Consider the following 70,486-nt stretch of genomic DNA (forward strand, 5'->3'; position numbering starts at 1 on the left):
CTTTACGTCATAATACGAACAAGGCCTAGCTGTTGCATTATGTTACTGGAAGGTATTTTTGGAAGTTGCAACAAGACACGATATCACATAAATTTGCATGTTCCCTTATCTTAGATGAAATTTACCATTTGCTAATGAACCAAAATTCTGTCTAAAACAAAGTGAACGTAACTTGATTGGTTAGCCTCGTTATGGTGTGCAACTTAGGGCCTGTATAAATCCACTGGCAAAATTTTTCATCCTGTCACATCGAATGTTTGATACATGTATAGAGTATTAAATATAAACAAAAAATAACTAATTATACAGACTGCGTGTAAATTGTGAGACGAATCTTTTAAGCCTAATTGCTACATGATTTGACAATGTGATACTACAGTAAACATTTGCTAATGATGGATTAATTATGCTTAATAAATTCGTCTCGCAGTTCATAGGCGAAATCTGTAATTTATTTTGTTATTAGTATACGCTTAATACTTTAAATATGTGTCCGTCTATTTGATACGACACGCTAAATTTTTTTACCCTAATCTAAACACAGCCTTATTATCCCCCTTTGAGTTTTCAACCCATCATAATCGTATGGGTGATGTGCGCGTGCGAATATGAGCGTAATTTTTTTGGGACTGTATTTAAAAAGGATTTTTTTTGTTAAAAAGCATTTTTGTAAGAATTTTCTTTTGTTACTAGAAGTATTCCAGCTAAAAAAGTCGTCGTCTCCCAAATGGCGCGTCTTGAAACGCTGTAGCGATTGGCGTTGGCGACCACCACAAGTAGCCGTCGCTACAAACCACGGGGCGCAGCGCATCCAAGCAAACAAACCAATCACACGAGACGCAGCCGACGAACGCGTCCATGGCCACCGCCTGGCCACGGTGGCGGCCGTCCTCGCCGCCGATGCCGTCCTCGTCGTCGTCGTCGCCGTCGTCGTCGTTCACGGCGGACCCGCCGGCGGAGTTCCTCTGCCCGATCTCCGGGACGCTGATGGCGGACCCGGTGGTCGTCCCGCCGGGGCAGACGTTCGAGCGCGCCTGCATCCAGGCGTGCGCCGCGCTCGCCTTCTCCCCGCCGGCCGTCGCCGCCGACCTCTCCTCCCTCCCGCCCTCCGCCTCCTCCCCTCTCGTCCTCGTCCCCAACGTCGCGCTCCGCACCGCCATACTCAACTGGTGCGACCGCCTCTCCCTCCCCTACCCCGCCCCTCTCTCCCCCGACACCGCGCGCGACGTCGTCCGCCGTCTCATGCCCTCGCCACCGCCTCCCCCGCCGAGGTCGCAGGCGCCGCCGCCCCCGCCGCCGGCCTCCTCCGTCCGGACGAGGAGCTACTACAGCGACGACCTCGTGCAGCAGCAGCAGGAGGCGAGGCGGGAGGGTGGGTCTACGGAGGAGAGGATCATGGCCATGCTCGGCGCTGGCCCCGCGGAGCAGGAGGCGGCGATGGCGTTGCTGCGGAAGACGGCGCGGGAGAACAGGGAGATGCGGAGGGAGCTCTGCACGCCGCGGCTCCTCGCCGCGCTCCGCCCGATGCTGCTGTCCGGGGACGCCGGGGTCCAGGTCAACGCGGCGGCGGCGCTGGTCAACCTGTCGCTGGAGGCGGAGAACAAGGTGCGGATCGTGCGGTCCGGGGCGGTGTCGCCGCTGGTGGAGGTGCTCCGCAGCGGCCACCCGGAGGCGCGGGACCACGCCGCGGGCGCCGTATACAGCCTCGCCGTGGAGGACGAGAACCGCGCGGCCATCGGCGTGCTAGGCGCGATCCCGCCGCTCCTGGAGCTCTTCGCGTGCGCCGGCGCCGCCCACCTCGCCCGCCGCGAGGCCGGCATGGCGCTGTACCACGTCTCCCTCTCCGGGATGAACCGGTCCAAGATCGCGCGCACGCCGGGGGTGGTGCGGACGCTGCTCGCCGCGGTGGAGGCGGCGAGGGACGACCGCGCCAACGAGGCCGACGCCGCCGCCCTCCGCAGGATCGCCGTGATGATCCTCGCGAACCTCGCCGGCTGCCCGGACGGGAGGACCGCGCTGATGGACGGCGGCGCGGTGGCCGCCGTGGTGAAGCTGATGAGCAGCGGCTCCGCCGCGCCGGGGAGCGCGGAGGAGGAGTACTGCATCTCGTCGCTGTACGGGATGAGCCGGGGGAGCCTGAGGTTCCGAGGGCTCGCGCGCGCCGGCGGCGTCGAGGCCGCGCTCACGCCGGTGGCCGAGGGCGCCGGCGGCGTGGGCCGGGACATGGCGCGGCGGACGCTCCGGGCGATGCGCGGGGAGGACGACGAGGCGGCGGTCACGGCCACGGGGCTGCTCGGCCGGCAGTGGGACGACGGGAGCGTCGTGTCGGAGGGGCTCGTGTCGATCCGGCGGCCGCCGCCGCGCCGGAGCAGCTACGGCGCCGGGGCGTCCGGGTCAAACACGACGCAGTTCTGAAAAGTCAAAGTCTTCGCTTCTCTTTTTTTTTTTAACTTTTTTTTTTGCTGGCTCTTGTTGAAGTATTTGGAACTGTATTTGCCATAGGCCCCCAAAAATCTGGTGGTAACTTCTTCTGATGAATGGTGTTGGTGTAATTGGATGTGGATTCTTTTGTTGGAATTAAGCTGTAATTTAATTGGATCTTTGCACATGTTAAATTCTTTGTGACTGAATAGTGGAACTTAGAACTGTGGCACCTATCCAAATTAGGTCTGTACATTAATCCATCGGTTCTCTTAGAAGGTATGTATGTATGTGTTACTGGGATTTCTGAGTTCTTTTTCCTGTTCTTGAAAAATATTTGGGATGTATGTGTTCTATTTTCTAAAAATAATATTTGGAAGTTGTAGCATGTAAAAATTCTCAGAATGCATCTACTTGTTTAGCTTCCATGATTGAGTTTGATTAGCACGAGATGGTTTCAGCCAGGGTTTACGATTCCGATATGGCCTTCCGTTTCGGGCTCCGGCGGAATTACGGTTTTCTCGAAATTCGGTCTAAAGCCGGTAGATTCCGAACAAATTTTCTAAACAAAAATTTGAATACAAATTCTCTGATTTTACCGATAAGCTTGCGAAAACCGGTCGGCTTTGACGAAATTCTGAGCGAAATCATTGAAATGTCAATCGGTAACTAGAAAAAGAGGTAAAGTGAAAGTGTTTTCCTCTTTTTAATTCGTTATTCTTTTATTTCCTATTGTAAATTTCAGTAAATACACGGAATACATCATTTTTTTTCAAAAATTTATATCCCAATAGGTTCTATGAATATCATACTATTTATAAGATTTTATTTATTTTTTTCCTTTTTATCAATTCAAATTTGAATTTGATGAAACTCATCGAAATCTCAGACGGCTTCTACTTTCGAGCCTCGTCAAAACTTCGAAATTTTATGGAATTTGACCGGTTTTCGTCGGAATTGTGAACCCTGGTTTCAGCTGAAGTTCGGAGACAAGTATCATCTCAGCATTTCAAGGTTGTCACTGACTACAAATTAAATTTTACATTAGAAACCATAATATTTCTCGGTATCTTCTCAACCAATGCAAACTCAATTAATGCTGTGTTTAGTTCCATCAAATATATGGACACATTTAAAGTGTTAAACGTAAAGTAATAATAAAACAAATTACATAAACCGTATGTAAACTGCGAGACAAATTTATTAAGCCTATTTAATCCGTCATTAGCAAATGTTTACTGTAGCACCACATTGTCAGATCATGGTGCAATTAGACTTAAAAGATTTGACTCACAATTTACACGCAAACTGTGTAATTAGTTTTTTTTTATATTTAATACTCCGTAGATGTGTTCAAATGTTCGATGTGACAGGGAAAAAAATTTGCCGGTGGATCTAAACACCCCATAACAAATAGTATGCGACAGTGCAAAACTTTTGATATGTCGGGTGTGTTCTTTAGGTAAGGTTGGGAACCTTCCATCCTAGCATAAAAAACTAAACGGTAGATTAGTGCATAATTAATTAAGTTGTTAACTAAAATTTTAAAAATAAATTAATATAGTTTTTAAAGCAACTTTCATATAAATTTTTTAATGAAAAACACACCAGCAATGAGAAGGTAAAGTTGGTAACCTTTGAGAGGCGAACACGGTTCTAGAACTCTTTTCATTGGATAAACTTTGACAAACAAACTGCTTAAAGCGCTGTTACCAAAGCTAGTCCTCATTTTGAATGCATCATTCTTTTCCCAAATTACATGTAAATAAAACAGAGTTCATGTGGAACCCTATAAAATCCTTATATTCCAAAAGCCTAGAAGTAGAATTTAAGGCAATACCATTCCTTCTTCCTTCGACTCTTCACTTCTCCAGAAGAGGTCAACTCTTGGCACTCTGGCAATGTCTTCACCACACAACAGCTACTTGCGTAAATCCCCCATTTGACATAAGCAAAGACTATAAATCCAGCACGTAACTGCGCGTAATCAACAGCATAATAATAAATTAATTGTAACCAGTTGTACGCATTCCTAATCCTAATTGGCTCGGATAATGAAGTATGACCCATTGAGTTACACATATTACCTTGGTTTTTATTAGCACATTTTTTAATACTAAACTATACATTTTGTGAGAAAATTTTCTATATAAAAATTGTTTTAAAATATTATATAAATTCATTGGTCAAGTTTAAAATAATTAAACCTCAACATCGGTGACTCTTATTTTATGTGTTAGTACTTAATCTTCCGTCCGTCATAAGTTCGAATGTGGCCTATACATTTTCATTGATCCATGAGATCTTCCATTTCTTATGAAGTTAAATTAAGGGTGAATAGCCAATTCAATCTTGAACTTTTGCTCGCGGATCAAATTAGTTCATGGTGTTTAGTATTGTCCAAACAAATCTCTAAAGATTGTCATGTGACTTAACTTACTTTGATAAACACATAAGAAATCATGATAAAATTTTTAGTAATATTGTCAACTTGCCAAAATGTTAGCAATAGGTTTATTTTGTCTACAATCTGAACAAACCCTAAATATCCATTTTACCCTTACATTTTCTTTTAAAAAAGAGAAAAAAAGGAAAAACATAAAGAAAGCAATCATAAAACAAAAGGAAAATACCACATTCTTTAGTTACCAATGCAACATCTTTTTTCCAATGGCCAAATGCCTTTCTTTTACTAATTCTTTTTATTTATTTCCTACGGAGAATGTAAGGGTAGCTAGATGGATGTTTCAAATGTCGAATTTGTATGCATAGGTGATGCGGCATGTAGACGTTGTATCTTTAGTTGATCCAAGGACTATATTAAATAACATAATAAAGTTTAAGGATTTATTTGGATAAAAATGAAACGCCAAAGACTTTATTGATCCTTAAGTGAAAGTTTAAGGGTCATGTTGGTTGTTCACACTTAAATTAATAACACTCATTATTTAATCAACAAAAACAAGAACAACAACAACAAAAAAAAAATCATCTTGTAAAAAGAAAATTTCCAAGGCTACCATTCAACCAGCTGTCCAGGTTCAACTTAACCCTGTCCTGTGAGACGCTCTATAACCGCCAAAACGACCAGACCAGTGTGTGCGCCTCGCCGTTGACTTGACCACGCGCCATGGCGGGCGCCGCCGCCGCCGCCACCCCGCCGGAATTCGTGTGCCCGATCTCCGGCGAGCTCATGGCCGACCCAGTGATCGTCCCCAGCGGCGAGACCTTCGAGCGCGGCTGCGTCGAGGCGTGCGTGGCGCTGGGCTTCACCCCAGCGGCGCTGCTACCGTCCGTGGACCTCGCCGCGTCGCCGCCACCGGCGCTCATCCCCAACGCCAACCTCAGGAAGGCCATCTCCTCCTACTGCGACCGTGTCGGCTTGCCGCGTCCGCTCGCCGTCTCGCCGGAGGAGGCGAGGAGCATTGTCCGCCGCCTCATGGCGGTGCGGGAGCCTGGTCGCGCCGGGGGAGTCAACGGCGAGCGGTTCGAGTCGTCGTCGTCGTCCTCGCCAGAGTTCGCGGCGTTGGGGTTGACCTTGGAGGAGGCTGTTCTGGTGAGGCTGCTCGACGACGAGCCGAGCCGGCAGGAGGGCGCGCTGGAGGCGCTGAAGCAGATGCTGCGCGGCGGCGAGAACGGGGTGCGGCGCGCGCTCTGCACGCCGCGGCTGCTCGACGGGCTGCGCCGCCTGATGGGGTCCGGCCACGAGGGCGTCAGTGTCAGCGCCGCCGCGTGCGTGGTCAACCTCTCGCTGGAGCCGGCGAACCGGGTGCAGCTGGTGCGCGCGGAGCTCGTGCCGGTGCTCGTCGGGCTGCTCGCCGCGGCGTTCCCGGAGCTCCGCGACCACGCCGCCGGCGCGGTGTACAGCCTCTCGATCGAGGAGAGGAACCGGATCCCGATCGGCGTGCTCGGCGCCGTCCCGCCGCTGCTGCGCCTCCTCGCGAGCGCCGCCGACGGCGACCGCGCGCGGCGCGACGCCGGCATGGCGCTGTACTACCTCTCCCTCGACGAGATGAACCGGTCGAGGCTCGCGAGGTCGGCCGGCGCGGTGGCGGCCCTCGTCGGCGCCGCGGGGGACGCCGCGCTGCGCCGCCCGGCGCTGATGGTCATGGCCAACCTCGCCGGCTGCGGCGAGGGGAGGGAGGCGCTCATCGACGGCGGCGCGGTGGCGGCGGTGGCGGGGCTCATGCGCCGCGCCGCCGTGGCGCCGGGGTCCACGGAGGAGGAGTACTGCCTCTCGGCGCTGCACGGGATGAGCCGCGGCAACGTCCGGTTCGGCGGGCTGGCGCGCGCCGCGGGCGCCGGCGAGGTGCTCCGGCGCGTCGCGGAGGGCCCCGGCGGCGGGGTGCGGCGGGACGTGGCGTGGCGGACGCTGCGCGCCGTGGGCGGGGTGGCCGCCGCCGCCACCGGCGAGTCTCTGTACGGCGGCGAGGACGCCGCCGCCGCCGCGCCGTGGATGGACGACGTGAGCGTCATGTCGGAGGCCATGGCGATGCCGCAGTTCCCGAGACGGCTGGTGGAGCACGCGCACGGGGCGCCGCCGCGGTCGAACACCACGGCGCTCGACAGGCTCAGGCAAGCGCCCAACGGCTGACGTGTGGGTCCCAGTGTCAGTTTCGTACCGTGCTCGAACGGTTTGATCTTTTTCTCATTTTGCTTAAGAAATGGTTTGCTTAAATTTGTATATAGTGTAAGGAAATTAGATTGTTTGGTGATAGTATTGTTGATTCCATATTTCTTGCTAAGCTTGTATATACACATTTCCGTTATGTGTGAGAACAATTTCTTCGTATTTATTTACACTGTATCATATACCAATATTGTCAGGCATGTCCCAAAGTACTGGAATAGACATATTACATGTTTCTTTTGCTAGTACTATCTTATCAGATCAATGGTCATTGTTGGAATAACAAATTCAGATCAATTAGAGAAGCTCAGTTTCCATAAACAAACATAATAACGTTTTTATTCAAGATGAACAAGATGTGTTCACAGTATGTAAATATGTACATAGCATATATAATTAATTTACTGTTTATCTTTACAACATACATATAAACGTGGTGCGTCGCTTAGGATGACTTCAGCAAGGCCCGGTTCCTGCATAAATCATAATTATGTTAAAAAATGGTTTCTTGGCAATAGATCAGATGCACATTATAAGTTCATATCTGCAAGTTTGTTGTATACTCACTTCTCATATTCAAGGTATTCAGTGGGGGATATAGGCTTAGGACCCCCAAACCAATCAATCAAAAATATGTTTTTGATTTCCAATTTGAAGATTTGGAAATGATGATTCTTTGGCCAACCTATCAAACAGCCATACATGAATGTTGTCATAAAATAATCACCAGTTAATCTCACATTAGTAAAAGACACAAAGAAATACTTGGATTTACCCTCCATTTCAGGATGTTTAGTAAAAAGTGCTTCTTTGGCCAAATCTGCTTCAGATGATTGAGGGTCAATCAACTTCAACTGAAAACATGCAATTCACTGGTTCCATTACAACTTAGTAAGTCAAGAAATGATCCAACTATATCACATCTATGTATGGTTCTTATGGCTGAGATTAAATGAAGTGCCTATAGCCCCTGCTACTTGCCTACTTCATTGATCTCACATGTCACAACAGTTTTATAAACTATAATTTCTTGATGAAATATCATCTACATAACTTTATAAACCATGATTTCTTGACCATCTGCTGTTTTCTTGCTCACAGTGAATCCATGATAGATAATTTGAGAGGGGACGGACACAGTTAGGAACGTGGGGGAAAAAACTATAAGACAATGGAGTATAGTTGTTTTGTCTCTCGATCATGGTTATCATATTGTCTACTGAGGGTATCTCCACAACAACTGGAAGACTAGGCGATAACTTGGTCACCAGTCCACCTAGTTGTGAAGAAAACTTGCAAAGAACATGTAAAAATTGAGCCTACAACTACAATGCCACAAGCTAAACCATCCACAAGGCTCCAAAGTTCCAAAAGCCTGAGCTCTCCTGCTGAAGTCTCTCAACCTCTCATCCCCATGCCAAGAAATTGAGGCCCAAAACTATAAAGTTGAAGGCAGACAAAACAGTGATAATGTTTGGTACGACTCAAGTCCAGCAGTAAGTATTCACTCTACAGCAATTTATAACTTCAAGCTGAATTAAGTATGAATTAATAAAAAGAAATTAACTACTGTACATTCTTAGACCAGTCAGCACCAAGAAAAATAGATATAAGAAGATAACCAGATCAGTCACTACCAAAGCAAAATAGAAATAGATAGATAAACAGCAAGTGAATAATCATGGTACCATGGATGCAATTTGTCTGTACCTTTCCAGTAAGAGTAAGTTTTGCACAAGTTGGGTTTTCAGGATCAATCTTCCCACATGTCCCAAGAGGGAACTCGCTAAGGGTAAAGGAGGTCCTTTCATCCTCCAATGCATCTCTCGCAGTGGGATCTAGCGTTGTCAGATAGAAGTAGGGGATTCCATGGCTCTCACCTGGCACTCCATCACTATATGAAACTACATTGCTGTATGTACAGGAAGCAGGGAACTAAGGTCAGCAATCAGAAAGGGTTTGTAACCATGTGCGTTGGTTGTTTTCAATACCAAAACAAGAAATATTACCCAAAAGGAGCTCCACTTAGATCACTTGATATTGTGCTGCAAAAAGAAATTGCATATGTGAGTGAACAATCAGTGGACATCTAGCAGATACATTATTAAAAGAAAGTCAAAACAATATACAATAGTGTTTTAAATAGCCAACTGCACTCGCGTAAGTATTTTTTGACAGTGACTGCTACGCTATCGTAGTATCATGTAAAAACCAGCGAAGGCAGCTATGACAACTCTGCTAAATCCACTAAATGCTGTACCGCTACTCAATCAATTAGTTTTTATCAATAGTTTTATTTTGCCTGCTTAATTTGAAATTTGTTTTCTTACAAATCAAAGACTATTTAGAATCTTGAATATCCTTGTTTTCACCTGAACAAGTACTAAAATATTAGTTAAGAAACTTTCATACTTTTTATGACTTTTACAATTAATTTCAAGTAATACATGACACATATGAGTAACTTATGCTCTAAATAATATGGGGGGAAAAAGCTATATTGACCTTGATGCTAAAACCATAGCTTTTCATTACTAGATAAAAATCTGTCTGGTATATTTGACCTAATGATGTATGCAGACATTAAAACGTGGCCAGAGGTTTCCAACTTCACACCAATTTGAAGAATATTGTCTATATTTATTTATTTTCTTTGCGAGGAATTTTGATGGAACTGTAAGTTTTCGTTATCCAATTGGCACAGTAGGACGGCAATTTAGCAAAACACCTATTCAATTGTAAATCATGACACTGAATGTCACACAAGTAAGGGAAGAGCACCAACAATTTCTCAATACTAAGCAGCCTCAGGCGATTAGATTACTAGCCACTACCAACACTTGGCCGCGCTAAGAACCCCCAATTTCGATCGAGCCACCCATTGTCATCTCCTAAAGAACCGAGGCACCAACCAATCAGTCCCCCCAAACAGTAGGGGATCACGAGCAAGAAGGCGGCAAAGGAATTGGGAGGGGGACAACCTGAGGACGCCCCACGTGTTCTGGGCGGCGAGCCACCTCGCGGTGGCGGCGGCCTCGGTGGGGGCGGGCTTGCCGCCGGCGGCGGCGACGATGGGGCGGGCGGCGAGGGCCGGCAGCGGAGGGCGGAAGGCGAGGAGGAGCGCGGCGCCGACGGCGACGACGAGGAGGTGGGCGGGGGGAAGCATCACCGGTTTTCTTGGTTTGGTTTGTGTGCTCCGCTCGGTGGGAGACTGGAGGAATCGGAGGATTTTTCCCTTCTTCGTCAATTGTGAATTGTCTCTTCCAAATTTTCTTGGTTCTTCAGGCGGATAGGGTTGTCGTCGTCTGAAGCGGCCCGGCCGGCGATAGGAACGTCTCATAGAGATGGAGGAGCTGATAAGGGTACAGAGTATCGGAGAGAGAAAGACTGATTGATTTGCAAGCAGTGTCTTTTTGCTTTTGGACTTTATAGATAAATAAACATTTCGAAAATAGTTGTATGTATTTTAGAAACGGACTTGATAAAAAGATGTCGACACTTTTTTTGGCTGATCTCAGTCGGCTTTGCTATCCGTCTGATCGCTAAATGTACATATAATATTTACAAGAAAAACCCTCCCTCATTTTCGAAAAACCCTCCCTCATTTTCAGTTACTTTTGAATGGCTCGGATTGATTTAAGATTCATGCAACTATAGTGTTTTCACCTTATACTCTTCTTGACAGAATGCTCGTTCACTGGATGTCGATGCCGCAACGTCCGCCTCCCCCGCCCTCACCGGCTGGCTAGAAGGTGCCAACGGCACCGGCAAGCCCCTTCCCCTTTCCTCTTCTCCTCCTTAAGCTAGCGGCAGTAAAGTGCCCCGTCCCGCCGTCTTTCCTATCTCCGACAGTTACCCATCATTGGTTCCCCCACCATCGACTATCGCCTTCTAACCACTCGCTTCGCTCTGGCTCTACCACCAACACCGACCCACCGTGCTCCTCCATCCTTGTGGCTTCGGCACCACCGCCGACGCCTCACCACCTGCCCGTGTCCACTACTCACTATCGAGCCGCTACCTCTCACGGCCATCCCTTTAAGCCCGGCGATCTCTCCTTCTTTCTCATCCCACCCATACCCCAACCCAAGACCTCGTCACTCGCTAGAGCTTCATCGGAGCTAGAGGAGAAGGAGTTGGGCACACGAATCTCCAAGCAAATCGGTTGGTTCAAAATATATGAGAAATATCCCTCGATTTTCCGTTAAATACCATCGGTTGGTTCAAAATATTTGAGAAATATTTCTCGATTTTTCGTTAAATGCCATTTAGCAATTACGTGTTTAGAAAACAGTTAATAACCTAGGCCTTGTAACACTTGGGCATAGCCCAAGATTGGGAAATTAAAGACCACTATGGACGGAAAGATTGTGGTAAATTACTCATGTATATTAAGCCTACTGGAATATATCATTTACCATTGTGTTAGAGAGAGAAATGTATAATATTTGCCCATCTCGTCTGTTATCCGTTTTTGCTATCTCTTCTCTCGTGTAAGTGAACCATACTTCCTAATTACATTGAATCAGAGTAACTGATGTATCAACAACATGTTAGTGAGAGCAAAACCTTTACGCAAAGATCAGCGGCAATGTTGGCGGCATGATAAAAATCCAATGATCTGATGAATTCTGTGAGCAAAACACGGTCGCATGTGCCCATATGGCAACTAGGCTCCTAGTGTTTGTTCGGATGGATAGCCGGGCAATAAGAGGACATTCTTCACAACTTTCGATCCATGTCTTGCTCCATCTAGATCAAGTGGTGGTTCCCATGCTCTCGAGGAATGGTGTAGAGTATCATGATGAAGCTTATCTTCCTTGGTGCTAGGAAGATGGAACATATTACGAAGCTCCAGAGTCCGGCAAGATATATCACCGCATATCCTATTCTTCATCGAGTCACAACATTGGCAAATCCAAGCATGGGAGTTCAAATCTAATGGCGGGGGGCTCATGATGAACAGATTGAATGAACACCAAAGAGCTCGAAGCCAAGTAGATCTTGGGACGGTACAACTTACCAGCATCTGGCATACTTCCACCATGATCACCCTGCCCATCATCATGTGTAGATGAAAAGGAAAGATTGGGGAAAGAGAGAAAATGGAAGAGGAATATGGGGTTTGTTTGTAGCAAAATATTTCGATACAAATATCTCTCTCTAACTCAATAGAAAATAATATTTTAATGGGCTCAGTATGCACCCAACAAATTTTCATTATCTTTCAGCAAATCCAAAATTTTGCAATGTCTACCGGCAAAAGCCATGTCCTGTAACAAATTTTTACTATACTAAAGTTCATTGTAATATTTTTGAATATGCATAGGCATATTCCACAGACCGGCCTATAGCTTGGCTCAAAGCTAAGGGCTCTTCTAAGTTCTAACCCTATAGGCTTCTTGTTGGTCTTTGCATGCTTCAATTCATTTGATGAGTGGATTATAATGGTATCTTTGGTACCGTATCATCTGACCACATTCAGTTCCTACCGCCTATGGAAGGGTTCCAGAAACCCAAAACTTTAGACTTCAGTCCAACTCTCTAGCTGCTCCAAAAGCCACTCCCATTTCAGCTAAGGAGTACTCTTATAGATTTAGGGGGTGGTTAGATGCAGGGGTGCAAAATTTTAGCGTGTCACCTCAGGTATTATATAGGGTGTCGCAAAGGGTGTTCGGGCACTAATAAAAAAACTAATTACAGAATCCGTCAGTAAACCGCGAGACGAATTAATTATTAAGCTTAATTAATCTGTCATTAGCAAATATTTACCGTAGCACCACGTTGTTAAATCATAGAGTAATTAGGCTTAAAAGATTCGTTTCGCAAATTAGTCACAATCTGTGTAATTAGTTATTTTTTAGCCTATATTTAATACTTCATGCAGGTGTTCAAATGTTTGATATGACAGGGTGAAAAATTTTGGGGTGGGATCTAAACAGGGCCTCAAGTCTAGGTATAACCATATATAAGCTAGTCCTTGTTTAGTTCCAAACTTTTTCTTCAAACTTCCAACTTTTTCATCACATCAAAACTTTCCTACACACACAAACTTCCAACTTTTCCGTTACATCGTTCTAATTTCAAACAAACTTCTAATTTTGACGTGAACTAAACACACCCTAGTCCATTCAAGCAGACCCTAACCAAGCTAAATCTTCATTTAATTAGATGTAAGAAATAAGCGAATACACACCTTTGTACACACACATCGTACTTGCTTTGATCGAGGGTGTAAAATGTTTTTTTTTTCGTTGTGCATGATCAATTGATTGTTGCCGCTGATGAGATGAGGACGATCTGTTTGTTGCAGGTGAACGTCTTCTGCATCAAGAAGGGAGGACACTGCTTTTTTTCCCCCGAAACTTGTTAGTAGCTTTCTTGGCACCTTCATATCATTCTTGTTTTCCTTTGAGTTGATCATTGTAATATTTTGATTCTTCCTTCACGGAACATCATTCAATTCTTTTTGATGATTCTGAATATGTTTGCCAGAATGTATAAGTTCTATTATGCATTTCCTTTTGTGATTTCTGTGAGGTTGTGACAAGCACGGTGGCGAGCTGTTGACATCCGCCAGTGTGCCATTTCTTTCTTTTATGTCTCAATAATCCACATCTATAACCTATCGGTTTATAACTTGTAAACGGAATATTTCCCCCCAATATTTCACATCTATAATAGTTTATAATTGTGAACCTGTTATAAAACTAACACCGAAATAGACATTGGCAATCAAACACAAAAATACACTAAGATCCAAACGTGGTGGCGACATCGTGCCATGATATTTAACTAAAGTTCAGCTGGAACCTATATCCCCAAGACACTAATTATAGGCACTCCTCCTCAATTCAACATAATTACACATATAAGGGTATCAACAACCATTGACTGGCAATTATACTGTTTGACTTACAACACTATTGGACAATCATTCCCTCGTCTGCTACAGTCGTCATGCGGTTATAACAAGTGTCTCTCTATTTAAAGAGAGTTTAGGAAGAGTATTACTCTACTTCTATTAGAATACAATACAACTTTAATCCTAATTTGTAACCGACTTTATATATATATTTGACACAAACTTTAACAAAACCGTTAGAGATCAATGGATCTGTAACGGGTCATGAACCATTATGGACGATATATCCCATGTCAGTGACACAAATACTGTAATGGGTAAAAGGAACCATTATTGATGATGCTTTTCACCTATTAGTGATAAGGTACTCTGTAGTAGTGCCTAGTAGGAGAGCTTTCTATAGCATGAAAAACAAATTCTGTTACAAAGGACTACAGCTACAGTTCGATAGCAAAGCAGCGTATTACAGAACCACGACTGATAAAAGCAACAGCAGTAGCCGAGAAAAGCAAGAGATTTTCACAAAACCTCAACTGGGGTACAAAGCAATTAGGTCACCATGTTGGATCACACACCCGCGCCAGCTGCAAAATTCTATACTACTAGGAGTGACATTTTCAATCTCCACAAAGAAAAATGCGAGAACAACTTCAAGGACAGAGAACACGGTCATGAGAAAACCGAGGGATACATAAACAAGAAAGATAGCTGCAGCTATTACTTTCAGTATGTCCTGCCAGAAATGCAGATGATTGCCCCTCCACAACTGCATTGGAAGCCGCCAACATATCGGGATTGCTAAGATTGACAAAACGAAAATCACCCGACCAAACATCAGAAGAAATACGAACACACCGACGGTAATACTGAAAATAAGATCGTCCCAGCTGTTGCCAGAGTCCAATGTTAGATCAGTTGTTACCACCAGAAATGTAAGAACCATGCCCACAACTGCTAGGAAAACCAGTCCAGCAGACAAAGAAAGATAACGGCGGCGGCGCCTATTTGTTAGACTGTCATGCACAAGCAGACATGTCGCAAATGTGGAGCAATAGAACGACATGCTATTTGCAGCCACGTAGCTCGAGAATTCAGCATATTCTTTGAGCAATGGCATGCCAGCATCCTCACCGTCTGCAATGTATCCCCCAGGAGGAGTGAAAGCAGCAGCAAATGAACCTGCTGCAATTAGTACGGAGATACATAAGATACTTTGGGACACATTGGTGTAAACGCTTGATTCCTCCTTGTCTTCCAAGAACCTCTTATCAGCTCGATTTAGGAATCTGCTGGTATAAGCATTACAAGCTTGTAGGCACATGGTGATGCTGGTACTAGAGAGCTGCACAGAATTCAGAAGAGAACAAAAATTAACACAAAATTAAGGTGATACAGAATGTTGAAAGAGCAGAATGCATGACATAGGAAACGTACCCATGATAATGAATAATCACGAGTGCTCTTGTTGAAGGCAACATCTAGAGGTGTTGATCCCCCATGGTTAATAATGCTGAGATTCACTCTAGTATTCATCATAAGACAGGAGATGATAATTGCATTGCCATGCTTTACAGCTAGATGGAGCGGTGTGTTTCCTTCACAATCTCCTGCATTCAACAACCTCGTGAACTTTGGGTTTCTGCATATGTACCACACCACCATTAACCTTCCATATTCAACAGCGCAGTGTAAAACATTTCTCTGTTTGTTGTCAAGCAACTCATCACAGTTTAAACACATTTCCATCAACATACGGGTAACACTGGCCTTGCCGGCTATAGCAGCAACATGCACAGGAAATAGGCCATCATTATCTGGAATGTATGCAGCTGAACTGTTGTCCAGTAGAAGTTCGACCAATCCAGTTTCCCCAGTTAATACAGCATAGTGAAGGGCAGTTCTTCCATCGATGTCAACCTTTTCGGCAAGTGTTGGCTCCCAGCGCCTCAGGGACTCGCTCATTTCTTTAGTGGAAAAAGAAGTAATATAGGTTATCAGTTCACTAACTAAGGCTGTGTTCGGGAGTTAGGGTTGGGAACCCTCACTCCCCAGCACGGAAAACGGAGCAGTGATTAGCGCGCGATTAATTAAGTATTTGTTAAAAAAAATTTCAAAAATGGATTAATATGATTTTTTTAAGCAACTTTCGTATAGAAACTTTTTGCAAAAAATATACCGTTTAGCAGTTTGAAAAGCGTGCGCGCGGAAAACGAGGGTGGGAGTTGTGAACCCCTGCTAAAGAATGCAGCCTAAGACAAGTAAAAACACAATCAATTTTCTGTATCTCCAGATATGCAAAAACATATATACATAGTTATTTTGTACTACTCCACTACTTAGGACATATACGATGACCATTATTAGTACGCTCTTAGCCTTGCAAATTATGAATATTTGCCGACATGGAAGAGATAAATAGAGTATAGAACATCGTTGCTATGATTAACAACGGCTCAACATTGATTCTTACCCTCTATAAAGTGAGAACATGGCATAAAGGTGAAGAAAAGGAATAAATAGTATTAAATAGTATTTTTTAAGTTGATGGTTAGAGCCTTTATCGTCTTAACAGTATAAACGGTCCGTAAATAATATTTGCATTGTCTAAGAGCTCATACTAGACTCTACCACTGAAGCATATCCCAACTTTCGCAAAAGCTTCTCCACCAGGGAGATGGAGTTGAGAACGGCAAAAGTTATGGATTGTAAGGAACATGGACGATTTCTAGTTACCTTTACCGATGTTGACCGCAGCGTGCAACGCGGTTTTTCCATCTGGCCCCGCGTAGCTTGCTGGCGACCTCACACCGTCAGAAGATTTTCCGATCAATATGCCAACCATATCTGGCCGGTTGGACACAACCGCCAAGTACAGCGGGGACATGCCTTTATCATCGACCATGGTGGCCAGTCCGCTATCGCTCGACATCAGCTTCTGCAAGACCGGTGCGTAGCCGTTCCTGACCGCCTCATGCATCGCGGTCGCTCCACCTGAATTCCATGCCCTCAGCACAGAACGTTCAGGTTCTTGCATGGCTGAAGCAGCACGGACAAGGTAATCGACCACATCGACATGGCCAGCCCTCGCGGCACAGATCAGAGGTGTGTCCAGCTGATTGTTCCTCAACTTGATGAGCGAGATGTCGTGAGTACATATCATCACGACGAGCTTCAGGTGCCCACGGCTGGCTGCAATATGGAGCACAGAGCTGCCCTCTGCTGTGACACCTTTTAGGCAGCAGCTCTGATCAACGTCACCTTGCTCAGCTGTTGCTGTTGGCCATATGCCTAGAGCCTGCGCTAAGAGGTCTGCATCGCCGGTGGCAACAGCTTTGAGCAATTTGTGTTCCATTGTGTGTGAAGTGTGCCTCCCTGCCATGGTTCTTGCTTGGCTCACAGAACAAGCGAGGCACGGGGAAGTCAAGTCAGCTCTTGCAGGTAAGTTCCAGCCCATATATAATACAGGGTCCCCTGCTATCCTATCAACTGTTTCTCTGTTCAGACAATATCTATGTACTAGTGGAGAAAGAAAAGTATTAGCTTAGTCACTTGCATTCGTACCTTGGAACCTTTCCTATGAACCTCCTGTTTTGTTAGTATTATAATCATCATCATTTTTTTAAATGTAACAGGAAGGGTTGACCCCTACTGATTATATTATGGTCAGAGAAAAGGACTATATTATGGTTAAAGAAAAGGATATTTATGTACAAATTAATTTGCTAGGCTTCAGTTGCCTGATTTTAGTTATCTGTTCAATCAATGCAAAGCAGCCGTCCGTTCTCGATCCTATGGTTGATGCTTCATCTTTGGGCAGGTCTAATGCATGGGTCGCACGGGACCCACGCGAATGCGGCTAGGCACACATGCACGAGGGTCTAAGGGGGAATCCAAATCCCAAAAAGGCACTCTAGAATGAGGTTCAAAACACAATCTACCTTTATATTTTTTACATCTCTAAATGTGTTTTCTGAATAATCTGAAGCGTATATCTTTTTAACAAATCATGAAGAGAGCAACCCATCCTCCTACAATAATGATCAGCTCCTTGAGTACTGATACCATGCTTTATCCAATCAAATCATACTTTCATGAAAACGTGAATATATTTTTTTAAAGAAAAACTAAAATTGTTAGTGATAGAATAACACATGATATTGTAATTAACATGCAACAACTAATGTGATGGCTCCTATGAGAAAACTCATCTAAAAGAAGGGTTATAAACAATCACGATGATAGTTATTAAAGACATATCTTCCCATTGATTACATAAAAAATAATGATGGTAAAAGAGAACGTAGTAATATTTCTACTAATCGACAGATCAGTTGGCAAACTGCAGAAGCACTAAAAAATTTGCTCACTTTAGATGCCATTAACTGGACCTGTTCGGCTCCTATATGGACTGGATGCAATTGGACTTTGTAGTTCCATTTAGTTTTATTTCTGAACATCATCCTCAGAATAGCCATCAACCAGTAACAGTAACCATCACCGTGCAAGCTTGAGCACCGACGTTGTGCCCTAGCACTGGAGTACTGACCCCTTCATCTATAAGAAAAGTATCTTATCAGGTCAAATGTGCAATGAAAATGCTAGATTAGAGGAATGCACAGGCAAGAGCACCTTCCCTATAACTTTGTTGCAGAAGGGCGTATTGTTGTTGCTGGTACAAGACCAAATTCTGCAACAGCAGATCCAGCGGTGGCTGCTTCTCAATTGGCATTCACCTCTGTCAGTGCTGCCATCATGATCGTCAGAGAGATCGCCCCTGAGCACCAGTGGGCATTTCCTGTGAGGATAATGAGAGGGAAGGGAGTGACCGCGAAGCGTTCAATGCATATATCCGTTTGCAAACTGAAGTATCTTCTGAAGAATTTCATCCCCCGTGGCTTCTTCTGAAGCCAATATACTCTCAGTAGCTTATTCTGAAGCTTTTCTTACCCTGAAAAGGTAACATATAAATTGCAAACATGTTCCTTCTGCAGATATAAATTACTGAACTCAGGCAAGGAGAATGTATATAAAAAAAAGGTTAAAGAAGCAGATGTAGTGCACTCCTTCAGTGAAATAGCAGAGTACAAAAATGTAACTCTGAATGATTGTATCAACCATTGCATATATGCTTCACACTTGGAAACTGATCAATATTTCAATGCTGGGCATATGGCACTTGCTTGTCCTTACCACCTTGACTAAATCAACAATTTGGAAATCAAACGATCCACCACAGAGGAGAAATAAAATAATAACACTTCACAAATTTGTTTTCTTGTGAATCAAAGACTATTTAGAATCTTGAATATCCTTGTTTTTCACCTGAACAAGTCCTAAGCTATTACTCAAGAGTCAAGACTCATCTTTCATACATGCATTATATGTAACTTTCACTTTTTTTTTCCCAAAAAACTTTCATATGTTTTATGCCTTCTAATATTAACTTAAGTAATACATAACTCATATCAGTAAACTTATACTCCAAATAATATGGAAAACAACAAAAAAAATAGCCATATTTACCTTGATGCTAAAACTATAGCTTTTTCAAATACTACTTAAAAATCTGTACGCCATATTTAACCTAGTAATGTAATACCTCACTGCAAACGTTAAACCCTAGCTAGAGGTTTTTCAACTTCACACCAATTTGAAGAATCTTTTCACCTTTTTTTTGCGAGGAATTTTGAAGGAATTGTGAGTTCTTGTTATTAAATTGGCACACTAGGAATGGTAATTTAGCAGACCACCTATTCAATGGTAAATCATGACAGTGAAGTGCCACACAAGGTAGGGAAGAGGCCCAACGATTTCTCAAACTAAGCAGCATCAGGCGATTAGTAGTCAGCGACGCTAAGCATCCCCACCCAATTCGATCAAGCCACCCGTCGTCTCCTAAAGAACGCAGGCACCAAACAGCAGGGTCACGAGCAAAAGGGCTAATGATTTGGGGGGAGGGAGCGGGGGCAACCTGAGGACGCCCCACGTGTTCTGGGCGGCGAGCCACCTCGCGGTGGCGGTGGCCTCGGTGGGGGGCGGGCTTGCCGGCGGTGACGATGGGACTGGGACGGCCGGCAGCGGAGGCCGGAGGGCGAGGAGGAGCGCGGCGGCGACGACGGCGAGGTGGGCAGGGGAAAGCATCGCGGTTGTGTGCTCCGCTCGGTGATAGAGTGAAGTCCCCCCCTCCCCCCGCCCACACACGGACTTCTAGATGTAACGTGCGTATGACAGGTAGGACCAGATATTAATACTACAGTAAGTAACTATTGTATGAATTGGCTATTAAGTTAGCTATAGATGATTTGGAGCGTATAGTTGGCTATACTATTAAACTTGCTCTTAGGGCATCAATGTATATTTTGGAGGGCCTCTTTAATTTAGAGGAATGCCTAATAATTTTTTGAGAAATAGGATTGCAAAGGATTTTTTTCCTTCGAGCCTCTTTGATTCATAGAAAAGGCAAGTATAAATTCCATAGGATTACATTCCTATGAGTGGATTCCAAAGGAAACTAAAAAAGAGGTCAGACCTCTTGGAAATGAAGTGATCTGCAGATTCCTTTGTTTTCTCTATGCCTCTATCAAAGGGATTTCTTACGTTTTCCTCTGTTTTCTCTTTCCGTAGGATTTGAAAATCCTACTATTTCAAATCCTATGTTTTTCCTATTCCTACGCTTTTGTTATCCTGCGAACGAAAGGGGAAGTGGTAGTAATACGAAACCAATAAAATTATATTAGGATATCGGCGCCGTATATTTATCGATGTTAGGAGAAGACGAATTTTTTTTTTAGAAATAATACGATTTTAATGGAAAATCGTAAAAATATAGGTCGGTTAGACGAAATCGCAAGTTTAGCACTCTGTCGAATAACCGTGTTCGATAGGGTACCTATCCACCATTCGACAGGGTAGTTGGTCCAGGAAAAAAAATAAAAAAGTACATGAACAGTGCCGCTACAGTGATCGGCAGGGCATATCGAAGATCGAACCACTCCTGTTCAATATGTGAGGATGAACAATGCCGCTATAGTGATTATTCTCTTTTTTAAAAAAAAAATTTATCACCTGTCGTTGTTCGATAGGTACCCTGTCGAATCTCGAACCGCGGTTGTTCGATAAGGTGCTAAACATGTGATTTCGTCTAACCGACCTATATTTTTGTGATTTTCCATTAAAATCGTATTATTTCTAAAAAAATTTTTGGAGAAGACATCCTCCAGTCCTTTATTTACATGAGATGGCAATAAGGTGGGGTCCACGGATTAAAAACAACTCACCACTAACGGAAACCCTACACGCGAGTTCCCTTCATGGATCCGGTAGTAATGTTATGATTCGGTTGTAACTATGCATCACTCTCGCAATGCTATTAACATGCTTACTACCTTTTTTTCAGGTGTCCTTAGTGACATGATAATAGGAGCGTCTCAAGGAGGAGCTGATAGAATGATTGATTGATTTGCAATTACATTTGTTTTTAACTCTATATATAACTAGAAAAAATGACGTGCGTCGGTGAAGACTATTTTAATCTTATTATTGTTATATGGTTTAGTTAAGATGTAATTCATTGTAGGAATTTGCTTGGATATATATATATTTTTTAGAAAATTATAAACTTCCTTTTTGTATTTCAAAAAACGAACGAACTTAAAAACCGACTCAAATATGGATATATATTTCCAAAAGCGAATAAAATTAAAAATCAACTCATACATGGATGACGTACCAAAGTACCAGCAAAAACATCTTCAATTTTTATAATAACTAGAAAAAATGTCCGTGCGTTGCAACGGGTGAAGTCTATTTTAATCTTATTATTATTATATGGTTTAGTTAAGATGAAATTCACTGTGGGAGTTCGCTTGGATATATATACTTTTAGAAAATCATGAGCTGCAGTTAGAAGTCGATCATCTCAAATTAGCATGTGAGTTTTTTAAACATACTTCTTATATGATTCCTTCTGTATTACCAAAAGTGAACGATCTTAAAAACCGACTCAAATACGGATATGTATTTCCAAACCAACTCATACACGGATGACGTACCAAAATACCGGCAAAAACATCTTAAATTTTTATAATAGTAGAGATAGAGATAAACAAAAATATGCTATTCAATTTAGAGAACAGTTAACCTAGCTAAGGCATTGGATTAGTTAGGACATAGGATGAGGATTGGGAGTTAAAAGACTAGTAGCATTGAAAGGTTGGGGTATTGTACTTTTACTAGTGTACACTAAGTATTTTTTTTGTTAAGTTGAGAAGAAAAATATATACTTTGTCCCATTATCAATTTCTATCTCTTCTCTTTCTTGCTAGCTATCCTCACCTCCCCGATTACATTTAATTAGACTTTAGTGTGGCTGATGTAGACTTCAACACTATGTTAATGAGAAGTGCAGTACCTTTACACTGAGGTCCATTGCGATATCTGCAGCATGGCAAAGTCCAACAATATGGCAATTGAGTGAAGCTCTGTGAGCAGCGCACGGTCGCTTGTGGCCATTTAGCATTAAGACTCCTAGTGTTTGTGCGGAGGCCAGCCAATAGAAGGATATCGCAACCTTCCAGCCCATGTCCTCTTTGCTCCAACTAGATCAAGTGTTTTGCTCTTACGGTGGAATGGTGCAAAGCATCATGATGAGGTTCCACCTTCCTTGGTGATAGGGAAGATGGAGTAGACAATGAGCTCTAGAGGCTGGTATATATGGTCTATCACCGCGCATCTTTTTCTTCGTCAAGCCATGACAGTGGCAAGCCCAAGCATATGGGAGCTCAAATCTAATGGTGGGAGCTCGAATCCAAGTAGAGATCTGGGGACGATACAACTCACCAGCATTCGTACTCCTTCGCTCTCATCCTACCCACCATCGTTCTTGGATGAAGGGGAAAGAGGAAGAAAAAGAGAAAAATGGGAGGGAATGTGGGGGATCAGTTTGTAAGAAGGGTAGCCATCTCATCTCTGTGCTTGCCCTGTCTCATTTCCCTTCTCCTTGTTGCTCTCATTAGCGCGAAGGCCTGATACCCATAGGTACCTAACGCCTGGGTGACTTCTTGGTACCTAGATTGTTTGGACTATTACCATAGACCAGTAGACCTGATACCTAAATATTGAGGATACTTGATACCAAGATCAACATGATACCCATATGTACCAAACTTGGTATTGGGTACCTAGTACTCAAATCGGCCTAATACCCATAGGTACAAGACTTGATACTTGTGTATCGGGTATTTGGTACCCAAATTGGCGTTGACGTTAGCATCAAAACAAACGATGTGAGCGTGTTGTGTCTCTAGCTAGGAGACGTGCGCTGACGTGTGAACCCTTGCGTGGTGATGGGAGGAAATGTGCATTAACGCATGTACCCTCATGTGACTATTACGTGAAGCTAATCGATCGGAAGGAGTGGTTGATTGGTCAAACAATTATCCTCATTAATTTATCCCGTCTAGACGGGAGCCCGTGCAGTAGTCGTCCTCCTTTGCATACCTCACTTGATGAGTGATCACAATGGTGTATCTTTCGTATCCTATGATCTGATCGCACTTAGTCCCTACCACCCTGTGGAAGGCCTCAAGAAATCTTAAACTTTTTAGTCCAATTCCCTAGCTACTGATCCAAGGCCACTTCAATTTCGGCCAAAGGGTATTCCTAGATAAGTCTAGTTATAAGTCTGTTTGATTCGACTCTAACCTTTATTTAATTACATGTAAGAAGTAAATATTTATTTAATTACATGTAAGAAGCCATTATATACACATCACTGTAAGCGCACATTATGTGCTTTGCTTAAGTGTACCTTTTATGTAGATGTACCCCGCACCCTTGAACTCAACAAAGTTTGAAAGCCATACAAACAAGTGGAAAATAAGGCCCAGCAACCTTCCAACATGGTGCACCTTTGAGCCTTTAGTAGCTTCTTCAGAAAAGCAGACAAGCAGCCGGTAACTATCCAACATGGTGCAGCTAAAAAACATCCAAAAACTATACTTTGAGAAACTCCCAAACTGGGGATCGACTCAAACTAAAACATTAACCTGTCCTTAAACCCAGAAGAATACCATATGCGGAACTCAGAGAGTTTTGCTTCAAACAATTCATTTCCAGAATTCCTGCATTCCAAACATGTTAATCTTGAGCTACACTATTTTCTATGGAAATTGTTATGCATACGACCCAACTGTCCAACTCACGTACGACTGAATTTGATCGACGGTTATAAACGGCTACAGTGCATATGAATATGCTCTCATTTGATTGATCTACAGTTACATGTCTCTAGTTATACATTAGTTGTATAATTGTGTCATATAGCACTACTCATTTTTTATTTTGTACGGTTGAGAGCTTTTGAAAAGCAGGGTTTTCACATGAATTCATTAAATTCCCACAAAATTCCTCCAAACTTTCTTCAGTTACAAAACCAAAACTCCTAATTTCACAAACAGACTCTTTACCAAAAATAAAAAGTAAAAAATAAATCACAAACCGGAAACCGTCACTCTCCAAAGCTTGACGTCACAGTCCAACGAGCCACTGCAAACGAGAGCAGCGCAGCTGCAGCTCGAGCTCTCCTCCACGTGGCACGCGCAGCAGCGATCGCATCCTGCTCCTCCCCTCGCCAATGCCAAGCTCTTCACGGCGCCGCCATGGCCGTCGAGCACGGCCAAGCAGGTGTACGCCGCCGCCGCTCCCCGCCTCCACACCCTCACCGTCCTGTCCGCCGACCCGCTGCACACCACGTCGCCGTCGGCGGCGAGGCACAGCACCGCCCTCGCGTGGCCCCTGAGCGTGGCGGTAGCCACCATGCGCACGTCCGCGCCACCGGCGCCGGCGCCGGCGGAGTTCTCCCACGCGACGACGGACCGGTCGCACGCGCCGGAGTAGAGCACCCGCCCGCCGGCGCCGAGCGCCAGCGCGTTCACCGCGGCGCCGTGGCGTTCCATGACGCAGACCAGCGAGAGCTTCTTCTGTCCCGTGCGGCGCCTCCACGCCTTGACCGTCCCGTCCGCCGACGCCGTGTACACGTGCCCGTCGGGCGCGGCGACGACGGCGTTGATGGCGTCGTCGTGCGCCGCCGCTACGGACTCCGCGCACCGGAGTCCGGGCAGACGCCACGCCTTGAGGCTCCGGTCCCACGACACGGAGTACATGCTCTCGCCGTCCGGGGACAGCGCGAGCGCGGTGACCGCGTCGACGTGGTGCACCCACGCCCGCCTCTTGTGCCGCCGCACCTCGACGTAGCCGCCGCCCGGGAGCAGGAGCGCGCGGAGGCAGTCCGCCGCCGTCGGCAGCACGGCGCGCAGCGCGAGGCGGCGGCGGCCGCCGGCGTGCCGCCACACCCTTATCGTGCCGTCCTGGTGCGAGCTGACAAGCCCATCGCCGGTGGCGGCGAGGCACTTCACCGGGCTACCGGTGACGGCGACGGTGGATCTGGACACCTCGCCCTGCGACGACGACGACGTCGACTCCTCTCGCACCATGGCCATGGCCATGTCCAGCGGCCACAGCCTGATGTGGCCGTCCGACGAGGCGACGTAGAGCGAGTCGCCGTCGACGGCGAGGCCGGAGACGTAGGAGGAGTTGCCACTGAGCGTGGCAATGCACTGGTAGTGGCATGAGCTTGAGCTTGAGCTTGAGATTGTTTGGGAGATGATACCTTCTTCAGAGTTCGGACTCATACTGAAGAATCTGAAGATGATACTTTCTTCAGAGTTCAGAGTTCAGACTCATACTGAAGAATCTGAAGATGATACTTTCTTCAGAGTTCAGAGTTCGGACTCATACTGAACCTGACAGCAAGTTAAAATGATGGAATAATTTTGGGGGAAAAAAAAGCTCTATGCTTCTCTGCAAAGTAGTGAGTTTGAGATAGGTATGAGAAGCAATCTGCATGGAAGTATAGAGGAGATTATAGTAATATGCAGTAGTGATTGATGAGTGAACACATCTTTATACCAAAGTGGCATGTAAAAGGTCATTGCAATTGATGTGTTTTTTATAAAGTTTGAAAAGAATGCAATGCAGAAAAAATCTTGATGATAGGTACTTAAGTCGGGGAAAAGGCGGGTTCTGCAGACAATATTTCAAGTAAAATGTCCTTGTCAAAATGGCAAACTGACGGTCAAAACAAAATCATGTGCTTTTTCCACTAGCCAATAACTGAATCCTTCATGGATGTATTCTAACAAGAAATAATTCCATTATGCATGGATTGTTTGGTTCTTGCTGATAAGATATGCTTAAAACAAGATGTGTCTAGTATCACTAGGGAAGAAATGCAGATACACAACAAGAGGGATATACCTAACTTGGATGATTTGCTCTACCATTTTGGGAGTACATGAAGTCCCCTTTCTTTCTTGGTTCTTTTCTCCCTACTTGCAGCATCCATATTCTTCCAGCAAAAGGTGAGTTTGAAATGATCACTTGTGTTTTTCTGTCTCATGTTTTCTCCATGTGCAGCTCATTTGGGACTGATCAGACACACAACTTTCACTTTGATAGTACATTTTCCATGCTGTAAAAATACTAACGTAGCTGGAGAGCATAAAACCAGACAGCTATATATTGATCAATGCACCATGCACACAACAATCACATCTTGAGCCACATCAATGTGACATTTATCACACTGAACACGAATTACAGCAAAAACAGATGTGGTGATTGTATTTTTGTCATGCTTATCTTTTCATGTTTTGTTTGTATTATTGCTTGCAACAATTTGTATGCGATACATTCGCGAATTTGCGAGCCAACTATGTTAGGCTCACATGTTACTTGTGCTCTTTCCTTGGAGAAGAGAAATTGGTAGAAGTGCATGACCATATCACAACACTAGCCACACAACTTGCAAGGATTCTCAGATATAATATGAATTCATATCCCAAAGACAGCATTAGCTGCATTATTCGCACATACTTTGTATAAAGTGGCCATGGCCACTCCATCAGCAACAGTGATTGGAAGCACAGTTTACACATGGATAAGCAAATTCAATGCAATAAAGATTACTTAAGTACTGTTCCTTTTACAGAGTCATTTTCCAAAGACGAGATGAAGCAACTTTGTCCAATCCTTGTCTCACAGTATTGGAGGTAGACAGCCACTTAAACATGTTTCGGTACGTATTGTTCAATCAAGGGCCGAAAGACATGATGTAGCAGCAATAGGGATAAGGAGATAACTATGTAATATATGAACTAGGACCACTGTTGTTGAAGCTTGTACAGGAAAAAGCCGGCTGCATTGACAGCAAAATGAGTGAGCACTTACATTCGGTGTATTGTTGCTCGACAAAAGAAATACACTTAGTGAAGCTACCAACCAGGATTTTAAATTATGGTCTCGCACAGGAAAAGTCACTTACTGGTTCCCATCAAATTATGGGTTAAGAATCGACCTATGAAGAGCGGACCCTCATGTGTAAGGCAGCAGTCGTAAAGCAAAAGTTAAGGCCCGATTCATAGGGGTGACTCCTTGTGTAGGGAGGATTGACTTCCGTGGACTTTCTCAGCCCTGGTTTCAGGTGTTTCTTCTTGATTGAAATACCTGGGAAGAGGTCTTTCCCCTTGGGACCGAGTTTTAAAAGAAAGGCATTTAGTGAAGTTGAAGATTGGTATAGAAATTAACTAGGAGTATCTAAGGTTGTCAGGATCGGAATGCTAGGTAACTAAATTTGCTCAAAGTAATATCGTATCGTAGTATCGGGATACTATGAGATTTTCTTTTTTTAAGTTTAATTAATATTTATATTAATTATATATAGCCATTCTATATTAAAAAAATATAGTAATGATATATGTCATGCAAATAGAGACATTTATCAAGAGAAACCATGTTGGTTTTGATATATTTAACTGATTTTCATATAAATTTGAGCATATTTAGTTACATAATTTTCAAACCATGTTATTTTAAATAATATTTTGTAGTGTTGTAGGGATCGTAGAATCAGGATACCACCTAAGATTTCGTAGGATCAAGTAGTAATGAATAGTAGGATCGAGATACTATGAAAATTAGGATACTAGGTGGGATCGGTATCGTTTCGGCTTGGTAGGATCGTAGTATCGTAAGATACTAGGATACGAATCGGGATACTGACAACCGGGTATCTCAGGAGCAATTGGACGATTCTTTGGGGAACAATTGGATGAGTTTTAACAAGTTAACATTATATAACCCCAAGATGGCTTAAGAACTGAAATCCTTGAGGATTGAGGCTTACCATATATCAACTGCAATTGAAAATTCAACTTGTTTGCACATGTTTTCAGGTATACATGAGCATCATATATAGGATGATTGAACTTGTCTATACTTAATGTGGAGTGCTAGATTGTAATAATGGGCTGTAGCTCTCTTGAGCAAAGGCCGGAATGTTATATTCCATTATCTAAAAAAAGAACTTGTCTACTCAGAATCAAGTACAAAGTTGTAATCTTGTTTGGAGATTCTAAAAGCACTTGTGTGACTGATGCAATCATGCAAGGATAAGACTACAATGCTTGCTGAGCCAGTTCAGTTCTATGCCTAACTTCGATTTGCTAAAAATACATAGGATCACTAGCTTTGAGAGAGCCATGCTCACCAAACCAAGAAAGGTGTTAGCAACGTTCAAAAAGATGGGGTGGATATCACAGTAAGTATCAAGTGAATCCAAAGAACAAACAGTTGAGCTGAGCAACTGGTCATGTGATGTGAGAACAAGCTACTAAGCTACTTGAGAAAAGTGGCCTGGTTACTAATCTTTGATCAGGGCTGTCTCTCAATTCTGGGACACTACTTTTGTAGCCTGCTGAAAATTTTCCAGTGAAGCTAATGTTGATCCAACTTAGCTCTCAAGTCTCAACTAGTAGATTCTATCCGTGAAAGCTAAAGAGACTTCTGAAGCAGCCCTTCACATCAGTGGAAGAAAAAGGGATCCTCCTTTCTGCCTACTTCAATGTTCTTTTCAGCTAACGGATGACGGATTATCACTGGCATGCTATCCAAACTTCTAAACCGCGTGATTTTTATAAAAACTTTCATCATTAGTATTCTTAGAAAACTTATCTAAATCAACTTTTCAAACTTTCTAGTATTTACTTCATTTTTTTGTGCCCTCAAACAATTGTCATGAGCTCAATTTCATCCATCATCCATCATGTATAAAGAACATGCCATTAGGACAACCAAGCTATGCAATGTGAAAAACATTGCACAATTCAAGCATGCATCTTGCTTTGTTCGACCAACAAGGCATGATAATGATCTAGAGATACAAGAATTTTCCGCAATATGATAATTACATATCATGATGGTAGTTTAGTACTTTGTATTTCCTTCTAGAAAATTTAGTATGTCATATGTTTCAGAAATGAGAATGAATAGATAGGGTTAACCTCGATTGTGGAGTTGTACATGTCACATCTTGAAAGAGCTCTCCCCACCAACCTGCCCTAGTGTTTGATGCTTTGTGATATTTCTATGTTTGCTCAAGAGAGTGAGGAAGAAGGGCATGGAAAATGGTACATGCGACTGTCCACAAACTTTTTGGTATGTTTTATAAAGTTTATTGTTGAATATTATTCAATTTTGAAGTTTGAGTTGATTTTCAGACTTCTACCAAAGTGTAGGGTTGTATAATGTACTTATTTCTTTATTTATCCTTTTATAGTCTTATTTCTACTTACTTTTACTTTTCCCTACTTGTTTATCTCTATCAAATGAACAATCCATACTTGTGATATTGTACTAAGAAGTTCTTAGAAGATATTTTTGGAGGGATGCTTTATGTCAGGATCCCCTTGTCCCCTACCCATCCACAGAAGTCGCGAGGAGGAGGCGGTCGCTAGTGACGACCTCCAGCACGGGCCATGGAGGAGGACCTGCTCAGTGAGGAGGATGCAACCGCCAGCGGCAGGGTATGGAGGAGGACCTGCTCAAAGAGGAGGGCTGCCAGCGATGACCTCCGGTGCGAGGCGTGGATGATCAAGTACCTGACCTCCAGTGCAGGGCATGGATGGTAGAGGACCTGCTCCTTGTCAACTACATCGCTGCCCATGGTGAGGGCCACTAGAAGCACTCGCGTGCTGCGTTAGTAAGTTCCGTGCAAAGGCTGAAGTGGGCGGGGAAGAGTTGTTTGCTGTGGTGCCTGAACTACCTTCGTCCTGATGTGCGGCAGGGGAATATGATGGAGCAGGAGCAGCTGCTGATCCTAGAGTTGCATGGCCAAGAAGAGGAAATGGTGGAGCAAGATTGATGGGTATCAGTCTAATCCCTCAAGTATCTCGCCTGGTACCTCGCAAGTATCATCTGATACCTCACCGGTATCAAAACCTAATATCACAAGTATCGCTTGTACCTCGCAAGTAATACCTGATACCTCACAGGAATCATCGGATACCCACCGGTATCAAAACCTGATATCGCAAGTATTGCTTAGTACCTCACAGGTATCACCTAATACCTCACAGGAATCATTCGAACCCACCGGTATCAGAGGCTGATATCACAAGTATCGCCTAGTACCTCACAAGTATCAACTAATACCTCAAAGTATCTAGTTCAAGACTTTGACTTTCTCTAATATCAACGTCATCTAAATATTTCTTTAATAAATTAACCCAAAAAACCAATTATTTAAAACTTATAGGTCTTTTGAATTTTGTCCAAAATATTGTCTTTGTAATAAATACCTAATTTTCATTTGGTGTAACTATTTGAGCTAGAGTTGTTTTAACAAAAAAAATTCTGAAAATAATATCATTACACCATCTAAACCTATTGTTATACTAATAAGACTCCATTAAATTCATAATTTTCAATAATTTAAGTTAATATTTAAAATTATTCTTTTTAAAGTACTTTAAATCCCATTTAACATCTGTTTTTGGAAAAGATACTTTTGGTAGGTTACATTTTTGAGTTTTATCCTTTATATTATAGTTTGATATTGATTCTTTTTCCAAAATCTATATAAATTATTTAAATGCAGTTCTAGTATATTTGAAGTTAATGTTGAGACACGAGGGATTAATCATTCTGTACACAAGCACATTCAAACAAACAAATTGTAAGGGCAACCACAATGTGATAATAGGAGAGGTATTAAACCCCTTGTGGCTATTATATATTGTGGAAGTAGTCTTGTTAAGTCTTTCGGATGATCTACTCATATGAAATAAATAATATCATCTATCTCTACTACTCTTTTTTTCTCTAATGCCTCAGTGTATCTATGTATATGTATGTTGAGAGGATTGTCATAGTTAAAGTCTATGTATGTGGATCCCATTTATATGGATCAGTTTTGCCATATATCGTAAATAACATGTCGGCTAACACTAGGAAATTCATCAGTTCACCAAATGAATAAAGAAACAATAACTTGAAGCTTCCACACTAAAATCACCGTCACACAAACATGTGATTCAAAATAATAGCAGTCATTAAGGATCAGTAGATGAGTGAATCGATATGATGAAAAGTGGATCACATCCAAGTCAACATTAATCTCTTAATATACACTGAGCAACTAGCACAAACAATACCTGCAGCAAACAAAAATACACATCCAGGAGAGGAGACAGCATGTTGTCAGCCAGCCCACAAGTTTTCAGATATCAACAAACAAATGAAACAACCAAGAAATGGATACCAGTACTACAACATAAACGACCTTATGACAAGCATGGTATCATTAGGTATTATTGCACATACAGATAACTGTTCCCTGCCAGTAATCTCTCTCAATGCCCTCTCAAATTTGTGACTGGAGCTGGAGGACCATACACCGACGCAGTTTGCAGTCTTCTTGGGTTCTTCCTGTGCTCAAGAGATGAAATCACCGAGCAAGAGAAAACCATAGCTACGGAACTTGAAGTACCACGTAAATTGTGACTAGAATTTCTGTTGCCTGATAATTGACATGATGAAGTATATTGAAGAGGGAAGCTGCCTGCTTGGAAAAATGAATGGATCAGAAAAGGGGTTAATTGGGTTCAGTTTCCAGGCCAAGCAGGATTTGGGCTTTTGGCTTAGAATCATGGAATCCATAATTCTTGTCAGCATATTGATCATCTTATTAGAAGCAGACAGATTGATATCACTATAAGCTGAAATAGTTTGGTCATAATTGCCACAAAGTTTATATCATACTTGCTAGCACCAACTAGTCAGCCAATTGGAGTAGTATGGACTAAAAGGGTTTCAGGCTTGGTTATTCAAATACAAAGTCCTGTCAATTTTATTTCCGAAAGTGCTATCTGAAATCACAACATTACAATATTGTACAGTAGCTAAATCTAATGCACAAGTTAAATTTGATGTATGCAGATCAAACTGAGCAAGATCTGATTCTCTGCACATATATGGTGAATTCTGAAGTAATAAAGCATCAAAACTGAACATCATACTGAAAACACACCCTGCAGCTAGCTTGGCAGATATCCTCCTTGGCTGAGCTATTGTACACCGAAAAATCGCCGCGTAATTCACAGTCTCATCACTTGGAATCAGAGGTTTGCACCGTGATCTCGTGATGCGACCCCGATCCATTCGCCACCGGCATTGCCGAATTGGTGATCCTTTCATCTTCCTTCTCTTCGTCTGAATCCAATGTGAACTGCGAATGCAGCGGCATCCCTTCCATCTGCACCTCCTTGCTCAGCATCCTGTACCCGCTCGGCGGCTGGTTTCTTCTTGAGACGGCAGCGCCGTACGCCGCCGCGCCGGCGAGCACGAGCAGCGCGAGGTGGCCGTTGAACTGCAGCGTGGCCGCGGAGCGCGCGCGGTGGTAGTCGTCGTGGGTGCGGCACTTGATGGTGTAGTCGACGCGGCTCTGGGCGTGGAGCGCGCACCCCTGGGCGACGGCGCTGGTGAAGAAGGAGAACCCCATCTGGACCATCCATGTGCCCTGCAGCGCCAGCCCCGCGGCGCGCGCGAGGCGGGGCGGCGCGGCCTCGGGGTCGTGCGCGGCGAGTAGCGTGGCGACGAGGCAGACGGCGACGGGGACGAGGAAGAGGTCGAAGTACCGGTTCTCGATCCCGGCGGCGGTGGAGGGCCTGCGGTGGGCGAAGAGCAGGAGCTCCTGCGCGAACGCGGCGGCGAGGACGAGGTCGAGCAAGGGGAGCGGGAGCGGCGCGCGGAGCGGGGCGAGGGGGGCCAGCGCGTAGAGGAGGAACAGCGCGGTGGCGGCGAGCGTCGGGAGGGAGAGGTGGTGTCGCGCGGAGAAGAGCGCGGAGAGGAGGAAGAGCGCGGAGACGATCCCCGCGAGGAGGTGGCGGAGGTGCAGCGGCGTGGCGAGGCCGAGGCGGCGCGGGAGGTGCGACGCCGCGGCGGCGGGGAGGAGGAGGGGGCGGAGCGGGAGGGACTCGAGCGCCGCGAGCGCCAGGAGGCCCAGGCCGCCCGCGGAGTACTCGAGGAGGCCCGGCATGGTGCCCTCGCGTCGCCGGCGCCGGTGAGGTTTCCGCGGCGGTGGATCTGGGAGGGGAGGGCAGGTGGCGATCGGATCGCGGCGAGTGGGAGTCAGCGGTTGGGAGCAGCGACGGGAGGCCGGCTCTGTTGACGAAACTTTGCAGGTGGCAGGTGCACCTGGGCTTGTGCTGTGAACGGGGGATCAGATGAGATGCAAAACGTCGGATGACACGTCAAATTTGGGCTGGAGGAGTGGAGGTGTGAAAAGTATAAATTGGTGAATTTTCATCATATAGAGCGGACAAAACCGGTAAATGCTTTGCGCCGAGCGTCCGACGCAAGACGCTATCATCGGACGCGGGCGCGGCATCGTTACATGTCTACGTAGATATGTTTGATGATGATGTGACATTATACAACATGCAAAGAAATAGATACAAACTTCATTTTCAAACAATATTTTCTCCCATACTATTTATCCGATTTATGATTTGATTTCACCGTTATATTCGTTACAATTAAATCTCTATAACAAGATCTCACATGATCATATTCCGATGAAATATACATATATGTTTCAATCGTTAAAATTGTTAAAATTATATGTTTCACGTGTGAGAAATAAATGTTCCGATTAGGATTTCACTTTGTTGCAAATTTTAAATTTTCTATTGCAACGGATCTTTATTTAATGTCATAGTCATAGATAGTATTGTTCAGATGTTTTAACAGGTATTTTCTAATGTTTCACTATTTCATTTATAAATATTACCTACAATGTATTTGCTGAGACATGCAAGAAACACCTCGTGTAACATTCACAAATGAAATAATGAAACATCACAAAATACCTATTTGAAACATCTCGTGTGTGCAACACTCAAAGAACCCATCGTTAAAAAGACATAAAAAATATGCAACATTGTCGAGTTCCAACTGAAACATTTGTTTCTGATTCCTAAAACGTTGAATTATAATGCTGGAAACATATATATTTTTTAATCAAAATATAATCATTTGAGATGTTGTTGTAAAGATTTAATTATAACAAATACAACGATACGATCGAAACATCGATCGGATAAATGACATGAAAAGTAAGTCACCTAAAAGGTTTCTAAATGCTAATATAATACTAACTAATACATGTTATATAGTGTAGTGTAGACTTGTTACAGGATTTGCTACATATAGTGCACACGCTGACACGCATGCTGCACAGGCTAACACGGATGCTGCATGCTACAGAGTTGCAATTATAGGCGCGCGGCAGGATGACATGCATATGTCAGCAGCAAGCAAACCAGGCGTCCGATATTAGGAAAAATATCGGACGTCCGATGCGGAGCCAGCTCCGACAAAACCACGAAGTTTACTGGTGAGAATGATTAAAATTCTACAATGGAACATTCTCAACATTGTATTGCTGATTGTTGAATTAGATCGCAGAAATAAGCTATTGGTTGAGCTATGGCTGAAAAAAGGAGGGAAAAAAACAAATTAACCAAAATAATTTATGGGTAAGATTTTATATATTTGTATTATTAGAGTTTAATAGTCATGTCTGGAAAATAGATAATTAGTGAGTTAAAAGATGCAAACGCTATATGATGTCTTATTTTCGTTTAGTGAATAAGAAAAGAATGTTAAATTTCAACATTAACTAGAGAAAGTTGCGACATTTTCCAGTGAGCAAAATGAATCGAACTTTTTCAACATTTCAACTACAATAAGTAAGAGTTTGAGCGGTACTAGGTGGGAGGAGTAGGATGAACGTGGTAGTAAAAGTGTGCTAGAGTTTAAGTGAGCAATAAGGTAATGATTTGATTGGTGAAGGAGAGATCTTTCTAAGGAAAAAAGTGAGTAGCGGAGAAAACAATCACATGATTAAGAGAGGAGATGGGTGCACATAGTCTTTTGACATTTTGACTGATTTTATAAGGTTATTATAATCATCAAATATAGACCTCAACCTCAAGTGATAAAACATTTATACCATTATGTTGTTCATCTCTTGCCATCATATCTCGTAGGATTGAAATGTTTTGCTGTAGTATAATGCTACTCTTTTACACCATTAGATCTAGAATGACCAGATGAGGTTATGATCACAATGGTATTTTCCAAGGCCCAGTAAAATTAGTTGCGGCTTCTCTACTTGGTACAATTCATGTAGTTGAATTACCGTAGCAAATTTATTTTACTAGTTCAGGACGTAGAGTGAATCCTATTTTTAATAATTACATGAATCTCATATGTGTTGGTACTCAAGTTTTCTCATTTTATGGAAACATAATAAAGAAAAAAAATCTGCTTTATATGAATTTCTCATATGTGAATTCACTCTTATGGAGAATGTTCCATATGTTTTGGATCAAGGATCAAGTAGATTATTCTGATTTTACAACAATTATTTAAGATATAAAGATTTAAAAAAAAGTGCCCCCAGGATATTTCTATATAATTTTTTTGAAATAAATATGTATTATTTAACAGCTTAAGAAATGAGAAGAGTATTTGTTCGATCGGAATACTAAACACACTTCTAAAATATAAATGCACTTCAATTGTTGCTATCTTACCAAATTTTGATATTTTTGAAATCTTCTTCTCTTAAAACTCTACCAAAACTTGGTAAAGGCATCAAACCAAACAATGTCAATACTACCATAATTTGATAATGTTAAAATGTGTCCTACCAATATTTTGATAGCTTAAATTATTTTGAAGCCAAATAATTGACATTGCCAATGTTTAACTTGGCACTTTCTAGATTACAATCAAACTTGATTTTGGGCTTTTGGCTTTTTATTAGCATCAAGCCAAATGCTACTTTCCTCTATTAAATTGGTAGTGTCAAACTTATTTAGGTTTTTGAACTCCTAACATTTGATGGTATTGAACCAAACGACTAAACAAGTTCTAACGTTATGTACGGTTAATTTGGGCACAAAGTGAAGAAGCCTTTTAGGGGACATTTCTACGAGTCAGAAAGCGTATTTCCAGCTTCCGTTAATGCAACCGGAAGGCGAACGGAGGACTAACGCCTGGACACGTCACTACCTCACCCAAACCCAATCCTCACCGCGTCGCTCCCGCCGCCGGCCAGCCGCCGCCGCCGTCGCCGTCGCCCAGGAGGCTTGCAGAGATGTCCCTCTGCTGCTTCAGCAGCAGCAGCGCCGCCGCCTCCGCCGCCCGCCGTTTCCTCCTCCCTCACCTCTTCCTAGGCCGCCGCCGCCACCGCCACGACCAACTCCGCTACACAATCCTCCACCACCCGAGGACCCACACCACCGCCGCCGCCGCACCCGCCGCCGCCGCCTCCACCACCCGCCTCTCGCCGTCCCAGCAGCGCCAGGTTTCCCTCTACGTGGACGCCCTCCTCGACTGGAACCAGGTCCCCTCTCCATCTCGAGAACTCCTCTCTCTCACCAATTCGGTTTCGGTCACCGTAAACCCTAGGCGGCTTACGCGGCCATTGGTCGTCGCTCCTGTGCTCAGAGGATGAACCTCACCGCCGTCACCGACGAGGACGAGGTCATGACGCGCCACGTGGCCGACTCCCTCGCCGTGCTGCCCCCGCTCGAGCGCGCGTACCGCGGCGATTTGGGTGGGATGAGGCTTGTCGATGTCGGCTCCGGTGCTGGGCTCCCCGGCCTGATCCTCGCTGTTGCGCGCCCGCGTAAGAAATCGATTTCTTCTTCACCCAATCGATCGGTTGATGTGATGGAGAAGTTTGCTCTTTGGTTGGTTATGAATTATGATGCTGCGATGTGGATTTCGTCTGTTTCAGGTTGGAAATTTATGCTGTTGGAATCGATGCAGAAACGGTGCTTGTTCTTGGAGCATGCTGTCGAGGTCATGGGGTTGTCAAATGTGGATGTGGTGTGTGACCGAGCTGAGGTTAGCTTTTGTTTGAGCAAAATAGTTTTGCAATGAATTTTGGTTGTTTAACTTCAAATTGTGCATCTGATTGCATAATGGAAACAATTTGTCTCTGATGGAGTTTAGATTTTAAGGTCAGTGTGCACCTACTAAATTAATGACAAATGGACATCATGGATGTTGGGGTTCCCCCTAGTGTTTTTTTTGGTTAGGGAAAAGGACACCATGGAAATTAATGAATCAAGAAACATGTTGTGCTTCATGATGGAAGAGATTTGGTGCTGAACACATTTTTAACGATTACCATGAAACATACCATGTCTTCCCAGCTAGTGCCACGGTATCTTTGTTATATTTTGACCATTTTACTTGCCTTATAGGACAGAATGTTGGCCAAAGTCTGGATTTCCGAGAGGCATTTGACGTAGCAGTAGCAAGAGCAGTTGCAGAACTGAAAGTTTTAGGTACGCAACCTTTTTATTTTCTCCTGTTATGAGGCATCTTATAGCAATTAAGTCTTCTCCTTGTAGCCGAGTACTGCCTCCCATTGGTCCGAATTGATGGTTTATTTATAGCTGCGAAAGGACACAATCCCCATGTAAGTCTTTTGTGCATTAGCCTATTTTGCATTCAAATAAAATTAACTTATGCTAATATAATTTCCTATTTTGTTGTGACAGGAAGAAATAAAAAATGCTAAAAGCGCAGTACATAAGTTGGGTGCCTCCATGTTAGAAGTATGTGACGGTATGCTATGCTATCTGGTTATGAAGATTGTGAAATTCTATTGCACATTTTTTATTCTATTTGTTATTTGCACTCTACGTGGTATTTCAACTAGTGACTCAAAATAGGGAGAAAATGCTAGTGTGCATGAAACTTTGTGTAACGAAAGAAATGTGGAATGCAATATCTATGTTGATTTGGAGAGCAGACGCAATTATTGACTTGACCCATTTACTAATTAATGGCTAGTAACATATATAACCATGTTGATCGAAGAGTAGATGATGTTTTTGACCTGATCGCTTTACTAATTCATGAGTATGTAATAATCATATACTCCCAACAACTTAACCCTCTATCCATTCACAGTTGAATCTATGGGACCTCATGGTCAACGAACGGCTGTTGTGTACATAAAGGAGCGCGTTACTCCAAAGAAATACCCGCGGCATCCAGGTACTCCTAAGATGCAATCATTGAAGAAATTTATATTTGCTTAAGCTGAAACATGCAGCTGGTGTTATCCAGGTACTCCTTCGAAGATGCCCTTATGAGAAGCGTGTTCACTTTACAATAGCCAAAAGCTGAAATCCGTGGTTAGCCTCACTTGAATGATATCGGCTGGAAGGATTATTCATAAATCATGGAAGGATTGTTCCACCGTCCTGATATCAGTTATGTGATGAATCAGACTAACAAATCGTTAAGCATTTTTTGTAAGTGTAATAATTTCTAGGATTGTCACTGTAACAATGTGGCAGTAGAAAAATATCATGAATTGCTTGTTGTACCATCCATTTTCCGTTGACTATCTTTGTTCCTTGTGAACGACATAGAAATATATATGTTGTTAGTAGGATACATCCCAAAGTTTTCAACTGCTACGGCGCAAAGTTGTTATAATGAAATTCGTTGTTCTATTCCATACTTCAAAGACTCTGTCAACATATTTTGTTGGTTAAAACAACAGCTGAAAGAAGCTTTTCTTTCTTTCTTTGAAATTTAAATCATATAAAATCACATTGCTTGAACAGTTGAACACGTACACACACGTTTCTTGAACAGTTAAATACTTATAAATCCTTCACTTTTGCGTGCACTAACCTACCAAAACAAAAATTAAGCATATCTAGCCCAAGTAGAATGAACCTTCCTCCCCTCTCACTTTCCTGGAATTAATACACCCATTGTGCACATCAGCACATGGGGGTCATCTCACATATCGATTGCAACAAAACACAGGAGACTAATTCCGACCTTGACCAAACCAAACCCTACCAAATTATTAGTACAATTAGAACAAAAACAAACCAAACATATTTACTTAGCCGGCTACACGCGGCTACGTTGGCTGACTTGGTAGTCAGTCTTCTTTGGACTCGTCAAGCTATAAACACAAGCTGATTCACTGCCTTTGCCTCTTCAAACCTCTTTACCTCGCCGAAGAACCATAGCTGCAATGGCCACCACCACCTCCCCTCTCGTCGTCGTCCTCCTCGCCGTCGTCACGGCGATCGCCGTCTCGCCGGTGCAACCGGCGTTCGCCTTGCCGGCCGGTCTCCCGGACATCAAGTCTCTCACCAATCCATGGTCGGCGTTCAAGAACCTCTCCGGATGCCACTTCGGCGACGAGAGGCAGGGCCTTGGCAAGCTCAAGGACTACCTATGGCACTTCGGCTACCTCTCCTATCCGTCGTCGTCGTCGCCGTCGTTCAATGACCTGTTCGACGCCGACATGGAGCTGGCAATCAAGATGTACCAGGGGAACTTCGGCCTCGACGTCACCGGCGACCTCGACGCGGCGACCGTGTCCCAGATGATGGCGCCGCGGTGCGGCGTCGCCGACGTCGTGAACGGCACGTCCACCATGGGCGGCGGCGGCGGCGTCCGCGGCCGCGGGCTGTACTCCTACTTTCCCGGCTCGCCGCGGTGGCCGCGGTCGAGGACGACGCTGAGGTACGCGATCACGGCGACGTCGCAGACGTCCATCGACCGGGCGACGCTGAGCAAGGTGTTCGCGAGCGCGTTCGCGCGGTGGTCGTCGGCGACGACGCTCAACTTCACGGAGGCCGCGTCGGCGGCCGACGCCGACATCACCATCGGGTTCTACGGCGGCGACCACGGCGACGGCGAGGCGTTCGACGGGCCGCTCGGCACGCTGGCGCACGCGTTCTCGCCGACCAACGGGCGCCTCCACCTGGACGCCTCGGAGGCGTGGGTGGCCGGCGGCGACGTGACGCGGGCGTCGTCGAACGCCGCCGTCGACCTGGAGTCCGTGGCGGTGCACGAGATCGGCCACATCCTCGGCCTCGGCCACTCGTCGGCGGCGGACTCCATCATGTTCCCGACGCTCACGTCGCGCACCAAGAAGGTGAACCTCGCCACCGACGACGTCGCCGGCATCCAGGGCCTGTACGGGAACAACCCCAACTTCAAGGGCGTCACGCCGCCGGCGACGAGCAGCCGGGAGATGGACAGCGCCGGCGCCGGCGAGCTCTCCCGGCCGTGGCGAGGCTTGCTCGACGGCGCCGCGGGCTTGCTCGTCGGGTTGTCGCTAGCGTGGTTGTAGGCACGGCAGCACCACATTTCCAGTGACCATTTCCATCGCTTTGGTTTGGTTGGTCATTTGGTAGAGTGCTTTTTTGTGTTTTTTTTTGGTTTGGATTAATTAGTTTTTCTTTGTTTTATGAATGGTTAATTGATTAATTGCTGTGTATAGATAAAAATTAAAAATGATTGCAACATGCACATGCATGGATTGATTAATTAAAGTAGCTTCGAATCTTAGGAAAAGCTGTGCTTGTGATGGCACATATGCGTATAGTTTTTTTTAGGAGGGTGTTTGTTGATAGATTGAGAGATAAGATAATTGGAATGGATCCACATGAAACGACATCCTAATCCAGGCTGTATTGTGTTTTTCTTTTTCTTGGGTGATTCCGTCATGTGTGAAACTATAGCTGATTGGTTCATTTCCATCGAGTGTTGCTCCAACAGCCGGCCGCTCATGACGCTGCTGCCCGCCCTGTTGCGCCTGTTGGCATATGGCTAGTTGATCGGTTATACGCTTTATTACATCCTCCGCCCCTACATATTTGACGCCATTTACTTTTTTTAAACATATTTGACTGTTCATCTTATTAAAAACTTTTATAAAATATGTAAAACTATATGTATAATAAAAATATATTTAACGATGGATCAAATAATAAAAAAAATTAATAATTACTAAATTTTTAAATAAGACTAAGCGGTCAAATATTTATGAACGGAGGGAGTAGGATTTTAGTTATAAATTTAGTGTTAGTGGACACCAATTTTTTAAGGGTGTGCATGACGTTACAGTGAGTGTATATACAGTGTACGTTTTTTTATAGGTGTTATAGAAAGGGTGTGCATGAGATCTGGTGCAGTCGCAGTAACAACTGCAACTTTAGCAGTTGCGGTTCGGTGGATGGATAAAAAACTAACGACTCAGACTGCTGCGAAATACTGTTCACAAATTACTGTAGGGGAATCTTTACTGTAGCGATTGCTGTAGCGTCAGAGGTGCAATAGGGTTGCAAGCAGATCTGAGCCTTTCACTTCATCAATCCAACGATCAAAACGTACAGCAACAGCTAAAGTTGCGGTAGTAGTATCAACTGCACCGGATCTCACTCCGAACCTCTAACTTGGATTACTTATATATGGGCCCATTTGAGTAGGTCTATATGTCAGTATTTATACCGCACGTGAAACGACGATCCTCATTCGCTTATAATTAACTTAGTATTAATAATTATAAACTTGAAAAATAGATTTATTTAAATTTTTTAGACAACTTCTATATAGAAAAATTTTGCGAAAAACGCATCATTTAATAGTTTGAAAAGCATGCTAACAGAAAAACGAGAAAGTTAAACTTTGGAGTTGAAAAGGTACACCGAAGGCCCCTCAACTTGTCATCGAGTTACAAAATCGTCCTCCAACCGCAAAACCACATATATGGTATTCCTCAATGTATAAAACCGTTCGCTTTAGATCCTTCGATGGTTGACCCCGGCTTCATCTGACATGGCGGTTAAGTCAGCGTGGGACCCACATGGCCCCACATGTCAGCGTGGCCAACGGAGGCGGTGGTTGTAGAGGCCGCAGGCGTGGAGGAGGGCATCGGCGGCTGGCGACGGCCACGCTGCCCGCCCGCAGCTCCTCCTCCCGACGTCGCCTCGTGGGCCTCGTGGGCCTCGTGGGCAGCGGCAGGTGGGGGAGCCAGGGCGCCACTTCTCCCCCGCTCCCGCGCGCTGCTCCTCCACCGCCCGCGCGCCACCCCTCCCTTGCCGCTCGCTCCACATCTCCTCTCCCACCGCCGTCGCGTCGCCCGTAGCCGCCATCACCACTGCCGCGTCACCCGTCGCCGGCCGCCGACGCCCTCCTCCTCTCCCGCTTTGCATTGTTGGTCTCGCAGAGAAGGGAGAGAGAGACAAGGAAGGGAAAGAAGAGGAGAAAAGAGAGAGGAGGCTGATGTAGCCACGCTGATAAGTGGGTCCCACGCTGACTTAGCCGCCACGTCGGATAAAACCGGGGTCAAAACCACCGAAGGACATAAAGCGAACGGTTGTAAATTGAGAGATATCATATATCTGGTTTTACGGTTGGGGGATGATTTTGTAACTCGATGACAAGTTGAGGGACCTTCGGTGTACTTTTTCCTAGATAGTACTCAGTATGTGTTTGGTTCCAGAATAAGTCCACATTGGCTCCCTTAACTAGTGACAATCTGATTCGTATCTCTAAACCACAATATCGGATATATCGACCCCTCAACTCTCCGTGTTATATCGGATATATCGACCCCTCAACTCTCCGTGTTATATGTGAGTTGTGACGTGGTGCAGCCTGCTATGACCCACGGCCAGCTAGAGCATTAGCCCGTAATTTGTTTGCAAATGCATGAATTTTCACAATTTGTGTGAGAATTGTGAATTTTCAATTGGAACTTTTTAGATTTTGAACTAAACATGCACCTCTAAATGGCATGATTTTGTTTTCGAGCTCACTGTAAGAGAAATTATTTGAAAGTATGAAAATGCCCCTCGGGCCACGACCTTCTAGCCTTGTTGCTCGAGTGAAGATTGAAGAAGGATAGCAATATACTAAGGGTAATTGAAGATTGAGAGTTGCATAATGTATAGTTTAAAAATTTGTCATTTTAACACGATTTTTCTCTCTAGGTATGATAGAAGTAATAAAATAATTGATGCAACATCCTCCAACAAATTATCAGTTTTTAAAGATGTCGTATAGCCATGACATGCTTTTACGATGTCCGTCAATAAATTATACAAAGTTTAAGTGTTTTGTGGCAGAATTTAGCTCTTTGTTTTGATAGAGCTAGTCACAAATTACACAAACTTGATGTTTCTGTCAGCAAATTAGGCAAACTGATTATTGAATTATATCCTCCATCTTAAAATCGCTTTTCCATCCTCAGAAGTAGAGCTGTAGTTTGGAGGGGCTCGGTGAATCCCAAGGTAAGTGAAATTACCGATAGCTGTTCGTCACAGGAGAAGACGATGCACAATGTCTGCTGCCTCTCCTTTTCCGTAATTTTTTAAGGGCATTTTCCACGTGTTAGCCAAGGTGAACCGTGGGCATTCATTGGCCACAAACCTAAATAAACTGTAGCACTTATAGCTAATCATAGACTAATTAGACTCAAATAATTCGTCTTGGATTTTCATGTAAACTGCGCAATTAATTTTTTTATTTTTATCTATATTTTATTTCGAGAATTACACAGTACAACGCAAACACTCACAACGCACGCGCACTCACCTCTATGAACGCATGCACACAAACCCTATCCCTATGAGCATTTTTGAAGACTGGGCCGGCAAATCCTGAAGATATTGACGAAGTCACCACAAACGCCTCGCTGTCGACGGATACGTCGTCTACCACTGAAAGCACAACACCGATAAATCCTGAAAAATTCGCTCCATGGGGAGTCGAACGCAGGACCTCAAGTGCTACTGAGGCTCTTGTAGTTTATTTATATGAACTAATTATTTATCTATATTTATTCCTTCATGCATATATTTAAAGATTCGATGTGATGTTTTTGGGAAAAAAAATTTAACTAAACCAGGCCTCTCCTTCGCCGCGCCTGACACCGGAAGAAATCAAAAGAAGCGTGCAACTCATTCGATAAAAGAAAATAAAAAAGAAGAAAACCTTTAAAGAACTCATCAGTCGACCATCGATCTCCATCCTCTTCCCCGATGCTTCTCTACGCACCGCCACTGACAGGTGGGCCAGCAGCCAGCTCTCCCCCACGGGACCCCACCCGTCGGCGTCCCCCAACCCGGAACCTTCCTTCAATTTCATTGCCGCCATCACGCGCAAAGTAGCGCGTTCGCCTGGTCGGCTAGACGGCTACTCGGCCGGCCGGTCCGCGCCGCCGTTCCCCGCCAAAGTCAAATTCCCACAACCTTCCAGAACGCGTCGTACGTACTCCTCCACATCATCCATGACCACCCGCCTCCTCCTTGTATCCTCCTTCCCCAGGAAACAACAACCCCATCATTTCGTCTATTTGCAGAAGAAACCAAACAAAATATTTATAAATAAAAAGTAATTTATAAATAAAATTTTTATATACGTATCTTTGTTATTTAAAATAATAAACTATAAGAAACCTTCAAATCAGGTCTAAATTAAAAATTAAAAAATTAAATTTTAACTAATAAGAGCATGCAAAAAAATGCCTCAAGAAATCAATAATCAATTCCTTAGCTGTTCACGACCGCATTTACCTCATCCTCATCGATCGCCTTGCCTATAAAAACCCCACGAGCCACCGCGCCGGAGACCACGAGATCCAGCTTAGCTTAGCCTACCTTACACGGCAGAGGCAGAGGCAGGGTTTGTTTGATTGGTTGATCAATCGGGTTGACGAGATGAGCAGCAGCTCGTACGGGACGTCGTGGGCGGACCAGTGGGACTACGGCAGCGACCCGCCGCCGTCGTCGTCGTCCTCGGGGAAGAGGAGCGGCGGCGGCGCAGGAGGAGGAGGGGGGAAGAAGGGTGGTGGGGTGGAGAAGACGAAGGCGGCGGCGGCGAGCGGGCTGAGGAAGGTGAAGGAGGGGACGGCGCATGGGTTCCAGTGGATCAAGGACAAGTACCAGCAGAAGAAGTCCGGTGGCAAGAAGCACGGCGATCAGCAGAGCTCGGAGATCGCAGGCTACTGATTGTCCTCTTGCAGAATTTAATCGACGGATCAATCGATCGGCCGATGTTAATTTGTTCGTCTTGTGTGTATATATATTGTAGGATACGGGTCTCTTGTAGTTTCATGGCTTTGATTAGTTTGATTCTGTTATGATCTTTCTCCTGTAGATATAAAAGACGTTTGATTCGCTGTACCCTTGTTCATTTTTTGCTTCGTCCTTTGCATGTGAATCGCGAATAAAATCCTCTGCACACTAACAGAACTCGATGGCAAATGGGCAAATCCTCTGCACACGCACGCTTGCTTCACATGCAACGAATGTATTTGCTACTCCTTAATTTTTCCTTCACAAGAACGGTACTCCCTCCGTTTCACAATATAAGTCATTCTAGCATTTCCTACATTCATATTGATGTTAATAAATCTAGACATATATATCTATCTAGATTCATTAACATCTATTATATTATTAAAGCAATAGAAAAAGAAGCCTCCACGTTCGCTCTCATGGCCTAGAAATTATCACATTAATCGGAGAAAAAGAAAATGCAGAGTTCATATAGAAATACAATTTAGAAATAGCTTAAATTCAGAATTAAAAATAAGGAATATTAGAAGAGGGGACTAGAGTCCATATAGAAATACAATTTAGAAATAGTTGAAATTCGGAATTAAAAAATAAGGAATATTAGAAGAGGGGACTAGAGTCCATATAGAAATACAATTTAGAAATAGCTAAAATTCGGAATTAAAAAATAAGGAATATTAGAAGAGGAAACTAGAGTCCACATAGAAATACAATTAGGAAATAACTGAAATACAGAATTAAAAAATAAGGAATATTAGATAAGGAGACTAGAGTCCATATAGAAATACAATAAGGAAATAACTGAAATTCGGAATTAAAAATAAGGAATATTAGAAGTAGAGTATAGAGTCCATATAAAAATATAATTAGGAAATAATAGAAATTTGGAATTAAAAATAAGGAATATTAGAAGTAGAGAATAGAGTCCGTATAGAAATACAATTAAGAGAAAAAATATAGAAATTTGGAATTAAAAAAAGGAATATTAGAAGTAGAGTATAAAGTCTATATAGGAATTTAAAACTAACTAAAATTTGGAATAAACATAATAAAATTAAAAGTAGAGTTTAGAGTCTATATAAAAATACAATTTACAAATAAATAAAATTCAAAATTAAGAAAAACATGGGAAGAAGAGTTTAAGGTCAATATAAACATGGGAAGAAGAGTTTAAGGTCAATATAGGAATACAATTTAGAAGTAACTGAAATTCGAAATTAAAAATTTAAAGATATTGAAAGATGAGTTTAGAGTCCACATAAAAATACAATTATAAATAATAAAAATTCAGATATAAAAATAAATAATATTGGAAGAAGAGCATAGAGTCTATATAGAAATACAATTTACAGAAAATTCGGAATTAAAAAAAAAGAAATATTAAAAGACGAGTCTAGAGTCCATATAGGAATATATATAATTTACAAATAACTAAAATGTGATATTAGAAATAATTAATAACTAACACGTATATAAAATATAATATGAAAATTCTGAAATAAAAATAAATAAGATTGGAAGAAGAGCATAGAGTCTATATAAAAAACAATTTACAGAACATTCGGAATTAAAAGAAATATTAAAAGACGAATCTAGAGTCCATATAGGAATATATATAATTTAAAAATAACTAAAATTTGATATTAAAATAATTAATAACTAACACGTATATAAAATATAATATGAAAATTCTGAAATAAAAATAAATAATATTGGAAGAAGAGCATAGAGTCTATATAAAAATACAATTTACAGAAAATTCAGAATTAAAAAAATATTAAAAGACGAATCTAGAGTCCATATAGGAATATATATAATTTAGAAATAACTAAAATTTGATATTAAAAATAATTAATAACTAACATGTATATAAAACATAATATGAATATTACATATTAGTAGTTTTGTAAAGTTATTGCAAAATTTAAAATTATGTTGTCATTTTAATATATTTGAATAATATAATGAGAAAACATATATGCTATTATATGAGAGAATATAATGATGCTAGCCGCGCAATCTGTATGGGCAACCATGCTAGTTATTATGAATATGGAAAATGCTAAAATGACTTACATTATGAAACGAAAGAAGTAATTAATGCTAGAATGAAACGAAACGAAGGAAGTAATTAACTTCTTCAACATGAAGTCCAGCGTAGGGAATCGTGATTGACACACAGCTTTTCATTCTGTGATCACCTTTCTTTTAGTGATCAAATACTAACAAGACAAATCTAATGCACAACAAACCTGGAGTTCTACGTATAGAGCAGAGCACACCTGAACAAACAGCCTCACTCTGAAAACATACACAACACCTGAACTAAACTTCACAAAAGAGGGTAATCTGCAGACAAACAGCACCAACAACTATAGACGGCCATATGGCCCGAGGCCTGACGGCCCGCCCAAGGCATGGACATTTTGGCCCGGCCCAAGCATGGCATGGCCGGCCCGCCCCAACAGCCGTACCGTGTCTGGGCTGCTACCTCGGCACGCTGGGTTGGCATGGCCCGGTACGAAGTTCAAGGATGTGAAATAGACTTATATTCATCCATTTGTAAGGCACATCAAAAGTGTAGGGAGGAAAGATAGACGTATTAATGGCATGGCTCAAAGAGTAGGGATGTAAAATAGACTTATTGTAGCTATATATATGTCATAGCCCAAAGCGGTGGGAAGGTAAATAGACTTATTTTAAGGAAGGCATGATGGGCCGTCCGTGCCTTTAGGCCGGCACGGCACGGCCCGACTACTGGTGGGCCGTGCCTGGGCCTGAGGTGCAGTGTAATATCCGGAAAATTAATTATTTTCTAATTATGCATCATGCCAATTCTTATGTTCTTAATAACCTCTTAAATTTAGAGGGACCTCCTAAAATTAACTTGCATAAAAACTCTCTTTGCTATTTAATTCTTTTGTTTTTTTCATTTAAAAATATATTTGGTTAAATTAAGGTTTTTCTTGATTTGGTTTTAATTTAAAACTTTCTTTCGATTAAAATTTCTTTTATTCAAATTTAGTTTGAAAACCCTTTCTATTTGTTTGAATTATGGTCCAAGAAAATCCTCCAAACCTAATCTTTGCAATTCCGATTTCAATTATAATTAATTGTCCACCCATCCTTTTGATTCCAAACCTATTCTTATTTATCGCCAAATATCCAAAATCATTCATTTTAATCTAGCCACCAATTTAATCCCTGTAACTTGATTTCCTATTCGGCACAAGAATAGCAATATTATAAATGATTGCTATTGTGCTAAGAAAAACATAATTTTTATTTTATTTTCCTTTTCCAAATTAAATCTCCTATTAGCCTCAAATAGTTTTCTAAACCTATGTCATATATTTTGGGGCTAAATATCCTATTTATTTCCTCTGTTTTCCTACCACATTCCCGGAAATATATTCAATTTAGAGCCATATTAATTATGGTGTTAACTATTTTGAATTCCTATTCATATTTTCTCCAAATCTAAATCCTCTCCAAAAACTAGGCATCCAAATTTTCTCTTATTTAAATTCTAACCATGCAAATCCCATTCAAAATTTAGAAAAAACATTTATTTTTATTATTGGGCCAAAGTCTCTTCCTTTCTACTTTCTGGCCCATCTCTCTCCTTGGCAAGGCCGGCCCAGCTAACCCAGCCGAGCCGCCGCCCTTCCTTCTCCTCTGTGGGCGCGCGCACGCGCCGCTGCCTTCGCCACCGTGGCTTTGCGCCGCCTCCGCCCGCAGGATCACGTCGCCGCCGTCGCCGCCAAGGAACTGCCAACGACATCAGCTGCCACTGCATCTCGCTGCCGTCAGCCGCCGTATGCGCCCAACCCGTGCCGACGCAATCGACCAATGGGAAACAGAGCAGGCACCGACTTCTCCTTCTCCATGCCGATGCGCCGTGTTCCTCTTCTCCTCCTCCGAAACCGCCTCCATCCACCGCTTCTTGCCGCCTATAAATTAATATCCGGCGCAGTCCCTCTTCCCTCCCTACAACTCAATCTCGAGTTCTTCTTCTTCTCTCTCTCTCCTGGCCATGTGCGGCCATGGCCGCCACCACTCGATCTCCCTCACCGGAGCTCCACTAGTCAAATCCTAGCGCCATTAGCTTCGCCTCGACGAGGTGATTCCATTTTCACCTTTCCCCTCACCCTTCACTCTGACCGTCACCATCCCCATTACCACCATAACCGGCCCGAGCTGAGCACTTACTCTCGCCGTTCCCGGCCATCCCCATTACTCCCTCTTCCGGAAACCACCCTCCCCGGCTGCGCGCTGCTCGGGAACACGCTTGGCCGCCGGCGTCATCACCCCTCAGCCACAATAGCACCGGCGCCCCACATCTCTCCTCTCTCAGCACTACCGTGAAGAAGACGGGAGGAAGAAGGAGAAAAAGAAAAAGAAAAGATACTGACAAGTGGCCCCTGCACAGTACTATTTCCTATTTAATTTAAAATTCAATCTTTAGAAGCCCATATCTCCTAAGCTGTAGATCAGATTCCAGTGAAACTTGGACCTAAATTTCATCTAAATTCAAAATCTACATTTTGGTATCAAACTTGCTATTTTAATATTTTATTTGAATTTCCTTAATTTATTCAAATACCATTTGAATAAATATTTGATTTAATCTTATATTTGAATTTCCAATTTAAACTTACATTTGTCTTTCAAATATTTCCTTTTATTCCAAAACACCCTTTTACCTCTAAAAAGCCGCCGGTTGGAACTTTACGCCTTCAATGAGGACGTTCGCGCGGTCTACTGGCCCTGACGTCGAACCGTTGGTTGTAAAGCCTGGCATAAACCAAACCTAAGGTCGAAGTGCTTCTCCTGGCACCCCACGCCTTAATGCGTACAATGATCGGAGCTTTACTATTCACTTGACCTCCACAGCACGCCGCACAGTCAGCTCTCGAGCTCTGCATGATCCTAACTGCTCCGTCACCACTCACAGTTGTTATAGTAACACTTCCACCCCACCAAACCTACACAAACCTCCTATTCCTCTAGTCGTTATGCTATCTGTCGACACCGGCTAGAGAAGACACCAAACCTACTCGTTATGTTACCCAACTCTAGCAACAACTAGTAAACAACCCAACCCTAGCCGATATGTCACCCTACTCCAATATTGGCCTAAGTATAACCAAACCCTAGGTATAATACTAACTAAACCTATCACTAACCAATACTAGCCATATACCAGTTGAACCAGTTCAATTATCTAATATACATCCTATCCTTCCACCAACCAAAACCTGCACATAAAATATAAGCGACAATAGTTGCTTAATCCTCTCTCTACCCTACCCTCCAACCTTTGAGAACCTATACACGATATATTAACCCAATAACCCATATACCCAATAAAGGAGATATATTATACCCTAAACACTAGCCCTCCTAAACATTCACCCTTCTTTTATTATTTTATAGTTTTTATTGAATTTGGTTATTTCTCTTCTTTAGTAGAGTCTATTATGTTTGGATGGCAACCTATGATATTTTGAGGATTGGATAATCATGTTGCCTATCTCGGATCTATTTGCGTTGGAGCAAGGCAAGCTATTATTTCTCTCCTTTGAGCATAATTATCATATACTCTATATCTCTATTCTATGTATTAGTCATACATGATTTTGAATTCATAACCTGAACATAGAAAACTAGCTGTATACTAGCTTTGCTTAGCCCTGCCTAGTTAGACTATGCATAAAATATAATGAACTTAGACTGGAACAATACGCTAGAATGGTTGATTTCTGGGCGGCTAGTACTGTTCCAATCGATATAAGCACTACCAAGTACATGTGAAGAATGAACGAGTACGTCCGCAATTCTCGAGTGGTATAGACCTAGCCAATTAAGTTATCTAGCAAAGGTGGTACCTTTGTACAGTGGTTCTATGTTTAATTCCTCGAGCAGGAGGCAAATTTATGTCGAGCAGGGCAATTGTGATATTTACCGAGGTGCAGGTAAATATTTGAGATAAATTGTGCATGAATTATTTGTAAACCCTGATTGCGATGACATGGTGTCATATAATCAGTTCTCTCTAAAGATCCGGGTACGCCGTAACTCCTCTTGCTGCTGATAACGTTACATTCAGAGCGCATGGGGATTAGAATTGATGGAACAGGTTACCACTGATGTTAGTAACCGAAAAGCTGGGCCATGACTAAGCTAATGAATATTGGCATGTCATGAATTGCGGGTAAAGCATACATCTATTGTAGTATGAATATACTAAAACTATTCGAATAGTCGTGCTCGCGGTTATCGGGCATCAGGACTCACTACGGCATCTTGGTTAGCAATATTATTCAAGACTTTATTAAATGGGTAATACTGTTGCATCTAAAACATTACAGGCTTTCTCCCTCTTTATTCTCAGCCTTCCACAAGTAAACGTAGCTCTACTCAGATATTACCATTTCATGCATTCATTATTGAATATAATAGCTTGCTGAGTACGTTGTACTCACACTTGCTTCAACCCCCTTTTTTCAGAGTCCATTTGAAATTCTTGCTGAAGCCGGGAGTTCAATCATATAAGTTAATCTCATTTCAACTTAGTTCTCAAGTCTAGATTAGTTAAATGATTTAAGTATATAGTAAAACATTAGCGTTGAGTCATTCTATATCTCTTTTTGGATTAGTTAGCCACAAGCTTGTAAATACCCCTATTATTTTAGGGTTAATTGGATCCATGCCACTCGAAATGTGGCAAATCAAAAAAATGCCACACCTATTCCAGAATTCGGGTGCGTGCCACTACTATTTCGTCAAATTGGAACCGTGCCACAATGTACGCCCCGCGCGGGCTTTGCCACCGTTTTAGGGTACTGTATTTTCGTATGGACATTTCTACCCTCGTGTTCACGTGCTTAGACCAGCTCTGGTCCGGCTCGACCAACTTGGTCGCCATTCAATCCCCACACCTAAACCCTAGCTTGAAGGCGCCGGCGCCGGCGCAGGCGACGGCGGCGGAAGGCGGCTGTGCAGGCGAAGGCGGCGGAGCAGGCTACGGTGGCAGAGCAGGAGGCGGCGTAGGCAACGGCGCCAGAAGGCGGCGGCACTGGCGACAGCGGCGGAAGGTGACGAAACGGATGACTGCTGGCGCGACGGCAGGCAACAATGGATCCACCGAGTTGGAAGCAATCCTCGAGTGGTTGTAGTGTTGGTAGATTGAGGGAATCACCTCCTTCCATCCCCACGCTGAAATGTGCTTGCGGTGCCTCCGCCACTGTGCAGATTTCGAACACAGCAAGGAATCCTCGACACCGGTCTACAATGCAGCAATTCGGTAAGAACTTGCTTAGTTTTGTTGATTTCATTTCGGTGTCTTAATTCTTAGTTGTTTGCTTAGGGCTCTTGCTTCTTATGGATATGGGAAGACCTGTTGAATGAGTATGCTGAGGAGATGGTTGTGTACTTCCACGCCGGCGAGTACGATCATATGCGAGAAACAATCGACATTCTTCGCCAATATTTAGCTGATGAGAAGAATGAAAAAGCGAAGATTTGTGAGGTCCTTGATGCAAAGGAAAATGAGCTGAAGTCAACAAATGAGGTGCTCAATCAGTGTAGGCTGGAGTGTTTAGCGATGAAGAAGCAGTTGGAACAAGTTAAATTTAGTCGTGCTAGACTTCTGTACCTTACCTTAGTGATCTCTGTCTTATTTGTTTGCTTAATGGTAGGTAGAAATTAGATGGGAAAAAATGGATGTATTGTCAGCAAGTGTATTTTGGATTGGAAAAATTGATGTATTGTCATGTGTATGTACTGTGGTGACCAATATGAATGAAAGTGTATTTTGGATTGGAAAAATCTGTGGTATGTGTATGTACAGTGCTGACCAATATGAATGAAAGTGTATTTTTCAGAAGAAAGTAGTGACTTGTTACAATAACAGAACCATAAATTTTGCAAATTCCTGGGAAAATTTTTCAGATTCCTGGAAAGAATCAGTGCCATTCAGACAATTGTCCATCACAAATTTTCAGCAATGAGATCATTGATGCATTCCAAAATTTCAGCTTTCAGCACTGAAATATTTACAAAAGGAGAGCACATAAGTATGCTACATTGTCAGTGCGAACATATGCATACAGCAGTACAGACATAGATGACCAATATTACTGGTTCATGAACCACAACCACAACCCTTCAGGACAACCAATAGCTCCATTCAATTGTTTCATGAACCACAACCAGTTGTCATCATTTTCCAAATCAAAAATATCATATGACACATAAAACAACCAATTGTGACCATCTACAGTGGTGGCTGAAGCTAACTGTCCAGTGTATTTTCCAGTCAACTTAGTTAAGTCTACACCCACATATGGCCTACACCCTTGCAAAAAGCCATCTATACATGGTTTTAGAGCTACAAACATACGCTTGAAACACATTTTGTTTCCTAACTTTTCCAATTCAATTTCAACTATACTACCTAGACACTTCCTCTCAATTTCAGCCTTCCAGTTGAAAAGCAACTGAAAACTTTCCTCATATTTACCATGTATCTGTTCTAGTGCTAACTTCATACCTCACCATGCCTTTGAATACTTCAACTTGATCTCATATTGTTCTTGCAGCTTCCTCCTTGCATCCTTAGCACCCTTCTTTGGATTGTTCTTCAACCAATCACCAAGCCTGTCAGCAACCCAGCCCTGTGTAGCCATCTTGCCCTCTCTTAGTTTGGTAGATGCACATGTGTGTTCGAAGGGAAGCACTATAATCTGCATGGCATGACATGGTGATAAAAAGTTAGTAAAACTAACACTACTTTCAGCAGATGAAAAAATAAATTAACTAAAATAGTACATTTTTACCTTAACTGTTTTCTTATCATGGATTAGGGACGCACGTATTGTCCATTGACAGCCTTCAGTCTGACAGGATGCAATGAATCTTGTTTTATCTGTCTTCAAATTAGCAAACTAAAAACCTTTCTTAATTGCATAATGCCTAACTGCTTTTCTGAAAGATATCATGTCAGGGAATAGAGCATTCTTCACTATATTTGAATTATCTGGATCATGCAACACTCTAACAACCTGAGGGTCTTCATCAGTGACTTCTACCTCAGGAGCTTCAACCCCTGTGGAAGCAGTCTGAGAGGATTGGCCACCAACCCCTGTGGCAGCAGGCTGAGAAGACTAGCCACACACCCCAGTGGCAGCAGGCTGAGAGGATTGGCCAGAGGTGTCTGGTGGCTGAGTAGGTTTTGGAGGCAGATACAACTGCTCATCATTAACACCAACATATTCTTCCTCATTATCAAACATGTCTAGCTATCTAACATATGCTTCCACTGTTGTAGGCTATGCAGAACCTCCAACATTAGTAGCAGCTTGTCCAAAACCATCATTGTGGGAAGGGTTCTCAGGAGGGATGACAGCAATGGGCTCATGCACACAAGACACAGAAGCAACATTCATGCTTTCCTCAAGAACTGCTACAAGTAGGTGGAAACTGGCATCGGTTGCATACATCTCCAAAATAGCTGGCAAATTAGTGTCCCCTGTGAGCCTAACATCCTCACCCAAATTTTTGTTAAAATACCACACTGAGGGAGACTGGTTCGAGCCCCACTTAAACTCAACCCTCAAACTTTCCATTAGGAAATCAAATGAAAAACTCTCTGAATCGATTACCCAATGCCTAGTGCCGCATTTACTGATGATTTTCCTACCATCAGCATCTACTGTCGCATAGGGTTGCACCCTAACATCGACTAAAAACCAGTGCCTACCAACGAATGACAAAACAATAACTCAAATCGCACATACAAAGTTCATATCAAAACTCAAATCGCACATTTTAGCTGCATAAAGAGTTCATGGGGGAAGGTACTCACGGTTTGGAAGCAACCCGTACAAGGGATTCGCTCAAATCCGTTGCCTCCGCCATGGGGGATGCAGGCATAGGGCCCTGCGCACTCATCCTTCCATTGGCGGAGGTCCTCGCCTTCTGGCGCGGTCGCCGGTACCACCGCCTGCGCCGCCACCCTGCTCCGGCGCCGAGGCCTGCTCCGCCGCCATAGCCTGCGCCGCCGCCCTGCTCCGCCGCCTTCCCCTGTGCAGCCGCCTTCCGCTGCCGTCGCCTACGCCGGCACCATCGCCTTCAAGCTAGGGTTTAGGTGTGGGGATTGAATGGCGACCGAGCTGGTCGAGCCGGACCATAGCTGGTCTAAGCACGTGAACACGAGGGCATAAACGTCCATATGAAAATACGGTACCCTAAAACGGTGGCAAAGCCCACACGGGGCGTACATTGTGGCACGGTTCAAATTTGACGAAATAGTAGTGGCACGCACCCGGATTCCGGAATAGGTGTGGCATTTTTTTTGATTTGCCATATTTCAAGTGGCATGGATCCAATTAACCCATTATTTTATATAATAACATCTCCTTTGGAGCCTTGTCCAAATATATGCAATGAAGATCCAGATTGTTGGACCTGTATCAATCCACTGATACAGGGCTTGATACAGCTTAAACATGTTGGTTTCCGAATCATTAGTTTTGGGACCCGACATGTAGCCCGTGGGCCAGCCCGGCCCGAAGTGCCGACCGTGCCGTGCCGGCCCGATGGCCTCGGGCCGTGCCTAGCCCGTGCTTAGGCCAGGCCAGGCCGTGCCGGGTGGGCCTTATGGGCATCTATACCAACAACAGCTAGATCATTCAGATTTCAACACTGATAAAAATCCTATCTATAATATGTGAAATCAAGGTGTTGATTAATCTATGTAATGAACAATTATGAAAGGTAAGTGTTTCTTTTTAGGGTTAATTAGATCCATGTCATTATAAATTTGTCTGTTTTGAGAAACACCATTACAATTCTTGTATTTGTAAGCATGCCATTACTGTTTATTTGTAATTGTAATAGTTCCATTGGCATACGTATTTTGCACGTATTTGACAAAAATGCCCTCATCCCCAACCTTGCTCGTCTTCTACCTTTCCATCGGAACACCACAACCTTTGCAAGCGGATGTTCGTGGCCTCTGAGGCAGTCTCGACCTTCCTTGCCGGTGGTGGGAACAAGCGCAGCACAATCTCCGTCGGCCAGGACGCGTGCAGCGCTATCGCCTTCTCCGCTACGGCTGCACCCATCACCGTTGCCGTCAATGTCCATGGGAGCGCGAGTGGTGGAGGGGGCGGTGTCGGGAATGACCGTGGCCGTCGCCATTGATGGGGACAATCTCTCGAGAAGGGGACGATGTACCTGCCTATGCCTTGCTCTTGCAGCGTGGCCAAGATGGACGCCATCGCCATGACCGTTGCCCAAATAGACGGAGCTACTCGTGGAACGCAGAAACTCCGACGATGACATCCAATCCTGTCCAGCCATGGAAGCAGATCTGGCAGTGGGGAAGCAGTGCGGCCAAAGAGGATGCGAGCGCACTCAAAGAGGATGGCGGAAGGTTTTTGTTGGTGGTTGTTAAATGCCGATTATATACCGCCAACATCTGCATAAAGTCCAGATAATAAAACATCCAACATAGTGAAGGTGTTAAATCTCACATATTCCACAAGTGTTGGTGTATATTTGTATGCAGGTGATAAACCTGGAAGTTGGGAGAAAATCTAGATTAAAGTGAGGAAGGAGTACATTCAACTATGGGCTTCTAAACTGTTAGAGAGTTAGCCCAAAATTTCTAGAAATAAATAAAGCAGGACGAAAGGAGAAGATGGGCCAAAAGGGAGGCTGGTTGGGCCAGGCCTAGGTTTGGCTGAACCTCTCTGATCACCGTTGATCTCCCCCTTTGGAATGGACGCTCCTGATGTGTTCCTGATGATGGTACTTTGGAATGGACGCTCCTGATGTGTTCCTGATGATGGTACTACGTGCGTATGTTTTTTTTTTGGCTTTGTTGTTTTTTATAATGTCTGTGCGTAGGTTCTTCTTTCTTCCGACGAACAGTAGGTAAGCTTCATTGTTTCTAGTCGTATGTATGTTATGTTTTTTTTGCTTTTTCTGGCCAACAGTTAGGTATTAGTTTCTTTTTAAATAAAATACATCTAATCAAATCTAATGGTCTAAACAATCGGGTCCACCGATTCAAGTTAAAATCGACGGTGAGATTAGGCATTACCACGTGGTGGTCACGTGGTCTAGGAGCGTTCGTAGAACTACCACGTGACGGCTTGACAGCGTTTGTAGGAAGTTGAATGAACTTTTAGTATATCCCTACTATTATAAAAATTGAAGATGTTTTTTATCGGTACTTTGGTAGGTCATCCATGTTTGAGTTATTTTTTAAGTTTGTTCGCTTTTGGAAATACATATTTGTATTTGAGTTCTTTTTAAGTCCGTTCGCTTTTGGAAATACAGAAGGAGTTGTATGAGAAATTCTTTTAAAAAACTCGCATGGTAACATGAGATGAGAGTCGGACTCTTAATTGCAGCTCATGATATTCTTAAAGAAAAATATCCAAGACACAGTAATTTTTATCCTAGCTAAACCATATCTTATCTAATTAAAATATTCGTAACTTTCCTTTCGTCACATGTTCGTGATAGCGCGTTTTCGTCCGTCATGGCGCGGTAATTTTTCCACCAACGCACTAATTTCATCCGATTCTGATTTGGTTAGGTCCATCCACAAGCCCATGAGCCCAAACTGATTCCAAATCCATAACTTTGTGATCGTCACAACCTGCCTTCGTCCGTCATAAGCGAGACAAAGGGATAAAAATTGATCGATAGAATTCCCAGGAGATCTATTGTGGGTCATGTTAAAATCAAATCGGTTAAGGAGAGAGAGGAGGAAGAAAAATAGAAGTCTAAGGTTAAAAACTAGAACAAGTATGTACAAACAACTGAACAAGTCACAATTAATTGATTTACCTCCGAAGGAAAATTAACTCTATGCGGAGGAAGGAGTTCCATGGTGGCAACTCAGTGCAGAAGAAGCTCCATGACGGTGGATCAACGAGGAGGAAGAAGCTCCATGGCAGCAGCTTGGCATAGAGGAAGGAGCTCCACGACAGCGTCTTGGCGAGGAGGAAGGAGCTCCATGGCAGAGGTCATCGCGGCACTGCATCTTGGCCTCCACGGGGCTCGCCCAGTCCATGACGGTCGAGCCGCTGGCCCGCAACGCTGCTGACGAGGCCATGAACGCCGACAAGGAGGAACTTGCGTTGTTGTTGTCCCTTGCCCATCGACGCCCAGATATGAATGCTCGCGGTTGAGGTCCCCGCCGCCGTCGCTGTCGCCAGATGTGGTCGTCTCGACTCCCATCGTCAGTTGCCTTCCCGTGCATTGTGCCGTGCACCGCCGCTTCGGCTAGCCGGATCCACCAGCGGGGAGGCCGAGGTCACCAAATCTGGCAGACCCGGCCTCCTTGCTAGCTGATGCGGCAGCGGTACGCGACGGTAACGCGGCGCGTCTCGACGATGGTTGAGGGAGGGCCGGAGGAAGGAGGGTGGAGCCTTTGGGGCGACAGAGGAGATGCCCGTGGCGGTAGCTGGATATAGCTGAGGAGGGGCGAGGCCTCCCCAATCAGCTCGTCGACGAACTGTACCGTCGAGGCAGCTCGATCCAATAGCAGCAAGAGAGAAGAGGATGGATCAACAGTGGCAGCAACGACCACCCGGTCGATGGCAGCGAGAGGCACACGACACGAAGCCAGATCCACCTCTTCCTCCTCTTCCCCTGCTCTCTCTCATCTCACACTCCATCCAACACTTCCTTTCGTGAGCTGGAGCTCCCAGCTCCACCATGATCCACTGCCTCGCCGAAGCCAGAGGCACCGAGCAGCGGCGAGGATGGGGAAAGTGGTGGACAGTGGCTGCTAATGACAGCTTCATCAGATGAGGGAGAGAGACGAGGTTCTTTTTTTTCCTCTGCAGCTCTGCTTGTTGTCTACTCTGCCTTTCAGGCTGGTGATTGAGGCCCCGTTTATTTCCTAAAACAAAAATTTTCATGCTGTCAGATTAAATGTTAGACACATATATAGAGTACTAAATATAGGCAAAAAAAACCAATTATACAGATTGCGTCTAAATTATGAGACGAATCTTTTAAGCCTAATTACGTCATGATTTGACAATGTGATACTACAGCAAACATTTGCTAACGATGGATTAATTAGGCTTAATAAATTTGTCTCGCAGTTTCCTGGTGGAATCTATAATTTGTTTTGTTACTAGACTACATTTAATACTTCAAATGTGCGTCCATATATCCGATATGACAATTAAACCTAAAAATTTTCCCAAACTGAAAAAGGCCTGAGAGGAAGAAAGGAGAGAGCGAGTGCTTATCCGGTCTGGTTTAATTTTATTATTTTTTTAAAATTTTTCCCACCCCTGTCTTTATAGGATTTCTGTCTCTTCTTTACCTCCCTGCCTGCTTTGCTTCTTTTCTTTTTTTTTTGCCTATTTATTACTTCCTCTATTCAAAAGTATTAAGCATATTTTATTTATTTTATATATTTTTTTAAAAAGTGATCATATTTGTAGTTTTTATGTACTGAATTAATTATTGATCTTATATGCGTGTGTATAGTTATTTGGTTTTGTTACCTACGAGATGAGTTAATTTCTCCTTATTGTCGACGATAAAAGAAATATGTTTTGCATTTTTTATGATGGGGGCAATATTTTTCAACTCCAAGTATTTTCTTCATATATCAATGCACAAGTATATTCCCATACACTCATTTCCGTTAGGTTTAACTACTTAAAAATATATTGATATTTTCATCCGTCATACAAATTTCTATCTGCGGTTTCACCATCCATTCATCCCATGCTACAACCATCGGGCCCACATGTCAGAAGCATCATCCACATCCCACAAATATAAAGCAGATTAGTTGCCAAGAACAACACAACTTTTGGTTACTATACACATCATTGAGCCGATGCTTATGATTATGATTATACTCGGATGCTTTAATAAATAGTTAAGATTAGCCATCCATCATCACCTAGTGCAACGCACGGGTATTATGCTAGTAGCCATAATAATAAGACTAAAATAGTCTTCACCTGTTGCAGTGAAGGGTATTTTTTTCTAGTAATAGATATATAAATAGATTTTTAGATTTTTAGGGTACTACGTGGCCTAATGAAAAGCCAAATTACAGACCCTAAATTCGGTAGATAGCCCCCTCACTCAGTCACTCGTCCCTTCTCAAGCATATATACACGCAGCCGTCACAGCATCACAATACACTTAGGCACCCAGCCACTGGCACCTTCGCCTGCGGTTCACTATTTCGATCATTACATGGACCGAATTTCTCGGTCTTCACTTAAAAATCATCCGTGTAACCGGTAAAAACCGTTCAAACCATGGTTTTTATTGTAAAATTACTAAAATACAAGCATAGGGAGGGCTGGACTCCATGGAGATGTGTGGGGGGGAGGGTGGGAGGGAGAGGAAGAAGAAAAGGGGTTTTAGAGGAGGAAAAAGGTGGAGCATCCCTCCGCTCCAAAACTGGCACTGCCACTAGTTCTTTACCAATTACCATTACGTCACGTGGAGTTTTAGTGAAATCTTCTAGTGAAGTACTTCTTAAACCACTTTAGACGGTCGTCCAATTAGTAGGACCAATTAAACCTTATACCGAGGGCAGTGGCGTATCTAGAATTTAGGGTATGGTGGTACGACTTATAAAAAATTTTGAACATCACGAATATAATAATGTTAATATATACAATATAAATATAGGTTGTAATAGTACCGCTTCTATGCTTTTCTGTTATAACTGGGAAAGGGAGTAATTCAGAAGCTTTTTTTTTTTGCATGTTTGTGAAAATGAGATGAAATATCTACATCTTTCGTTATGTTCTAAGAATCTACAATACAATAGTATAATTTTAGATGTATGAGTTGGGTCAAAACTGAAAATTGAATGCCTAATATGGTTATAATCTGCTAATCAGTAGGAGTAATTAATTATCACCTGCCCTTGTGCTCTTTGTTGGTTCCTTCCCTTGTAGCTCGCACAGATCCCAGTTGGCCAATGCCCTAGATGCAGGCGCTGATCGCTGCACGCCGCCGTCGGCCGCCCGCAGCCGCACCAACATTCCGGCGCCCTTGCTTCCTTGCGCTTGTTGTTGGCCCATCGTCACTTGATCCTCAGGAAGTAGGGAAGAGAAGGAGCAGCCAGCAACAAACCGCCGCGCTATGCACGCGTGATGGCGCCGCTGCTACAATCGCACGATCGAGGAGAAGGAGATGGAATCGCGGTAGCGGAGAGGCGGAAACGGCGTCGCTTCGTTTGGAAGCTTCAGCCTCACGGGATTTTTTTTTCTTTTTCTTTTTTACCAAAAAATCGTGTTGGGTCGCTAATTTTTTTGGGTGGTCCGGGACCACCGGATCACCCATTAGATCCGCCGGTGATACGTTAAAATTGAATGTTTGGTTGAAATTGGAACGATATGATAGAAAAGTTAGAAGTTTACGTGTGTAGGAAAGTTTTGATGTGATGAAAAAGTTAGAGGTTTGAAGAAAAATTTTACAACTAAACTCGGCCGATTTCTTCACAAATCACAATGCAATTAATACCGAAGATAGACTGATCGATCGGTCTACCCTACCCGCACAGGCGTAGTGTTCGTTTTTTCTCCTCCTTTCCAATTCTCCCGGCGTCGACGTTGTCAGTACATAAGTTTATTACTTTATTATTATATGCCACGTCTCAGAAAAATAAAGGCCGCATGCAAAATTGCTTTTTAGTAGTGCGAAATTTTAGTAACTAGATGAATAGTATTGCAGCGGAAAATTAAGTTGCATAATATGTACAAATAATATGAAATATAAATATTAAAACTAAAATAAATTGATACTTATAAATTTTGAGGCCTAAAAATGAGTGATTACTTGGTGTTACGAGAGAAGAAAGAAGAGACAATTTGAATCATAGATAATATCATCCAATGGCTAAAAATAATTGGGGTGATGTGGTTAATGAGAGAATAGAGAAATAGCATTAACTACACTTAGTGGGGATGAATTATATAAGTATATAGGATACCAATTTTTTTATGGTTTAATTTGGTCATAAACTCATAATCCAAACTAGATAGGTACTCCGCGCGTTGCTATGAGAGAATAGTAGATAAGAGTTAAAAAATCTTATTTACCATATGATTTTCTTTCATGTTAACTTAATCAATTATTGAAAGGTTATAAATAATTGGATTGTATGGTGTGACTTTGGAGGAGGGGAGATGTAATCTGCTTCCTTATGAATCATCCAAAGGCTAAAATCAATTAAGGTAATATAGTATAATGAGAGAAGAAAGAATTAGTATTAACTACATCTAGTAGGATAAACTTTATCAATATATAGATCCTATAATACTCCCTCCGGGTTGATAATATTTGTCATTTTAAAAAGGGCATGGTCTAAAAAAACAACTTTGGTTATTATTGTTCATTATAGTATGTGTAAAAGTGTTAACAAATATATGATTTTATCAATATATTTTTAAGACTAATCTATACGTGTAGTCACCATAATTGAATAACAAATATTTTTTAAAAAATTTATAATTAAAGATTCTAATATTTCACCTTACCCTTAACTAAAACGATACTCCCTCCGTTCCATAATATAAGGCACAACCACTTTTCTTAGATGTTCTATAATATAAAGCATACATGCAAGCATGCAATTAACTATGATATCTTCTCTATTAAATTATTAAATTATTGTTATTTTAAATCATCCACTCTCTTGCTATCTAATTCTATTAGATGCATGCATTATATTTGTTAGGATGATTCAAACTATAAGATGATAATAATTATTTCTTGATTTTTAGGTTAAGGGTGGTTGTAACTTATATTTTGGAACGGAGGGCACGGAGGGAGAAAGTATTATCTAGCCAGAGAGATTACAGGCTGTAAGTGACTGGCTCACTTCATCCAGTAAAGCAGTAACTCATTAAATATTGGTCATATGCCACGTGACGCACTAATGTCCCTTCGCACACGAAATCTAGTCAAACTGTCAATCATCAATTTAATGTCCCTTGTTCTACGGATAGAAGTCTTTTTCCACGGATGGCTGATTTCTGAGTTCACACGCGAAAAGTTTGGGGGAAGATTTCCAGCCGCACACAAATAAAAGATATTAGTACATTAATTAATTGAGTATAATTAACTATATATATATATATACACACGTATATGTATGTACATGTCACTGGTGGAGAAATCATCTTTGGCTGGTCGATCAAATTCCACAATAGTTATCTTTAGTCCCGGTTGAAAAGGTTAGAGCTACTTTTTGATCTTTAGTCCCGGTTGGTATCTTTAGTCCCGGTTGAAAAAACGGTAGGTGATGTTAGATCCCTCTAATATCTTTAGTCCGGGTTGGTGACTAAAGATCTTTAGTCCCGGTTGATAACACCAACTGGGAAAAAAGATCGGCATGTGCGGGATCGAGACACATATCTCCTCCTTCCCTCCTCCCTCCCGGTTCTATCTTTCTTCTCCTCCCCTTCTCCTCTCCTCCGATCCCTTTCTCCTCGCTATCTTACACGCGGAGCATCCTCTCCTCCTCCCCCTCCTCTCCTTCTCCTCCCCCTCCCCCCTCCTCCCCAATCTGCAGGCGGCGGTGCCGCGCGAGGCTCCTTCTCCTCCCCCTCCCCCCTCCTCCTCGCGCGGCGGCTGGGCGGCTGGTGGCGGCTGGGCGGCAGGCGGAAGATGGCGGCTTGTTTTGTTTTTTTTTGAGAATTTGTGATCCGGATCTGAGATGTATTTGATTTGTGTGTGATGTGAATATGTGATGTATTTGTGATGAATTTTACAGAAGTTGTGATGTAATTTTTTTTAAGATTTTGTGATGTATTTGGAGATGATCGATTTGAGGATTTGGAGGTGATAATTGATTTGGGATTTTGGGGATGGGGATGGAGCGAAATCAATATATTAAAAACAATGAAGAAAAGAATAGAGTAAAGGAGCAGCCGGGATTAGCCTGGCTCTATCTTTAGTTACCAACCGGGACTAAAAAGGCTCTATCTGACTAAAGATAGATTTTTACTCCCAGTTATTTCACCCAAGGCTAAAGATAGCGATTTTTAATCTCGGATTCATAGTCCCGGTTGAAAAACCGGGACTAAATGGGGGTTACGAACCGTGAGTAAAAACTACTTCTCCACCCGTGTGTACATGTATGTATATATGTGTATGTGCATATATATAATATTTATGTGGGGCACACGGTACCAGTTACACAAATTTGGACATTCGTCAATATGCTCGGGTGGTAGGATAGGACCAAGGCCCATCCAGCTATACTTATAACTCAGGATCTGTTTAGCACAGCTTCAGCTCCAGCTCCACCTCTCGTGGACCTAGAGCCCATCTAAATAATTTCAACACCATTTAAAATGGAGCGGAGCTGAATGGAGCACTCTCACAAAATGAACTAGAAAGGTTTAGGCTGCTCCACAACTCCATTCCAGACCCAATTCCTAAAGTTAATTTAGGAGTTGGAACTATACCAAACATGTTCTTAAGAAAGGGATTCAAGATAAAATATACTCCCTCCGTCCCAAAATATTATAACTTTTACCCCTTAGGATTTGACCCAAAATATAACAACTACTTCTCCACCAACATTCTCTTCCCAGCCAATCACAACCCTACATCATTCACTTTTCCCACCTACCTCCACTACTCATCCAATCACAACTCTTCACCATTCACTTCTACCTATTCTCTTAATAACCGTGTCCAACTCTAAAACTTCTTATATTATGGGACGGAGGTAGTAAATCTTATCAATGTAAATAGATGGTAGATTCTCGGATATCTAGGGATCCCGATGCCTATCCATAGCTGATCCCTTACCTCTATATAAGGGGGACCGGAAACCCTAATAGGGTGATCGCGCTACGCGCTATCTCTAACATCGCACTGCAAAACCATTAATAGTAAAATTTGCCAATTTCTGTTAATCAAAGACCGAACCAGAAGGGGACTAAATGTTGTAGTTTTTGGATTCGGTTAATGGATTTGTTTGAAGTTTTTGGCAAGTGTCCTGGATAAGGAACATGTATCTTAGTTTTTGTTTAGAAACCCGAGCCGTTAGAGTATTGTAGGAATCGGACTCGGGATATATTTAACCGATATAAATCCTATTAGAGTCGGAATCTGTAATAGTTTCTATGATTAGAGATAGAATCCTAGTTTGAGCCGATTGTGAAAGAGTCAGACTTAGTTTAACATATGGGTATAAATATTATCAGTGAAATGGGAACCGGGGCTACCCATTTATCCAGCAAAACGATCACTATCAAATAAATACTCCCTCCTTTCTAAATTGATCATCATATAATGGAATTCAAAATTTCTCAAATTGAACATCATATAACCGCATGGACACGGATTTTATGAGAATACAATTAATGCAACATGTGCATGTTAAGATGTAATTGGTATGGCGTTTTAATCGATGCATACAGTGTGGGAAAATGTGTGTATGGTGTTTTGATTGATGTGTTTTAAATTATCATTTGTCTTGGTGCATAGATATATATGATGATCAATTTGGGAAAGAGGGAGCAGCATGCTTACAATGTCTTTAAAAATAAAAAAGGTAACCCTAGAGTGACGTAGCTAGGGACCCATTCTGTAGGATCCTAGGCCCACCTCCGATTTCACATATGGGATTCTCCCTGTCTGAGAAGGACTTGTGTGTATGTGACTCAAAACTCTGAGCATAAAAGTAGCTTGGGACTTGACCTGGGTCCCAAGCATAACCCAAATACGTCTTAAGAATATGTTCTAAAGTCTACCTTGGACCCGGCCCTGTCCTAGGTCTAGGTCTCACCTTAGTCCTTGTAGGTTCTATGGTCCTCAGCAAGAGGGGCGTAGAAACCGGCAAGATCTATATCTTAAGAGAACGAGCTAAGGTCTACTTGGGGCCTTGCCTGGTCTTGAGCCCCGGGCTCACCTTAGTCCGCACAAGTCACGCACTACTCAAGAAAGAGGAGTGTCGAGACATACAAAACATAACGTAAAAACTAAATCGAGAGCGCTCTCATTTTTTTCTGTCGAGCGACGCATCTCCGAGCCATCCGATCTGATCTACTTCCTCTTTTACCGATTGGTGTCGCTTCTCCACTTGTATCGCACGTACCCGGAACAGCGGAGAGAAAAGAGAGAAAGGGAAAGAAAAAGATAAAAACTAAAATATGTTTCTATCACCTATGCTTCAAATAAAATTTTCTCTTTAACTTACTCATCCGATCTACGATCTGATTACATATTTATGTTCGTAACAATTAAATCTTTATAACAAGATCTCACATGATTATATTTTGATGAAAAAAATAAAAATTACTTTTAGATTATATCTAAATTACTTTTAGATTTCATTAAATTACATATTAGACATATCAAAGTAAATTCAATAAAGCCTAAAAGTAATTTACATACAAAAAAAAAAAGAAAGTAACATGTCATGACACTAGAAGTAAATCCGTTATGAGGGTAACTATGATATGTTAATTAAATATAATTTCTAGATAAACTTATGCTTTTACCCCCACAATAGATTTATTTTTAATGCCGTAACAAGTTACTCTAATTTTGTTTTAAGTTACTTCTATAATATATGTAAATTACTTTCAGGCTTTATTGAATTTACTTCTATGACTAAAAAGTAATTTAATGAAATCCAAAAGTTATTTAGATATATTATAAAAGTAATTTGTATTTTTTTCATAAAAAATATAATCATGTGATATCTTGATATAAAGATTTAAGGGACAATTTGAACCATGCCACACAAATTTTGCAAAATTTGTGATATGCCACCCTTAAACAAGTCACAAGCTCAACAGATTAGACCTAGTCGATATAGTGCGAAATTGAAAACAGGCTTAACAGATTTAAAGACTTGATAAACTTATATAAGATGACAGGTATAACAAATTAAGTTAAAAAAACAAGCAATTTAATAACAAAAAATGTTATATCAGGCAAGATTGGCTGAAACCCCGATACTTTCCCTATCGGCAACCCAAGCGCAAGTTAGTTCTCACAACTTTGATTATAACTTAGTAGGTCAGACCCAACTAATGCAGCACCAAATTATGATCAAAGTTGTAAGGTTGAAACAAGCCTTTGATTGTTTTTGAGGGTGGTAGATACATTAACCAATCTAAATCAATAAAAGAGTTTAAACAATATAAGCCTGTGCAACGGTGCGCTAGCCAATATGAATAAACATGGTGATCAACTTAGATTGATTATGTATATGATAAATCACACTTATATTGACTGGATTAGAGTGTCGGCTCCATCCGTTGGAAGCACTAGCCCCCTCAACGCAAGCCCAATTCGGAAATAAGAACTCGTCGAGAGAAAATCCTAAAAAACGAGGGTGGCAATGCGCCGAAAGTTGTTTATTAAACTGTTGTTAAATTAGAAAAACCCTAGGTGTACATATTTGTCGAGGGGCGGTCCCTCGGACAGCGGGGAGTGGAGACCCTTCCGCGAGTGTGAAGATCCGACCAGGGGGTTTGACGGCGAGATGTTTGGAGAATTTGAAATCGTGAAGGGTTCGCGGGGCCCGACCACCCCGCGAAGAGAGGGAGATAGGCGTTATACAGGTTCAGGCCACCCGGAGGTGTAATATCCTACTCCTGTGTTTTGTGTTCGTTGTCTTCTCTAGATCAACTAAGTACAAAGGAGGCCTTTTCAAGCTACAAAGCGAGAGTACTAATCTAAAAGAGTCCAACCCTTCATCCGTATCTGGTTCCCTTCCTTTTATAGTCCAAGGATGGGCTCACATTATTACAAATCAACTCTTAGTCTTGTCTCATTAGCTGTCTTGTCATTGCCGGCTAGTTCCCTAACACAGTCTTCAAGAAACCCTTCGAGTCTTGATATTCATATTACCCTGGGATCCTGGGCTCCGTCTGAGATAGTTGGGTCTCCGCCACTGTGCTCACCATGTGGTTCATGGTGGGCCTGACGAAGCCTGACCTGCCGAAACAGTGCCATGGTTGCTTCTCTGCCCGTTTAGCTAAATCATGTGGCGCGGGATATGTGCGACGCGTGTCCCAAGCGTCACTGGTCCTAAGTGATGCAGCGCTGGCGTCTTGTTCACGTCTTTTCAACTCCAGACTGGCTGGGGATCCCCCATAAACATGTTTCATTTATGGCGGAGCATGCTGTGTCATAGCTGGCTGTGGAGCACGCCCAACTTCCTGGCAAGTTCTAAGGTCGTGCCCTCTCGCGTTTAAGGAAGAAGTTTGGTTATTCTCGGATGAGCTTCTTGAAGATGTCGTTGATGAAGGAATATTCCAAACTTATGTATCTTGTACGTCTCGATGCTCCTCTAGGAAGAGGAGCATGAGCCCTACAAGTTCCAAGGTGAGTCGGGGCCCAGAACAAGGCCTGGCCCGGGGCAAACCTTAACTTACGTCTTACACCTTTATGTTTTGGACATGTCTACGACGAGATGGTGCGCTGGATTGTCATAACCAGCGACCTCAATCTCATATCCAGTTGCTACTAGTACACCCAAATGTGTATGCAATTTTTTCTTTTTATAGAATTTTCTCTTAAATTACTCATCCGATTACACCATTGTGTTCGTAACAATTAAATCTTGGGTTTGTTGGAACCATAAGGTTGTATCAGGAGTTCGAACCGATATGTTATCTTCAAACACCCAAGTCACTTTATCATCTATGATATAAGTTTCTACAATTATTAACCTATTTTATCTTGGTGATAAGCAATTAATATTGTCTCGGTTGGGTCCGATCTATCGTAATTGCTTGTTTCTAAGAGAAATATTGAGTTAGTAGTTACATGTTATTTATCTCTAAAGCCGATCGTAGTTACCTTGGGATAATCTTCAATTTCCTATCCATCGACTAGTTATTTAGGACATATAATTGTGTAACAATTGACTCTGATTTTATCAATCTTATAATGTATCGATTGGGTTCGACCTATAGGATTGGTGCCATTAGAGAAAGATTGTTTATAATTATATCAAATCTAAATCCAGCCTATGAATAGCAATCCTTATATATAAACTACAGCCGATACATTCGCGTATCGGCTGGTGTGATACAACTCGGCCGATCGGCCAATCGGCTATCGTCTTCTGACTTTTGCTATTGTTTATCTTGTTGGTTGCAGTATCAAATAAACTAGCACGCCTTGAACCAGAAGCTTTGGACCTTCACTAAAGTTAAGCAAATCTTCCAGGGCGCCATGTTTTTCATCAACAAAAACCCTTGGTACAAATCTAATCTACTCAACTAGACTAGGGTAATACCTCCTATCGAGGACTGAACCAGTATAATCCTCGTGTCACCATCTCTCCATGATCTTGTGCACCCCATAAGTATTATTGTTGATCTTTAGAATCAAGAGTTGGTGACAAAAAGGGGAGTGCTAGATCAATCCTCACGACGAGATGGCTTCCAGTTCCACCGAAGTTGTTGTGGCAGATCGCACCCGGCTCCCACCAGGGAGCAACTTCCACTTCGGCTCCCTCAAAATCACCATCAACGATTCCGATCGCATGGACCAGGTCTCCCCTGGCATCGTCGGGTGTGACGAGGGCACGAGGCCATGTGCTTCACCCCTAGGGCGGAATTTCCCTTCGGTTGCCTCTACTTCGTCACCAACAAAGCCAGCGTCCACACGCCGGCTGGGTCCTCCACTACGGTTGTACCTTCGCCCTCGCCTAATTCGGCTCAAGATCCCGCGCAGAACCATTGGTGGCATCCAGCCTGAACCGGTATAATTCTCATGTCAGCATCTCTTTTTGATCTTGTGCACCCCATAAGTATTAGTGCCGATCGAAAATTTATTCAACATGCTTTAAATAGAAACTAGAAGATGGCCAGCACTTTGTTAAGGGACGCTCAGAAGATTTATGTTAAATATTATAGAAATAATAGACATATATGTTGGGTGGTGGGTTGCGATGATGGAGTTAAAATTTTGCTTGATATTATTTTGATGAATGTTTGATAGGGTATCCTTACTGAGTAAACAATTTACTCTGCATCACCATGTGTCGTTTATCTTCAAGGCAAAAAAACATTATGCTTTGCCATAATGTATTAGACGAATAAAATAATTTGTTACTTATGTCCAGTGAAATTGGTAAAATTTTAACGGAAAAAGGTTCTGAAAAATAAATTTGACAGGTTCAAATCTTTTTTCATTTGAAACTTGTGACTGGTTAAATTTTAACTTATGCTTATGGATTGTGAT

General features: G+C 42.9%; 9 protein-coding genes across 10 annotated transcripts; 5 read left to right on the forward strand and 4 right to left on the reverse strand.

Moving 5' to 3' along the window:
• The first annotated feature begins 728 nt into the window (after positions 1-728).
• On the forward strand, positions 729-2,817 carry LOC127775856 (U-box domain-containing protein 39-like). Its single transcript, XM_052302167.1, has one exon. The coding sequence runs from the start codon at positions 859-861 to the stop codon at positions 2,413-2,415; it is 1,557 nt and encodes a 518-aa protein (XP_052158127.1). The 5' UTR covers positions 729-858; the 3' UTR covers positions 2,416-2,817.
• A 2,329-nt stretch (positions 2,818-5,146) lies between these two features.
• On the forward strand, positions 5,147-7,290 carry LOC127777167 (U-box domain-containing protein 41-like). Its single transcript, XM_052303707.1, has one exon. It carries the CDS (start codon positions 5,552-5,554, stop codon positions 7,013-7,015), a length of 1,464 nt encoding a protein of 487 aa, XP_052159667.1. The 5' UTR covers positions 5,147-5,551; the 3' UTR covers positions 7,016-7,290.
• A 78-nt stretch (positions 7,291-7,368) lies between these two features.
• Positions 7,369-10,408, reverse strand: LOC127777168 (uncharacterized). The gene is made up of 6 exons (XM_052303708.1): positions 10,033-10,408; positions 9,061-9,096; positions 8,762-8,963; positions 7,827-7,905; positions 7,619-7,736; positions 7,369-7,524 (listed from the first exon to the last, which is right to left on the reverse strand). Exons 1-6 carry the CDS (start codon positions 10,389-10,391, stop codon positions 7,497-7,499), a joined length of 822 nt encoding a protein of 273 aa, XP_052159668.1. The 5' UTR covers positions 10,392-10,408; the 3' UTR covers positions 7,369-7,496.
• Positions 10,409-14,303: 3,895 nt separating this feature from the next.
• On the reverse strand, positions 14,304-17,335 carry LOC127777166 (protein ACCELERATED CELL DEATH 6-like). Its single transcript, XM_052303706.1, has 3 exons — positions 16,650-17,335; positions 15,351-15,880; positions 14,304-15,258 (listed from the first exon to the last, which is right to left on the reverse strand). Exons 1-3 carry the CDS (start codon positions 17,293-17,295, stop codon positions 14,446-14,448), a joined length of 1,989 nt encoding a protein of 662 aa, XP_052159666.1. The 5' UTR covers positions 17,296-17,335; the 3' UTR covers positions 14,304-14,445.
• A 6,953-nt stretch (positions 17,336-24,288) lies between these two features.
• LOC127777491 (protein JINGUBANG-like) lies at positions 24,289-25,733 on the reverse strand. Its single transcript, XM_052304093.1, has one exon. It carries the CDS (start codon positions 25,604-25,606, stop codon positions 24,407-24,409), a length of 1,200 nt encoding a protein of 399 aa, XP_052160053.1. The 5' UTR covers positions 25,607-25,733; the 3' UTR covers positions 24,289-24,406.
• Positions 25,734-32,137: 6,404 nt separating this feature from the next.
• On the reverse strand, positions 32,138-33,554 carry LOC127775824 (uncharacterized). The gene has a single exon (XM_052302131.1). It carries the CDS (start codon positions 33,346-33,348, stop codon positions 32,419-32,421), a length of 930 nt encoding a protein of 309 aa, XP_052158091.1. The 5' UTR covers positions 33,349-33,554; the 3' UTR covers positions 32,138-32,418.
• A 2,779-nt stretch (positions 33,555-36,333) lies between these two features.
• LOC127775356 (uncharacterized) lies at positions 36,334-38,874 on the forward strand. Of its 2 annotated transcripts, none has more exons than XM_052301580.1 (8): positions 36,334-36,726; positions 36,831-37,011; positions 37,123-37,232; positions 37,600-37,678; positions 37,745-37,812; positions 37,895-37,951; positions 38,310-38,396; positions 38,469-38,874. In XM_052301580.1, exons 1-7 carry the CDS (start codon positions 36,478-36,480, stop codon positions 38,355-38,357), a joined length of 792 nt encoding a protein of 263 aa, XP_052157540.1. In that variant the 5' UTR covers positions 36,334-36,477; the 3' UTR covers positions 38,358-38,396; positions 38,469-38,874. The 2 variants fall into 2 exon arrangements, with proteins under 2 accessions (XP_052157540.1, XP_052157539.1); XM_052301579.1 differs by having other exon boundaries at positions 36,337-36,726; positions 37,895-37,961.
• Positions 38,875-39,384: 510 nt separating this feature from the next.
• Positions 39,385-40,646, forward strand: LOC127775355 (metalloendoproteinase 2-MMP-like). The gene has a single exon (XM_052301578.1). It carries the CDS (start codon positions 39,400-39,402, stop codon positions 40,507-40,509), a length of 1,110 nt encoding a protein of 369 aa, XP_052157538.1. The 5' UTR covers positions 39,385-39,399; the 3' UTR covers positions 40,510-40,646.
• Positions 40,647-44,776: 4,130 nt separating this feature from the next.
• Positions 44,777-45,356, forward strand: LOC127777423 (uncharacterized). Its single transcript, XM_052304011.1, has one exon. The coding sequence runs from the start codon at positions 44,882-44,884 to the stop codon at positions 45,170-45,172; it is 291 nt and encodes a 96-aa protein (XP_052159971.1). The 5' UTR covers positions 44,777-44,881; the 3' UTR covers positions 45,173-45,356.
• The last annotated feature ends 25,130 nt before the right edge of the window (positions 45,357-70,486 follow it).

Source organism: Oryza glaberrima, chromosome 6, assembly GCF_000147395.1.
Source record: "Oryza glaberrima chromosome 6, OglaRS2, whole genome shotgun sequence".
Classification (NCBI taxonomy): Eukaryota; Viridiplantae; Streptophyta; class Magnoliopsida; order Poales; family Poaceae; genus Oryza; species Oryza glaberrima.

What these genes read in the sequence shown, in the direction of transcription:
- LOC127777423 (XM_052304011.1), top strand. Translation starts at nt 44,882, where the DNA reads ATGAGCAGCAGCTCGTACGGGACGTCGTGGGCGGACCAGTGGGACTAC.
- LOC127777166 (XM_052303706.1), bottom strand. Translation starts at nt 17,295, where the DNA reads ATGGCAGGGAGGCACACTTCACACACAATGGAACACAAATTGCTCAAA. An exon ending in TGCGGTCAACATCGGTAAAG is followed by an intron (nt 15,881 to 16,649) that starts GTAACTAGAAAT and finishes TTTCCACTAAAG; the next exon opens with AAATGAGCGAGTCCCTGAGG. An exon ending in GTGATTATTCATTATCATGG is followed by an intron (nt 15,259 to 15,350) that starts GTACGTTTCCTA and finishes AATTCTGTGCAG; the next exon opens with CTCTCTAGTACCAGCATCAC.
- LOC127775856 (XM_052302167.1), top strand. Translation starts at nt 859, where the DNA reads ATGGCCACCGCCTGGCCACGGTGGCGGCCGTCCTCGCCGCCGATGCCG.
- LOC127775356 (XM_052301579.1), top strand. Translation starts at nt 36,478, where the DNA reads ATGTCCCTCTGCTGCTTCAGCAGCAGCAGCGCCGCCGCCTCCGCCGCC. An exon ending in TGGTGTGTGACCGAGCTGAG is followed by an intron (nt 37,233 to 37,599) that starts GTTAGCTTTTGT and finishes CTTATAGGACAG; the next exon opens with AATGTTGGCCAAAGTCTGGA. An exon ending in TGCAGAACTGAAAGTTTTAG is followed by an intron (nt 37,679 to 37,744) that starts GTACGCAACCTT and finishes TTCTCCTTGTAG; the next exon opens with CCGAGTACTGCCTCCCATTG.
- LOC127775824 (XM_052302131.1), bottom strand. Translation starts at nt 33,348, where the DNA reads ATGCCGGGCCTCCTCGAGTACTCCGCGGGCGGCCTGGGCCTCCTGGCG.
- LOC127777491 (XM_052304093.1), bottom strand. Translation starts at nt 25,606, where the DNA reads ATGAGTCCGAACTCTGAAGAAGGTATCATCTCCCAAACAATCTCAAGC.
- LOC127775355 (XM_052301578.1), top strand. Translation starts at nt 39,400, where the DNA reads ATGGCCACCACCACCTCCCCTCTCGTCGTCGTCCTCCTCGCCGTCGTC.
- LOC127777168 (XM_052303708.1), bottom strand. Translation starts at nt 10,391, where the DNA reads ATGAGACGTTCCTATCGCCGGCCGGGCCGCTTCAGACGACGACAACCC. An exon ending in AACTTACTCTTACTGGAAAG is followed by an intron (nt 7,906 to 8,761) that starts GTACAGACAAAT and finishes GCATGTTTTCAG; the next exon opens with TTGAAGTTGATTGACCCTCA. An exon ending in TAAACATCCTGAAATGGAGG is followed by an intron (nt 7,737 to 7,826) that starts GTAAATCCAAGT and finishes GCTGTTTGATAG; the next exon opens with GTTGGCCAAAGAATCATCAT.
- LOC127777167 (XM_052303707.1), top strand. Translation starts at nt 5,552, where the DNA reads ATGGCGGGCGCCGCCGCCGCCGCCACCCCGCCGGAATTCGTGTGCCCG.